This window comes from Haemaphysalis longicornis, unplaced genomic scaffold (assembly GCF_048455015.1).
Source record: "Haemaphysalis longicornis isolate Haplotype H1 unplaced genomic scaffold, Haemaphysalis longicornis Haplotype H1 scaffold_6, whole genome shotgun sequence".
In the NCBI taxonomy this organism is placed as follows: domain Eukaryota; kingdom Metazoa; phylum Arthropoda; class Arachnida; order Ixodida; family Ixodidae; genus Haemaphysalis; species Haemaphysalis longicornis.
Genome location: NW_027526407.1, coordinates 160,954,299 through 161,026,387, shown reverse-complemented (window position 1 = coordinate 161,026,387; position 72,089 = coordinate 160,954,299). Strand labels below are relative to the sequence as shown.

Sequence of the window (72,089 nt, the reverse complement as noted above, 5' to 3'; positions counted from 1 at the left end):
TGTAAAGGTTCTCCTCGAAAAAGCATTATTATTTTAAAAAGAAATATTTTAACCACCCTTATTTGCACTTTAAAAAAAACATTTCGTGAGGAGTGGGTGTATGCCAGGAGCCGGAAACAACAGGCAGGGTGGAACAGTAAATAGACACCCTCGTATACAGCGCGCCACTGGGTTTATTGTCATTTCCGGAACAGTTGTATTCTTTCCTTAACTCAAATGTGAGGGACACTTTACGTGCCAAAGCTTCACAATTTATAATTCGTAGGAGTGGAAGAGTAGTCACAAATTTCGTTCAGAAGTTCCTTTGAGGCAGCGGGACGCCAGAATGAGCGGTGTGGTTCTTATTTCGACTTCGAGTTCACATGAACTAATTTATAGAAACCCTTTGGTTGCTGTCGCCCCTCGGTAGACAAATAGAGCTTATCCTAGGTTCCACCTATTGTATTTCCTATCCCGGCGTACTGGTGCTGCAATAGTGTAGTTCTGCACTGTTAACATAATGATGTTTGCGGAGTCGTTCCCACTTGGCTGCCATTCTTTGTTTAGTGTTTGGGTTTCGCAGAAGGTTTATATCAAAATTGGAAGCGCGCGACATGAAATGCGAGTTACTCAGGTGTTTAAACAATTTGCCCCACAAAAAGAAAAAGCTGTTCCAACATACTTTGTTCTCTCTGTCAACATCTTTTGGCGGCGAATAAAAACTTCTGGAATGGTAGTATATTGTTTCGTGCACGTTATCGGGCCACTAGTTATAGCGACTTGCCAGCAAGCAGTAGCATCTTGATGCGAAAAAACAGGGGGCTCTATAAACACGCAGAACATGACAGACACAGCATACGACCAATGCAGGTTACTAGCAAAGATATAACGCTGCAATGACATGAGGAAGTCAATTGGATATTACTAGGCAAATATAGCCTGCAAAACCAAAGTGTAGAAATTTAGAAAAAAGGCTTGCTACAAAAACTACTTTTTTGTGATGTCTCAAAAAACGCTAAACGCTAGGTATAATAACACGTGCAACTTTTTGAAACATTTTCCAGCATGAAAACCATTCATTTCAGTTGTGAAGCATGTTGCAAACAGTTTTGATGGATTAAGCTTTAAAAAGTCGATTCTCCAATCAAATCTCACCTTCCCCTTATTAGATCGTGTCACACAAGAACTGTGACTAATAACAGCGCCATGGCTGGTTTCCCAATGTATAACGTATGCGACCAGCGACTAAGATTACCTGGGGCAGGTGGTGACCAACTAGTGCTCAAGCAGTAGGTCGCTCGTAATTATTGTGTGGTCCGCGTGACTAAAGTGTGGTAATGTTGCCCCGAGTACTGTCCACTGGCATGGAGACTGAAGGGAAAGGTAGGGAAGAATAGCGGAAGCGGAGCAACAGAAAAGAAAAAAAAAGCGTAGGGTAATTAGACGAGAATAGAGTTGGAGGCAGGAAAATGGAAGCGAGAAATGGTTGCTAGTGGTAAGCGAAAAGAAATTAAAGGAGGGCTTGCAAGCGGAGGAGGGAGAAAATAGGAATGAGTAGTGGAAGAACCATCAATGAAAAAGTGCGCCTTATGGAAGGTTTGAGTACTTGCTATCGTGAGTTCGGCGGGGGAACCCAGGTGACATAAAAGAGATTTGTTGTGCTATTTAAGTGTGCAGCCTTTCCACATAAGCGATGAGACACGTCATACTGAAGGACTGCCGATTCATCTTTACCACGCCGGAGCTTTAACGTGTGCCTAAATCTCGACATGCGGGGTTTTGTTTTCGTTTCCCCCCGAAAAGCAGCCACCAAGGCGGGGATCAAACCCGCCTGCTTATGTTCGAGAGTACTTACGTTCGAGAGTACTGCGCACTGGTTACTGAGCCATTGAGGCGGGTCGTTAGAGGGATGCAAGAGGTTGTAGTAACTTGTTGCGAGTTCATTTTCGAAGAAGGAAGCATGTGCTTTGTGATTCGGAAGGCTATCCTTGTACGGGGGCAGAAAAAGATGCATGTTACGAGTACTCTGGAGACTGAAATCGTTCTTCATGACTTGCATCTTTCCACAAATCTTCCCGTTTAGGCGGAATGGTTGCAGCTTGATCACACTCAATAAATCATGAAAAAAGTATGACTCGATACGCAGTAAGACGCAGAGTTTATTTACTTATATTTACACTAACACTAAATCATTCCGCTGTAATTAAATAAGAAGTCCTGACAAGCGCTTTTTGGGAGTATCGTTCTTTCATTTATTTCGAAGCACCCGACAACTTTGTAAGCATCCACTTGTGAGAGCAGACAAAACAGTTCTACTTGATTATATGTGCCTCATGTTAATCGCACTCAGGCGCACGTTTTCGGAATCGGAGGGTAAATGACTTGACGGGTTAGTTACAAGGTCTTTATTCCAGACCACCATGTCGTTCGAACATTTCAAGGAACTTATATTCTGCGTTTCGGTAATTTTAGCCACAGTTTTGGAGCGCGGCTGATAGACGCCTCTGCGCTTGTTTGCTGTCGGTGTGTCAGCCGGGGTCACTGTACCGCAGCGAGCGATCAAATCGAAGTGCAATAGAGAAGATAGGTGAAATAACAGTATCAGAAATAGCACAGGTAATACGAATGAGAAAATGCGCAAGGAAAGGCAATATTTTACGCGAGTTGATACGCTTGTTTCAGGCCGTGCAACCATCCAGCTGTGCACTCGGGGCAAATTATAACTTACAAGGACGGTGCGTTCTATAGAGCGAAGAGCGATACCGTGCGCACGGTCGGCGGCGGTTGCTAGGAGCACTCATGGAGAAACGAAGGGCGGTCGCAAAAGTGTGAACAGGAACACACAAGTGGAGCTATTGGTTTATGCAAGTAAATTGCCGCGTGGCATAATTACAGCAACAAAGCCGTGTAATGTGGCTTCCAAATATTCCACAAGCAAGGAAATACTAGACCACTCTGTACAGTATTTTTTTTATATTTCGTGTACAGTTTTGCTCTCTTTTATGGTCCAAGCGTGTTCCAATGCGTGTCTGCGTTTGATTTGTCTACGACTGTACGTACTCTGATCAGAGAACCATATCGGTTTTCGCGGCAAGAAAGAATAAATAAAACACTACACAGCAATGTTATTCCTCCTCGGCTGCTTTGATAGGGACGCGGTAGAGCCACACTCTTCTGAGTTCAAATTGTGGTGCAGTGCACAGTGACCCAGCCTAATGCGATACTCGTCATTATCTTAAATACAGGGTGGTGCGAACATAAATGGAAGACTAACATTTCCTGGGTGAACCGCTGCTTGGTTCACGCTTACACTTCACACTAAAGGAGTATTTTGTGGTCTATTTTGTTTCACACCGGGAACAATGACAGTACTTACCTGTTTATTCTAAAAATAAATAAAACGGATTTTCGCCTGTCAAGAAATGGCTGCCGATTTGTATTAGAGTGCTATCTCAAGTTGATCTTAAAACGGCGGTGCAAAGTGGGGCATGCAGAGTAAAACGGACGTTTTGGACTCACGCTAGGACAACATAGTTTTATACTAATATACATTAGAATAAAATATGGCGCCACTGTCGACGCGAGCCGCACTTCCGCGAGCGTTCCGGCATGTACCAGGCAGGCACGTTCCACTTGTTTTGGCATGGCTCACGAACAGGCTTTGAAGTTGCCTCTGGCTGCAAAAAAACAACAATATTACTGCGGAAGATAAGTCAAATTTGTTTTGTTATACATTTAAACCTCCAGAAAGATTAATTTGTCAGTGAATATGTAGAAGCTTCATGCACGACGAACAAGAAAAAAATGTTACCCTTTTGTTGATGTTGGCTTCCAGACAAAACAGAAGCTATATCACTATCTAAGGCAGGTAGGCGAGGAACGTCGCCAGCGGCAATGGCACCACCCACGGTGGCCCGCAACGGCAGCGACAGATTTCCCTCTAGCATGTATTAGTATGAAACTCTCTGGCTAGGGAAGAGGCAAATGGTGCAGCAGACGATCAGAAAATCTCTTGCGTCGCTAGTTTACGATGCTCCCAAATACTTGCATAAAAGCTGATACCAATTATAATTAAAATATTCCGGCTGTTCATCGCTGCCAATAAACGTTGGATTTTTTCCTCCCCTGCTTTCACATTTCCTGATCATTTGCTTGCTCATTTGGCTCCTTCGTCTGCCCCATTTGGCTTCTTCCTGCTATGGGTGGAGACAATTGACCTGGTAGATGGTCAGAAAACCCGTTTTCATATTTTCTGATCGCTTCATACCCCAGTTGGCTTCTTGCTGCCGTGGTAGAGCGTGAAACCCAAACATCCGTTTCAGTCTGCATACCCCAGGTGGCGCCGTCGTTCCAAGATCATCTTGCGCTGGCTGATACCCCTAATTCGGCAGCCATTTTCCCATAGGTGAAAATTGTTTTTATATATTTTGTGAATAAATTGGTAAGTACCGTCGTTATTTCCGGAGTCAAACAAAATAGACTACAAAATGCGACCGTCGTGTGAAGTTTGAGCGCGAAGAAAGCTGCGGTACGCTCAGAAACATTTTTAAAGTGTTCCAATTATTGTCACACCACCCTATATATTGCTGTTGTAGCGACGCATCATCATCATCTTCACCAGCGTCCCAAACATCATCAATACTATCAGCCAGCTCGCGCCCAGAACAGATTCGGCGCACCTCGGGAACGGCACCCTCGTTCTACGTGCCTCGTTATCTCCATGGCACAGCCAACGCAACCGCAATAAACGTGGTCTCGGCCTCATCACCTCGTCGGCCGCCTACAATTTGGTGACCCGGACAAGCGGCTTCGCCATGTCTAAGTAACGCTGCTTCACCAGCCACAATGCGGACAACGGCACACGACGAACGTCCATCGACCTCCCAAAGCTGATCCATTTGGATCAATTCGTCGCCACCACATCGCATGGTTCATGATCCCAGAGAGTCGTTTCTATGTCAACTTAGTCCAGTCCCAGGAAACCAGGTACCTCGTCACTTTACAGTAGTTACCTGCGGACCTCACTTAGCGCATCCAGCGGCCGGCCCAGGCCCAAGGGCTTACGACCATCTGAAGGCCGCTGTCCTAAACAACTACGGCATAAGAACACCTTTGTTTAAAACACCACGCCTTCCTACGGCATCCCTGGATTACACGTCGCCGGCAGGTCCACCCTCGCGTGACCAACAAACGCGAGCCCCGACTACCACTTGCGGCGCTTCCGAGTTGGCGTATCACTTAGTCAACTCGACGCAAAATTATGGCGCAGTCTCATGCGTTGTTGGGTCTGCTGCACAAACCCACCCAGTTGTCGACTGCTTTGCCTCTAATAACAGGAAAACTTCAACGCCTTCGCCACAGGGCACGGGTGAGAGGGATCTTTTAGACCCTTCACATCCCCGCACACGCGAACCCTCTCCCCCATTGCCTGTAGAACAGCTTCCAGCAGTCAACAATAGCTTGAGATCCTCGGAAGTGCAAATCACACTCGAAGCTGCTCACACTGCCTCCACAGTCCTGACACCCTGGCTACGATGGAAATACCAGTGCGAAGATTGCGGGACAAACCTTCCAAAAAACATCGCCGAAAGACGAATTTCTTGTACCTATGCAATTAGATGCGCTACAAACTGGCCACGCCACCTCGACCGATTCCCTGCTACAGGAGCGTATTCGGTATACGGAGTCACAGGCGCTCTGCTCTCCAACCTCGGATGACACCAGCACAATTGCACTGCACGACAGGAACCGGACACACCGGTAGTTCGAGAGACGCTTGTCGTTGGCGCTCTCCGATGCTCCATCTCACATGGAGCGTGTGCAAATTGCCCAGTCGGCGACGCATCCCCAGAGCTCACACGACAGCGCAGCCAAGACCACAGTTACGCCGTGAGTGTTTAGCACAGCTTCTTGTCATCGCTGTCCTTCGAGTTGCCCCTGCGGTTCGCTGCACCATCCATTGTACCCGTCGCCCCACGCATCCACGGCCGCACTCCCAGCCTCTTCCACCAGAGGTTTCCCCACATCCCGGACGCTACCCTTCCGACGACCAGGACCGCGCCGTTTCGTTAACCCCTGGCACTTGACCACTGACTGCCCACGGACACTTCCTGACTAAGGACAAATTGTACACAGCTGTCGATATTACACATGGCGATCAGCACAGCCCTCTCCGAAGTTGCATGCCGTACGTACTTTCGGCATTTCCGTACCCTACCAAACTGTCGCCCTCCTCTTCCGCGCCGGCTAAAATGAGCTCCGGTTTATATCCACCGCACCGCGCGCAAGGAGGAGGGGGAGCCCTGTAGCGACGCCATCATCATCATCCTCACCAGCGTCCCAATCATCATCAGCACTATCAGCCAGCTCGCGCTCAGAAGAGATTCGGTGCACCTCGGGAACGGCACCCTCGATCTACGCGCCTCGTCATGTGCATTGCACAGCCAACGCAACCGCAATAAACTTGGGCTCGGCTTCACCACCTCGTCGGCCGGCTACACTGTTTTTTTGGCCTCAATATACGGTTATAAAACAGCAACTTTAACCCGGCATTAAGTATTTCTGTTACGGGGTATCCTATTCTCCGCGGACGTTTCCTCTGCCGCTTTTTTATGTACCTTTGGACCAGTAACGAAAAAGTCTTTGAAACAGATTAGGCGACTAAAACGGAATACTTCGAAAACAACGTAACTGTTTTAGCTTCTGGAAACGTTGATTACAAGTATTGGAAATTACAATCTGATGGACAATATGACCTTATCAACTAGCATTGGTTATTATTGTAGCCTGTTACTACACCGCCTTTTGTCAGTTGGTTCTGGGTGTTGTGTTGCGGTGGTAAACTGACACTCTGAACCGTAAAAATACGCACAAATTTACTATTTTATGCGCACATATCTGGGGCTGATTTACATCGCTGTGGAGCCTTATTATATCCAGTGTAGCATAGCAACACGACTAATATATCGCCGTCACAACCGGTTCGGCTGAGGTGAGTTTAAAAAGGTTTTCCAGAGCTTTTGTGTACCCCAACCTCCTTTCTCTGCTGTAGTATTGTCGTGAACTTTCCACGGCATTTTCACTTCTCTGCGCTGTTCGCGAAAACCCTAAACGGAGCAGGGCCAGGAGCAATGCTTAGCGCTCTTATATTTCCTGGTGCAATACTTTGCCCTATTTAGTGTATAAAATGTATCACCCTCATTCACGCGGAGTTTTAAAGCCGAATGAGCAATTTAAACATAGCGCAAGTGGGTACTTTTTGCAGTAATTTCCCACACTACAGATACTCGTCGCATTAGAGGAACAGATGCTACTAGGGTGAAAATATATTAATAAGCTCAGTTCCCTTACAAATACATTGTTATCCGCATTAATTAATGTACGGTCTCTGTTAATAACCTGAAAATTCCGTTGTTTTAGCAATCACCCTAGAACCGCGTATATCGAACCGCAATAGACGTTCTTTATAAATGAACTAACGGAACATACCTTACGGTTGCATCTTATGACTCATAGTGCCAATGATTTTTTTACATGTGTGTTTCCTAAAGCGCTGTGTTCTAATCCGTGATTTTATTGTAGTCGGCTGGTCTTACATTTTCGCTGTAGTTTCCAGCTTCTGTTTACTTGCGTAGTTAGAACCACGGATACACCGCTATTTTATTATAAGTGTCTGGTGTTCATCGAACGGGGGCATAAAGCTCGCGCTTCTTACAATTTATGCTGCTAATATTTTGCAAGTCTCTTGGGTAGCAGAAACATACCGTTGTCGTTTACCGTGCGACAGATTCCTGAAAGCCGTTTGCGTTTATTGAGATTATGAGACATGCTATAGGGTTTTCTTCGTTTTCGATTACTGAGGATATCTAACAGGTCGAACAGAAAAGTCTAACAGATTTTGTTAGGTCGTTCTGGAATGTGCACTATACTGTCTTTGTAGATATGTGTCCATGTTCTCCCCAAGAAATCTCCACTAAGCTCTAGCGCCTGGAATGAAGAACAGATAATTTTGTTTTTGAAATATTTGCAGCGTACGCGTCTGAAATGTGCCGGCAAGCTGCATTTAATGTCATTGCAACCCATCTGAGACAGATTAATTTTTGGCCACTGCTTTTACATTGTCGCATGTGTAAAAGGAATGTTTACAGTACCCACGGGCGTATGCCACAAGACAAAACACCTTTTATTCAACAACAACAAGGCTGACCATAAGAAATGAGTTTTAATAAAACCTGTCTTCCAGATTGGCAGAGAATATCAGGATGATGCAGGCTTGAATCATGTAAGCGGAGAAGATGAGCTTTCTGAGAGGCTACCAAGCTTCGCCACTCAGGACGCTATTGAAAATTCGTCGATACAGGCAATATAGAACAAAAAGATGTTACAAACAGCTGATTCGCGCTTTTGCTTGTAGGTGCCGAAGGACAGTACCCTGGTAAATAAAGGTTTTGAAACACGAACACACTGCTCACTCATGCTGGCAGCAATGGCTTGAGCTTTGAAAACAGCCACTTGTGAGAAACGCAAGTTTCAAGTAGACGGAAAAATGCGACGTCAAAACAGAAAAAAAACATAGCCTTTCTTTGGATGGAGGTGCTGGTCGACCCCGAAGCTTTCTCCTGATAGAATCTTTGGTTGGCAAATCCCACACTGGCAGAACATGCTACTCTGCACACTATGCACTTTTTTATTATTGCCTGGAGGAAAGCTCGCATATGCACTGGGTAGTTCTACCGTTTGTGTTTGAGCACTACGTCTATTTGAGCACCGTGAGTATTTTTGCATGTGGGTGCCGTTTCAATGTGCTGAACATCAGAGTGTGACGTCGGGTTAAACGTCATGCGGCTAACAGTCATGCGCCAGGCAGAGCAGCCTCCTTCTCTTCGTACATCGATTTGAGCAGAGGGGGTATCGGCGTTCACCTAAGAACATACCGTTAGGTCTCTATACGTCGCACCGTCACACGCTTGCGTCGCCTCCTCCTTCTGCTGCACATGAACATTTAGCGGAGGGGTCCTTGTGGAGCTGTCTTCGAGCTTCGTAGAATAGCGGTTTTAAATTTTCTGCAGTTCACCAACGATTATCCGGAGCGTCAGAGAAAATTTCACATATTCTGCGCGGACATAAGAAAGCATTACAACGGCAAAATGTCAATTCCAGAAGCAGCAGATGAAAACTCCACCCTAACAAAAAAAGTTTGACAACTGTTGTAGCAATCACCCTTTGCATTGCTTGAAATGTGAATCTATAACTTCTATGCTTTCTCTCAAAGCTCCTGTCAATGGCAAGGTAATTATAAAAGAAATTATGCGTGAATCGGAGCATTTACCAGCAAAGAAGGTAAAGGTAAAGAAAGGTTTTTAATGTGTTCAATTTCATGAAATTCTGCCGGAGCTTTGTCTGGATCAAAAAAACTGCGTTTTGACACAGTGTGGCTTACAATTGTAAGCTTTCCTTCAGCAAGCCGACCTATTGTTAAACTCCACACTTCTCAGGGTGATCCCAGCCGACTTCTTTTATGAAGCCCTGTAAAATGCGTCGGTAATTTTGTTAAGTAGCAAAGATGTGTGTGAATGTTGAATCGCCGCAAACCGTGGTGCACCATTTGCTCGATTGTGGCGGGCATGTTACTGTGTGAAGTTGAAGTTTATTTTTATCCCCGTACCCAGGAGATGACTAAAAGACCGGGGAAAAAGCAAAAGCATGGCCCTCGGATAAGCATTTTTACTCACACTTCAGGGCAGGCATCTCCTAAAGGCCGCATTACATAATCTGGCTGCATTCAGCAATACCGCTTCTAGAAAATGAACGGTATAGTATTACAGGTGCTTTTGCCATAACGATATGCGTGCTTCATTGTCGTACCCTGGAATAAGGGGAAAAGTGTGAGGAAACTGGTTGATATCGGTGTGGAATCAGTAGCATGAACGACAACGACGCCGACTTCAAGGACTGCTGTAATAAATGCAGGCCCAACAAAACTCCTCGTAAAATTCTCGAAACCTACGGGCGTCGCCGCATGTCTGGGTTAAAGTGTAATTCCGGTGTCTGGCGAGTACCCCATTCTGACATCATTAGTAGAGACGTTTTCATCATTAAGCGGGAATTTCGTGCCCAAGGATGCTCTTACATGTATGAGAGTAGTCAATCAGGGTAAGGTACGACGTTTCAATTAGGATCACTCACATGAGCCACACTTCAGAATTTGAAAATTTCTGTCTACCGTCCAGGAAGAATAATAATGTCACCATCAGCGCAGGGCTCTGCTCATCCTTTATGGGAAATTCTAAGATTTCATTAAATTTGGCGTGGTTTGGCCTTGTGTGGCCTTACACGCCTGTTTCACCACCTCGTATCGCCAGCGCGGAAAATATAACTTCAGTTGAACTGGTCCTATTTGGGGCCAGTCAACTGCACCACCTCTGGTCGGAGTTACGTGCGTATCCTCAAACGTTGAAGTTTCACAAGAAACGACACATGTTTTTTTTTTCAGTGGAACAATAGTAGCCCCGTAAGCAATGCTGGCGAGCTCAGCAAGCTAGAACTTTAGTTGGGCTTTCCGCGAACGCTTTGCTCCTGCAGGGGTAATCTTCTTTTTTATGTTGGCAGAATTTTTCTCCTACACCTCAATCATTATTACCCATCGGCGTTGTTGAAATGTGCGCCAGCCACCTGTGAAAGGCTGCAGTCTGTTCGGCCAGCGGTTACCTCCAGGCTCCAGAAAAATGCAAAATGTTGTGTAATAAATGGCCAAAGGGAGTGGCAATATTAGTGCACCTTCTTCAAGCTACTGCAATACTAGTGTGTTCCAGCGCCCGTCATCACAACTCAAGTTACTCCGTGTTGCAACTATTCTTGAATAGGGCCTTCCCCAGTTGCACAGGGTCTTTTTTGACTAAAACCTAATGCCCACTCAGGCGCATACATAATATAAAACTCACGCTTACCTTGCATGTTTCCGGATGACTATACAATGATACAGCAAAATTACTTGCTAGGACTCATTCGTTTATCGCAAACTTTGTAAAATTACTCACACTACCTTTTCCGTGCAGAGCGTTTTGGCAAAACAGCGTAAAGTGTACTTGGACAGGGTTGACTTTCGTCTATAATTGTAAATACCAACTACAAGATACTCTTTGTATCGAGGTCTCGGCTCAAATTATGGCATTGCTAATTTTCTGGGCCGTATGCATCCATCGCATAACCCGCAACTACGCCAGCAGTTCTTCGAAGACACTGTATGCGATGTGTTTTTTACTAACTGTGGTGTTCGCGCAATCAGTTTTGAAATTTGTTTTGGCTTAGACGCCCAATGATAACTAAGAAAACGCTTATGAGTTTTTTATAAGGCTGTGTAAGGAAATATGCCTTATGTGAAAATTTCAAATTAAGGCAATAAGCGAGCCTAACAATCCAAGCGTAAAGCAAGTGCCAAAGCTGAGTTGTTTAATACCTTGTCCTCTCCCCGTCACTTAGGCTTCGCGGAACTAATTGTGATGTTCTTTACACAGTTTCGCATGTTTTGCAAGAAAAAAAAAACTTGCTGAAACTCGCATACATATTTGTTTGTCTTGCGGAACAAAAAAGCTGCAGATAATTGCGCCACCTAATATACTTTCTACGTTGACTGATGTTCTGAACAACCCATGCTAATCTTGTTTGTCAACTCCAAGCAGAACATATATGGGGTCTGCAACGGTACTACCCTGGAAACGCTAACTCATCCCGAGGACTATAAGCGGGATAAAGATGTACCGCTTTTACACAATATGTCAAACATTAGACAAAATATGGTTTTCGCTTGGCGAAACTCCTTACATAATTCCTCACACAAACTGATTGTGTTGCAAATTTTTTATACAAGCTGTCCTCGAACTATATTTTTTCAAACTGCGAAAAGTTTGGCGATAATGCAATATTTTTTTAACCGTTACACAATCACCACATGCGCATTGTTTACAAAGCAATAGACAAAAAACCTGCACATAAAAATTTACTGTGCTTTATAAAGAGTTGCTTAACCCTGGCATTGCTTTCGTGAAAGAAAATAACCTGAATGCTCAGGAAAACACTGAAGCATTGTTGCTGTAAACGTTCATGAATTAATAAGTGCCATCACTGTAGAGTCGAAATATTCTTTATTCCAAAAAGTTCATGCAGTCTTCGTCCACTCGACATATGAGAATCATTTCTGCAATAAAGATTCTACAAAAAAGGCCACAAAAACAAAAACATTTTGACCAAGTTTTTATTGAAACTTTCTTGTATCCGGTGCGGAAAAAAACTTGGTCGAACTTGGTGCGTTTGAAAAGTTATATATGAGAGTAAATATTATACGCAGGACGAGATTCGTGCGGAACGTGTGAATTACCTCATATCTTCAGACAAGAATAAAAGGGTGCAACGACGCTTACTGCGTCGCATAAGTTTCTGGAAAGAAGTGACCAAATACCTCTCCTTTTCATGCGTAGTTTACGTCAATGGAGGGGTTGCACGAAGCGTGTAAAAAGTAAAGAGCAACCAATACACTGAACGACGATTGCTTTTGTTATAATGTGGTGAATGCAATAGAAGCATAAACGCTGTGCATTTTCGATATTGCCACCACACTCGCAATACGTGAAACTCCATTTCGACTGCTTTTGGAAGGTCACTTAGTTCACCGGGCTGAATAACCAACACACAAACAAAAGTTTTCGTCAGACATCCGTCAGTGACACGCTAAGCGTTTTTCAGTGATCAATGCATGCGCCAGGTATAAGCGTTTCGTTCGCTCTTAGAAGGGTTTCTGACTGGTTGGACCGTCACGATTGCAAGTTTCAATCAAGCAAAAAGCGGGTGTTGACCCTAATCTTATTATAACTGTAAAAGCAAAGCGTTGCAATCCAAGTGCGCAGCAATCGTAGCAATTCCTGAGCACCTCTTGCGCAATGTATTTGGAGTTCACGTGAGGAATTACCGTTTAACAGTACGTCTTGTGGAGTTTGAATGTCAGAGTTAAGGATTTACTAAAGCGGCACCTTGTGGCGTAAACCTTGTGCCAGCAAGTGAATTACTAGCCTCGCGTTGTCCGGTAATGAGCGCAAAGACGCCATCGGCCGGTAGTTTCTCACACTAAACTATCGACACCAGCTTCCCTATAACGAGTGTTCAGCTACCGAGTGAAAGGCCACGAGCTACCGGTTCTTGCCGCACTGATGCTTTTCAACGTTTTAACTTTTTATAATCAGTGTGATATCGGGGAAACATACATTATCAGTGCGTACATTATTTCTAATGCCAAGACGGTTCTGTCCACCTCTCCACACCACCACCGTTCGTGTTTCAGTGATGTAAGAATCCATACAAGGCGGGTTTTATGCCTCTCCTGTAGAATCTTCATGGTCAACTCCTCGCATGTCGTAAGGATACTCAATATTTCGCGCAAACATTTCAGTTTACGCGTGATCTTCTGATCACGGACCTATTCTTACTAAAAGTAAACGCTGTGTGGACATTATATTGTGCTACAACTCTTCATTTTCCTCCTGAGCGCAGTGCATTGCGTAAACTTGAGCACGCAACTGTTTACCTAACCCGCACCATGTTCAAGGGTTCTATTTTCCTGTCGTTAAGACGCATACCTAGTTCTGTATGGCAAAAAACTTGAAGTGGATATTTTGGCGCCCAAAGGAAGTTTTGTTGGCAGGAATATTTGCTGGAACTGTTTTCTGATTGGATGGTCAGCCTTAGTTTTTGGTGACCGGCATGTCTTTTTCTGCAGTTTGCAGAGTAACCTGAGCTCAAGTAAAAACATAGCCCAGTGGTTTTGCCCCTGGCTTCTGATACCGAAGTGCTGGTTAAATCCCACCGTCTTTAAGCCTTCTTTATCATTTTTATGAAATTTATTTTTTCGGTTTTTTCGCCACCGTATTTATGGAGTTTATTCACACTCCGGTACTAAAAATTTGAAACCACTGTGTTGTGTTGGGCTGTTTTTTTTTGTTTATACGACACCGTCATTTACGTGTTTGGTTATATTGCGTTGGGGAGGGTTTGGTTACAAAAAGTTAGGTTAGGTTATGTTCGATTAGATGTTCTTCTAAAGTATAATATTAAATCATGCAGAAAAAAACAATCTAGCTGAGCGTTTTATAGTGCAACGGCGACTTCCAAAAAAAAGGAACTCTCTTTCAGGATAGTTACATGGTCGTGACCAGCCTATGATGGCGCTGTGCTGGCAAGATTTTTCGCAGCCTACTTTTCCGGCAGCCGGCGAAATAGACCGTCCCAAAATGTCGTAGCCCATTACCCACCGTCGCCTTTCCCAGCACGTAAAGGTCATCCTGACGCCGACATTCCAGGTTTTCCTTTCGAAATATTACACACAGCAGAGCTAGTATTTCATCCAGCCATTTATTTTAGTTCTGGACTTCTAAACGCGGCGTGCATCTTATACAGACAAAAACTTGAGACGTGCTAATCTTTCATGTGATGTTGGAGAAAGGAACGCTCAGCCTATTTTCTAAAAGAACTCAGGTACGTTCGATATACGTGGGGTTAAATCATCGAAGGCTGTAATTTTGAGGCCAGACTAGATATTTTTATAATTTTGCGGACAAATGTAAATGAAGTGTATTATTGTCCTCCAAGTGCATTGCTTTGTTCTAACATGCCGACAAAAACACACATTATAGCCGATAGCTCGAGAGGTGCGCTGCATGGCGCATGGTTGCTCCGGAATTAGGCGGCTAAATTACAGGCGAATTGCGAGCGGGCTTTTGGGCATGCACAACTACAAAACTGTGCCGCATGGTGCATCCTTCGGACGTAGTAGTTGCTTGCGCCTCCAGAAGTTTTCTGCAGTCACGGCGGAAGGCAAGTCGCCTTTCTTCGGGAATATTGGCTTCAAGCTTGAAGACAGGCACGTAGGTGTCTAAGGAAAAATGAAGAATATTGTTTTAGAAATACACTTAGGACGACATGTAAACAAAGGGTTTGATTAGAGTAACACGGGGTGCGTTTTAAGTTTACGACAGTTATTAAAATAACATTTTACGCCAGAACTCTACTCATTCTAAGCATGATTGTCTGCACACCGTTTTTGTGTTACTGCCCACATTAAAATTGGCGCGAGCTAGCTTTAACGTCTGGCCCTAGGGTTTTAAGCGGAACGGTGGATTCTGATAAAAGGTTATGTCAAAAACATGTTGTTGTCTGAAAAAAAACAAGACAAACTGAAATCGCGCCGACTCATAAGATCACCTTAGCGGCACTTGAAAATAATTGAGGCTTGTAAACTCCGTCCTTTGGCTAATCTACTAGAAACAGGGGTTGACCTTTTTTTGGCAAGTGCTGAAATCCTATGCATAATCTCTACAAAAACTTTATAAATTGGTAGACATTAAGGAATAACAGTTATAAAATGGTTTCCTAGAAAGTATTACAATTTTATCGAACATCCTGCATTATATAATGTGGTCGCTGGAATCGGCTACGGACACGCACGACGCCCGAAGCCAACTGAACGTGTACGGAGAGGGTTATTACAGGTGTACCTAAATTGTAAAAACGATTCTGGTGAAACAAAAACGGAAGATGAAATGTTGACAAATAATATGCCTAAAAATGTTTTCACGAATGTGCATTGTGCTTTCAATATTCAAAATATTTATTTGGTGGTGAATAATAATTTTATTTGTAGTGCACAGTAATAATTAGCAAATATAGGGCGATGCAACATAATTTTCTATTGCTTGCGCGGGTATCAAAACGGTGCTGGAAATCCTTTAGCCGTATAAAGCTTCAATTTAGGGGAATATTCGGTCTACTGTTGAAAAGAGCTGCTCTGTGCAAGCAGGACTGGGTGTTGAGTGTTTTCCCATCAGTTCAAGGTGTACGGCAAAAAAGATTATGAGAACTCCTGAGATCGATCTTTCACCATTGTAGATGTAGAATCTTGCACTCTGTCGTTCATTACTCTCATGCACGTTTGGCGGGACATACCTTCGGACAAAAGCACGAACCAATATCAAATAATGTATTTTAAAACAACGACTCCAGAGAAACCTGCACATCATTTGCGTTAAGCAACACATACGTTTTAAGTTGTTAGGGCTAAGGGCTTTCCGAGTTTTGAAGTTTCTTGAAGTTTCTTGGAGTTTATATCTTGTACCTATCCCATTCTCCGGAGCTTGTATTTTATTCCGCTCTAAAATAAATACTCAATGTCATAGCTGTAAATATATTCATAAAAACGCCTCGTTGGATTTTATGCCACTGTATTAAATATACGTATTGCCCTAGCTGAAATTATATCTGAAAAAAAAACACCTCTGGACTCTCTAATCACATGCTTGTGTCAATGGTTCGCGTGGCAGACCCACCTAATGTACACAAGCACGTCTAGTTAAAAAAATGTAGGTTTCTGATTTTACAGCCTTACAAATGTGGTAATACAGTAGCACACTTTACAAAATTTGTTCTTCTAATGAAAGCTCGTTGCTTCCAATATATAATTTTCCGCATAGAAAATACCATTTCAAAGTTTGCGGTAGAAATTAGTTGAGCTCTAAGGATCAGCGCGTAGCAAGAAAGCGCCTTATGTTAAACTCCTTTGTGTAAAGTCTTCAAAATGAGAGGGGCTGGACACTGGAAGTTGTTTCATAGCTGTGGAAGTTTGCAAAATCGTTCACGAACTGGCTCATATCAGGGTAGATAATTCTTTATTAGACAATTGTATCGATGTTAAAACAGGACAAAGGAGCCTTCTTAGGGAACCGGCGAAAATTTGTTGTGATTGCCAAAAATTGCGAGTGGCCAGTGGTGCTGAGAACTCACCGGATATCTTCAAGTCAGAGCCTCAATAATCGTTTTTTGCCACCACGTGCTCTGAAGTCGCTGGTTATCGGAAAAAATTTGAATTGTCCGAAATTGCATAGCGGGGCGTTTTTCGGTTTAATCATGAAACTCGGAGTCTTACTTTTAGGTTCGTTACCCGTACGTGCCAATAATGCCCTATGGCGTGCCCTTCCGAAACTGCTGACATTGCCTAATGGACTTCCCTGCCTTCAATGCTACACGGAAAAGATAGATAGGATTCCGGGCGAATTTATCGAAGTGGGGGAAACTGAAAACGTCAATGCATGTGGCACCACATCGTCGTTTCCTCTCAAGCAAACAGAAAACATTTTTTTCTGCGAAGAATTTCACCATAAACACGTACCTAGCGGCGGCATAAATGTACAATATTTGTGGAAGTCAACTTTGGTTGGTATTGCCTGCGTTGTGCGTCACCAATTCCCTTCGTCCCGTGTTGAAATCTTTAGCTAACCCGAATGATGTTACAGCATACCGGAAAAAATTAGCTGCTGTTGTGCCTATGCTCCACCAAAGCTTTTATTTTAATTTCGTAACTACGTCCTAATACGTTTAGCTAAAGATAACCAGAAATAATGAAGTATGTCCGTATTTCTATTCTCTGAAAGGTGCACGTCTTTAATGTACGCAGAATGTGTTCTTTTCCCCCATGAATACGATGGTAATAAATCAAAGCCACGTTATAAATTGTGAGAGAGATCGTCAAAACCCGAAGCTTTCTCCATACAAACTGTTTGAAAGCCAATCTGCAAAATCTCAACTGCTTCAACTATGTCCAGAGGGCGGGATCTCTTAGACGTGGTTTCCGTTACTCGAGGGACGCCGGTTCCAATCTAACCACGGGAAGCGTTTTTTGTTCTCTGATGTTTGATGTGCCTTGTATAATATACCGATTGTGTAAGCTCACTTTCCTGCATTGCGTCTTGCTGTGCCATCGATTCCACAACCGAGGCATAAATATTGGAATAATTAACTAGCCAATGCGTCAAAGAAAAAAAAAGCGGGACAATCCACCCTTTGAAGGTGGTTGGAAACTGAAGCTGTAAATGACCGCTACGATTACCCATGCGACCTCACTTGAATTTACCACGTGGCTCAAAAGAGTAAAGCTAGAGGCAAGTGAAATGCCCTTAACCACACCCTTTATTGATTAGAGAGATATCCTTTGCTAAGATATATCAATGCATGATGCATGAACGGTGGTTGATTGAGTTGTATAGGTGAACACAAGAGTGGAACCTCTTTTTTTATGAAAAAAGGAAACTCAAACCCGGTGATAGGCAATCCTCCGTCTCTACTACCACTGACGGAGGCGACGAGATTGACGCCATGGACGAAAAAGTGGGACGGCATGCGTAGGTGCGAGCTTCCTTTAACCTTTGGAACTCCTAGCTTATGCGCACGGCGCGCACACTGCCACTACACTTTCTGCTGGCGGAGCACACAGCGGACAATTGGTCACTAGGCGTTATGATGTGGCCTTGAATGATAACGCACCGTCTGTCTCCCGCGTCTCCGGTTGGCATTGCACCTGAATCGTAAGACAACGGACTCTCGCTCGGTTTCTCTATTCATTTCAGGTTCGATTCCTGGTGGTGCCAGTAACTGTTGTGTGTTCGCGGGAGTTTTCTTATGACACAAAGATGGGAACAGAACCCTTGGCAGTAGACGTAAACAGCTTCGCATAAAAATAACATTCCGTCGCGTTGATGTAGTGGTGGAACATTGCAATATCTCCAGTTCAGATTATGGCATCAGGACCCGTTTCTAAGAATAAAAACCCGGTTTTTGTAAAAGTGCCCCAGAATGTGCCGCAGATTGCTAATTCTGACTTATCATTGTTTTCTTGAGTGAAAGGGACAGGCTTTTTACTTATTATCGTATATGCAATTTTATCACTTAAAACCAAGTCGTTGATATCTTTTTTACGCTACAGCACAAGTCAATATACTCCTTGCCTTCGGGTAAGCATGGGGAAACGGGAAATTTTACACTAACCAATCCAGGCGTCAATGTCGGGTAGAGTCCACATGCTGTCATATACTGAGCACGAAACCAGCTCCAGCCCAGTGTCTTGTAAGGCCTTTGTCTCCGTGTTTACCACCTTTTCTTTATTAATAGGTTCGCAGAGGAAAAAACGTTCTGAGTAGAGCTCTCGCGGATCCTGGAAATGAAGAAATATTAGGTAGGAAAACGAAGCAATATTTAAAAATTAGACCACAGCTTTCGGATTCCTTCACAAACTCTTGTCGTGATATTTCTTTTTCAAAAATGATAGGTCTGAACAATTTAATAATAATAAAATAATAATAATAATAATATTCTTTATTTAATGTTCCAAGTAGTACATGAGGGGGTCAAAGAAATAGCTGCTCTTGGCAGCTTGACCAGCTCCCACCCCCTGTTCGCAAGGACAGCATACAGCAACACAGCATACAGCAACACATGTTTCACGGGTAACACTCGGTGACGGTGTTATAAATGCTACAAGATACCCGGCCGGAAACCCCTCCAAGCAATAACACAAGAGAAATAACCTGACAATGCGCATTGAATTAGAACAGTAAAATAATTATGCCCATTAGCTCACATGATCATTTCGAACGATACAATACAGTTGCATACAGTAAAGTAAGCGACAACAGTACACAAACAAGAAAAAATCGAAAAAAACTCTGAATTCCACACACTCGAAGGCATTTCGAACGATATTATACAGTTGCATACAATTAAGTAAGCGCCAACAGTACACAAACAAGAAAAAATCGAAAAAAACTCTGAATTCCACACACAATATAGAAAATGACAACCATGAAATTTACAAGAACAATTCACAGATCTCCTTCGCAGTAAGCTTGTAAAAATCTATACCTTCTTCATGGAAGTAGTTCAAATTCTTCGGAATTACAGTTCGTAACATTTGATCTCCATTATTAGTTCTATTTAAACCCACCTTCCAATACTCTGCACGACGTGTTTCATGGACATGTTTGTTTATGACTAAATTACCCAGACTGAATAGGTGGCTGGAATTCCGCTTTTTTTCCATGTTCAAGGCTCTGCACAAACGGTAGCTGTAGAGATTTTCTATACCAACTAAACGAAAATTGTTCAACAGCGTGTCTACTTCATGATCCGATGGAACGTTAGCAATTATCCTAATTATTTTATTTTGCATCCTAGTCAACCTTGCTATATTTGTTTGAGTTGTCATGCCCCACACTAAAAAACAGTACTGTACATGAGAAAGAAATAGGGAATGGTGTATAATAAGTCTGATTCGAAGTGGAAGTACATCGCGATTACGGTACAGCAAACCCGCGACTCGCGATAATTTGTGTATAACGTGATCGCATTGCATATCCCAAAGTAAAGTGTCAGAAAATATCACGCCTAATGTTTTAAAGCTCTTTACGATTTCAATTGGAGAACCGTTCATGTATAGATTCTGGCTGGCGCTAGCTTGCTTGCCTTTTGCACGGAATATTACGGCTTTCGTTTTTTCTGTATTGATAACCAAGCCATTACAAGAAGCTCATTCCGTTAATTTACCTAAAATTTCATTTCCTTGGTTGATTAACTTGTCGCAGTTGTCATTTGAAATGAGCAAGGTCGTATCATCTGCATAGATGATGAATTTTACACGGGGGTCAATCTGTACAATATCGTTTATATAAATATTGAAAAGAAAAGGTCCTAAAATACTCCCTTGTGGGACACCATAGACAGTCGACTTAATGGAGGAAACATACTTATTTATAGCTACATACTGACGACGATTAGACAAATAGCTTTGGATAAGCTGTAGGCCAGTCCCTCGGATTCCATAATATTGCAATTTCTGTAACAGTAGTTCACGGTTCAGAGAATCAAAAGCCTTTGTAAAGTCCACAAATATTCCGAGTAAAATTTTTTTGTTTTCAATTTCTTGAAGTAGAAATTCTTTTTGCGTAAGCAATGCAAGTTCTGTTGAACGCGTCTTTCGGAAACCGTATTGGGAATCAGTCATCAGGTTGTATTTGTCTGTAAATCATGAGAGGCGTGAATGCAGAAGTTTTTCGAAGGCTTTTGAGATAACAGGTAATATTGAAATTGGTCTATAATTTCCCAAATTATTCTTATCACCTTTCTTATATATAACTGTAACCTTGGCTGTTTTCAGTGCTGCGGGAAAGATACCAGTAGAGAGACAAATATTAAATACATGTGACAGCGGGCGTGCAATGATATCTGCGACAAATTTTACTGGACGTATTTGAATATCAAAAGAATCCGTACAGCTACTGTTTTTTAAATGCATAATAGTTGAGTAGACCTCAGCTTCTGTTACAGCGTGCAAAAAAATCGTGTCAGAGCACGGATTGGTTAAATATCTTGAAATATCCCCAGTACCGGTTGAAAAAGACAAGCTAACGAAGTAATTATTAAATGCCTCTGCAAGCTCCGTCTCGGCAATCGTTTTTCCGTCAATGACCACTTGGAGGTAACATTCTTTTTTCTAGCCTGCAGTTAGCATTGTCATTTAGGTAACACTGAATCCAAGAGATCCGTTGGTGCTCTCTTCTATTCGTGTATTGTTTTTCCCTGAAAATGTTGTTCAATTCTGCCTCAAAAATACAGAAATCAGCATTTGTTGTCTTTTTTTAAATATCTGAAATAACTTTGCAAAACAATTCTAGTAGAAAATATTTTTAAACAAATTTTGCATTCTAATATTTTCTTACGGCAGATATATTCAAAACCATCTTTGTGCGAAATTTGTCACCACTGAACATTTGGCGGTTTCAGAAACCGCCACGTGTTTAGTTGTATTTTAGTGCAATGTGGTTCTGGAATACGCAAAATGCATTATTACGACCAAAACCTTACGCGAAATAAAATTTTGATGCATCTTTTCTGGACAAAGAACACCTGAGTTGTACCATGCATCATTAATATAATCAGCGGTCAGCCAACTATTATGAATTAGGATTTCAAAAACTCGGTGGCGTTACTACAAAAAACCCTTGATCATAATGCGTTCACTACAGTGAAGTGCTGGCTAGCACTTTTCTTTTATTAACATATAGTAAATAACTGTAATAAAGCCTAAATCCAGATGTACTGTGTACATCATTAAACTGTCAATGACGCCCTTGTAGTTACACACAAATGACGCCAAACTGCGGTATATCAGCGACGCACTTCTTCCGCAGTGAGATTATCATTGTTAATAATGGAACCCCGCGAAATGTATAAAAAAAACCTACATGCCGGGGCGCTAAGCAGCAACATAGAAGTCCCCTCGAACAGGGTTGTTTTAAATTAGCCAAAAAAATGAAGTCAGGAAGAAGAAGTAGCACCTGAGTCTGTTCTTTATCTGCAAAACGAGACCCGCGAAACTTGCCACCGTTCCTACTTTTTTGCCATAATTAAACTCAAGCGCTGTCATTCGGGCGTGTGGCAGAGAAAAAAGCTGCTTTTAATAAACCTATTTTAGAGCCCTGCTTCATGATGCAGTTGGGTTGCCATGACCGGGTATTTTTTATATTTCGGGTTTGTTTTATAAGCCAAAAATAGCGAGTGAGCAATTACCACGTCGCCGAAAGTTCCGCTGTTGGATGTCCCTTGTGGAGCTAAGCAAGTGCCTTATTCTTTACCTAATGACTAGGACAGTTATTCTAAAATTAGATAATAAATTATTTTTACCTGACTAAAAAAATACAATGAATATCTACAGCACTTTTTTACGCACCAGGTTTTTCTTAGTAACGCCATTGCTCTTTTCTAAGCTTTGCTGCATCAGAGTTCGGAACCTTGCACATGACGTAGTTAGCGCGATCATTTTAGTATTTAATATACAATGAACGGTGTATGTCTAGTCCCCGATAGATTGTTACAAGTCTTCATAGGGAGAAGCTTGGGCTTTGGGTTCTCAATCATGAGCGATCGGTACAAATCGCCACAAAAAAAGGCGCACAAAATTTGTAGCAGTGGGAATCAAAGTAGTCCACTCTGTATTTGAAATGGGCGCCTAAACAGTGCTTATAATTTTCCTGCTGACTCTCATTAGCCAGATGTAAAAAAAATAATCAACTGAAAAGGGAGCCCAAACATTATGAACCAGGCTGCACCTTGGCCGCAAATAAAAGCGATGCAAGAAGATAGTATTCCTAACGAGCACCTGCTAATTTTAGTGCTACTAATAGGCCACATTGTCCGTATTTTTGCTTGTTTTTTGTTTTTTTTTCAACCCAGTAAAGTATGTCCATCCTGTGATTTTACTTTTGTTTTTGCTGACTTTTGTAGTGATTAAGGTTTCACCCCTCATATATAACTATTGTCTTGGCGCTCTTTGCCCATAAACATCCAACCATCATCATCATCAAAGTATGTCCATCCTGTTGGTACGTGTGGTTGAGTTGGAACATACAGGCGGAGTACGACCTCTAGAACGCATAAGATATATAGCGGTATTGACACCACCTGTAAAGCTAATAAATAAACGAGCTGACATGGCACCTCAAGAAGTAAAACTACAGAGTGGGAAGGTCTGCGGCCAGAATAGGTATGACTCTTCAAACGCAGCAGAATGTTCACGACTAACCCGAAATTTACAGAAGCGAATACCCTAATGGGTTATATAGTGAAACAAACCGATATCCGCCGTCCACATAATAAAAGCGAGCTGGTCTACGGCGACAACTTCAGCAAAAAAGTCGGCTTGGGGCATCTGCTTTATTAAAAAATGTGCCTTCGCAATACGCTCAAGAACTCTGGAACAGACTGGGATGTAATGAAAGTGCGCGTTCAACTCGTTATCAGCTGTTGTGCGGAGATGAGAAAACAGTTATAACTCAACCGGCATACACCCTCCCTTTCACAGGGCGTGAGCGAGGAGCATTGCAATGTGTCCAAATAAGATTGAATCAATTGAAAATAGTTAAGGCCGAGCCGGAGACAAAGGGCCTCCGGAGGCTGCAGTGCAAAGCCCTCCGACAACGTCCGGATAAACAATTCATCTTAGGTATCGATGTTAGCGCTTTCTAATTCACAATTCACGAAAGCTTATTTGCGCCTAATTTGTCGTCTACAAGCACTGATTTTGAATTGCTCGAACGTTGTGGCAATGCATTGTTTGTGAAGTTTCTGGACTTTGTTCAGCTACCCTAATAGCCCTAGATCTTTTCACAGGATTATATTCGGCACTGCATATTGTTACATTGTATAAATCTGCACCTCTTACGGCTGGCTACAAATTATAATTTTTTAAATGGCACATTTAGCCACACCTCAAATACAAAGTCACTACCTGTATTTTGGGAAGTATATTCGAGAGCAAATAATGTATTCTCGTACGTACACAAAGTACGTACTCCTACTTCTCGTACGTCGTACTTTTTACGGGAGCGTGGTAAGCACAAAAATTTGGTATGTCGAACTATATGTAAATATAGGTATCTCTGTCTACCTGCCAAAAAATTCATTCAAGCAGTTTATTGCTGCTCCTTCTCACTAATGCTTTATTGACTGAACGTGCATTTTGGATCTCTGGTGACAAAGTGGATGACAAACTGGTGTGTCTCTGGTGACAAACTGGTGACAAACCAAGATTGACAAGATATTCTTTCCCAATGTTCCGGCAGTTGCCGACATTGACTACGTACAGCCCAGTCACGTTACCGTAGGAAGACGATGAGGTTTGGTAAAAAAGAGCACATAGGAGGTTCAAAGAGGACTGGTACTGAATGATAGAGAGGCACCGTAACAGGAGGAGAATTAGAGCGACCAAAAAGAAAGGTGAAATAGGACAAGAAATGATGACGAGAATGCAGAAGAGGTGCAAGAATGAGCAGGTGAGGAGGTGAGGAGGGATTCGAAGGACGCGCACCGGTGAACAAAGGGGTTTCGAAGTTGGTGGGGGTGATTGCAGTAATAACGATAAGGGATTGAAAATGCAGATAACCAATTATATGAGGGGCAGTGTGAACATATTGTAAAGCTTGGGAAGGGTGTAAGAAAGGGCATTTAAGTCGCAGGTGCGGATATCTGAGCGGAAAGAGGAGGTGCAGTGAGTGAAAAAGAAGGTCGGGGTAGATACACCTAAAAATTACAAAAATGATGGTCGAAACAATGAATTACCGAAACCAGCCTTCCTTGAGATCTTTCTAGATCCGCTTAGTATTATCCCCAAAAATATTACAAAAAGTGCATCAACCCTATTTTACAAGAAAAAGAATAAATGCGAAAAAACAGCTTATTTTCGGAAGCTATAATCAGATCTCCTCACAGAGGAGCTAGCAAAACAAACGTGCTATGGCTGCTTACGGGCGTGAAAGTTTCGGTGCCACCCTCTCAAGATTTTATGATTATCACCTCAATATCATTCTAGTAAGTACGCATAGTGTATTCTCCTCTCAACTTGTTAAGTTTTCGCTGTACGATTAGAAGGAATTTATAACCACTAACCCAGTCCTCGACCTCATTGCAGATTCACGTGTTTGGAGACCTCGCTTCGATTATCAGGCGGACCCATAAATTTGCTCAGGGCGCGTTTCCTACATCTGCATATAAATTTAGAGCTGGTGCATGTTGTGTCTTGGTGAGATATGAAGGTTCTGTATCCATCTCTAATCTGAGTCGTGTTAGGAAATCTTCAACCAACAAAGTTTTATTGAAGGCCGCACACCAGTGCGTCTATATGCAATTATTACATGCCAGTATCACCTGCTAGCTATTTATTAACTCTTTTACAGTTGGTGGTAATAATAAGCCATACCTTGGGTATTTTGTAACACCCACTGCCGGGAGTTTATTTGAAGGTCATATCTACACTACAGTTTAAAGGTCATAAAAGGCGTCACAAATGATAATGTGGTTCTGGCGGGCAACCCGAGTCTTTTTGTCGCTTCCTTCCCTCGGTGGACAGCCGCGGGGGTTCCACAATTATAGTGAGGGTGAAACGTCTGTTTGGCCTTAGTTTTAGCGCTCAACGCTGGCTCAGCCATTTGTGCGGGCGCCACCGCTGAAGGGAAATTACACGTAGAATACTCCTCCAGATATAGGAGGACGGCAAGCTGGGAAATCTGAAGCAGGGGCAAGGTTTCAGAAACGCTGTGTGCGTGGTTCCTTGTTTCGCAATTGAAATAGCTAGGTTTGAGTGTGTTAAACTTGAACCGTTTTTTTTTTAGTATCCCTAGTTCAGAAAATGTTGAAATAATTGGATAAACATAAGCACGGTGTCCGTATACCTAAAACGGTCTTGTAAAACCATGCAAATCTGTCATTTTGTTGAAATTTTTGCTGTGAACAGAACTTGCCCTGAACGAGAATAGCGTACCAAAATACGAAACGAAGACAATTTCGGAAGAGATATATATATATATATATATATATTTATATATATATATATATATATATATATATATATATATATATATATATATATATATATATATATATATATATATATATATATATATGTATATATATATATATATATATATATATATATATATATATATATATATATATATATATATATATATATGTATATATATATGTAGAAAAGGAGGGGATGAGGGGCTCGTTCAAATAAGACACATAAGGGTTGGCAGTCAAGAACACCTCGGAAAGCAAACGCGACTATGTGGTAGGTCGGTGAAACAGATAAAGGATATGGAAAGAAAGAAAGTGGAGAAAAAATGCCCGCCGGGTGGGATCTGAACACATGATCTTCAGAATTGCGGTCTGTTGCGATGACCAGTACGCTACCAGTGGGCTTGTTCAGCCCTCCGCTTTTTCGGGAATTTATTTTAAGGTATCTGTTTCCTGCGCTGAGGGGTGGTAGCCAGCGCCACTCCGACTTCTCGGGGTGAAGGAGACCTTCTTTTCAAATTCCGGGGCCGCGACTCGAGTGTGTACATGTCGAGAGTAGTCTACCAGCGTTGAACCCTCTTAAGCTCCCTATGGCACCAAGAATGTTAGAACAGAGGCCCTCGCTATGCATGTAGCGAATCAGAATAGGAAATGAGGGGCTCCGTGAAATAAGACAGAAATAAGGGTTGGCAGTCAAAAAAACGTCGGAAAGCAAAGAGGGGGATGTGGTAGGTAATTGAAACAGAAAAAGGATTTGGAAAAACGAAAGTTTTTTCTCCACGTCCTTTATATATCTCATTATATGCATTATTTGATATTTCGTTAATTTCAATAAAACATACTCGGACTGACCCAATCATTCAACATACGGAGATTGTGCAACAAAGTTTACCGGCCATTGAAGATGCAAAAATGCCGTATTGTGGCAGGCGTCACGTGTTTTTTCTTCGGGTTCTTCTTGCCTTTTTACATAATTTTTATTGTGTTTGGGTATATCAAACCGGAGTACTTGAAGACTCTCAACGCAAGAAAGTATTAGAAAGGCCAGTATCGTGATTATTTCATTTTCAGTTTATGCAAGCTCGCCGTTTTTACGACGACACTTCAGAATTCAAATATTCAGTACGATTACTAGTATATTACTTTTCTGTGTTTTTTATATTGGGCATTGTCTAGCATCATTTCAGCTAATAGAATGTCCAAATGATACCAGTGGCCTGAACGCATAATTTTTGTACTGTGATTTGTTCTCTACCATTACAATTTTCCTGAATTTTAGGTATCTCTTGCAATTTACGGTTGCAACAGCCGAAATCGTGACCAATATGCGAGGTATTCAACACGTACATTGTAGGTGCACTTATAAACCTTTTGCCCACAAACAATTCTGAGATGATGTACACATCGAAAATATTGTTAAAATAGTACGGCCAAGAAACACCATTGTTATCCCACGTTGCCTGCCCACTAACTCTACTTGGCAGCTTTCTTTGTCGACAGTTTGCTTGATGCATTTCTCGACACCTAGACCCATCATCTACTGATGAGGCTTGCGTACTACCACAACAGAGAGCCAAATATTAGGAATAGTGATCTTCACGAGCACGAAAAAGTGGAACAGTCTCCCCACTGTGGTAAACAGCAAATCACACGAGCTGAAGAAAACTCACATTAAAATCGATTCTTTTTGCCTTTGTTATTTCTGCCGGCAACAATTTCTTTACTTTTGGCTAGTGTCTTACACAAAAAATATTACTCTATCTTACCGGAATGCAGCCTTTCCATTCTTCCGTTTTGTTGAGCTGGTACATGACGTCTGTTATTACTGATCCAGTAAGTGTCACTAAAGCGCACTCCCCTCCATCCTTGAGTAGGTGGAACATATTTTGGTAGGCGGCTTTCAGGTTTCTGACGCATTGTAGCACCAGGAAAGAGTAGATACGGTCGAATGGGCCATACTTAGTCAGCAGTGCCTGCGGATCGTCTACCTCTATATCCACCACCTCGTAGCAGATGTCCGGATGGGTGGAGTGCTCTCGAGCGTATTTGATCAGCGTCTCTGATCGGTCTACTCCAACTATACGGTGGAAGGGACGCACGTGCTCCAGGAGAGCATCTCTGGTAAGCCGCCAAAACCGCAGCCTAGGTCAAGGTACTGGTTTTGTTCGCCACCAGGTACTCTAAACTTAACGTAGTCTAGTGCAGCCAACTTATGATGGTATCCGGGCTTCTGGGCTTGCTGCATGGACTCTGGGTCGATATAGCAGGAGGACTCATTTTTCTCTGAGTATTTCTCTGAAAGTTTGATTGTCGGTGACATCGCTATTTTCGACCCTCTTGAAGGCCCTCACTTTGCTAGTGCTTTTGAATCTGCGACTCTGGAATGAAGAGAAAGTGAAAAAAAGATAAGCATTCAGTTTTAATCTTTATGGTTAAGCAGCTATATTTGAACTTCACAGCTTGAAAAAAAATAGACGGGATGTCATTGCAGCACGCTATCGAAAACCTGTAGATAAGGCTTCAGGGTTTAGTAACGTTTTAAGATTAAGCAATCCTCTAGAAACAGGTTATTTCCAGAAGAGTACTGAATAATATAAATAATAATATTATAAATAATAACATAACAATATTATTATGAAAAGTGTTAGAATAATAAAACCAGTAATAATCAATCAATAATTATTAGAGATTCAAGAAACAGCCCGAGGCTTCGTGCTGGCACACTCAGCGGGAGCAGAACTCCAGCTCTGAAATATAACAGCAGCTGACACATGAACAGTCCGTGCGAAAATGTATTGTGAGAAAACTTTAGAAACAAATATTTAAATTTAGAAATAATGCCATCCAACCAACAGAAACCATATAGTATGCATTCTACGGTATAGTGCATTGCAAAGAGCCACAGGGGTAAAATTTTCATTTGACCGAAGAAGGAAGGGGAAGGACCCCGCCGCAACAGACACCAACCCTCTCTCCCATCATCATCATCATCGCCGTCGTAACCCTACTCACGGCCACTGCAGGAAACATGCCTCTAATCCTTACCTCCAACCACTGCTGTCATTCACTGCTCGAGTCCAGAATTTACCCCAGAATATGCTTGTTTCCTCTCTCCATCGAATTTTTGGCGTTTTGATTTTTTAAGACCATGTCATGGTATCCACTCATTTGAACTAATTGTACACCAATTGTCAGTTGGTCTCAATACAGGGCTAGTTCAAGTCCATTTATTTCCTTTATTTGTACTTAGATATCTCCTCCTGTAGTTCATTCAGTAATTCAGTGAGCTAGTTTCATGGCCCTGAGTGCTACTCCTAAGTCCTAACATTATTCGTTCCATGGCTCTCAATCTCGCTCTCTCCATCGATATATATATATATATATAAATATAAATATATATATATATATATATATATATATATATATATATATATATATATATATATATATATTGCCGCGAACCGTACATTGGGTTTGTTTATTTGTGTTTTGCTTTTACCGCCCGGCTGCGCCGGTCTGTGTTATCTCTGCGCCAAGGGAAGCGCGTGTTCCATTCTTTCTTTCTGTGCCGCACGTGTTATCTGTCGTGATAGGGAGAGCGTTCCGATCTAACGCGAACAGCCCAGAATAATCTTCTTGGATCTACTATGTTCTCGATGCAAATCGACGTTTCGGGAACCACGCGCGCCGAGGGATAAAAAGCCTGCAGTGCGGACGCCGGGGCATTCGATTCGACGACACTCGCCTGTGCAAGTCACTTTGTTGACCGCTGCTTCGCCGCCTCTGTATTCTTTTGAGTTGTTAGGGGAGCACAAGTTCGCTCCAATAAACGTGTTTCTCATTCAACACAACTGCATCGTTCTTGTCTTCGCGACATCTGGTGGAGGTGCGGGGTACTAAGTCTTTATGCCCTCTACGACATCTCGAAGCCGCCAAGCCAGTCCAACCAGAGAAAGCCCTCGACTGCAAGGATTGCTACCCGAGTTCGGTCTTCTGCCAGAAGGGCCCAAGAGAAGGAACGCTGCAACCAACACCATGGTGCAAGAAACAACGTCGCCAATCATCCTGCAGCAGCCCCGGGAACAGCCATCGTTCCGGGGAGCCCCCGCTGAAGACCCCGAAGAATGGTTGGAGAAGCTAAAGCGCGTCCGCATCTTCAACAGGTGGGACGACGAAGAAACTTTCGGGCATGTCTTCTTTTACTTAGAAGATGCTGCTCGAACTTGGTTCGAGAACCATGAGAGCTCTTTGACCGACTGGACTCAATTCAAAAGGGAGTTCCTTAAGACTTTCACTACCGTGGTGAGAAAAGAGCGAGCTGCGCTTTTGCTTGAAACTCGAACGCAGCACCCCAATGAAGGAGTCGTGATTTTCGTTGAGGACATGAAGCGACTTTTTCGTCGTGCGGACCCTGAAATGACCGAGGAAAAGAAGCTCAGGTTTCTAATGCGAGGAGTGAAGCAAGAGCTTTTTGCTTGTCTAGTCCGTAACCCTCCGAAGACAGTGGCGGAATTCGCGTCTGAGGCGGCCGCGATGGAGAAGACGCTAGAAATTCGAACGAGGCAGTACGACCGCCCTGTCAACGCGCTGTTCTCGGAGACCATCGGTGCCGCAAATGGAAGCTCCGATACATTGCGAGAGACCATCCGAGCAGTGGTCAGGGAGGAGCTTCGAAGCTTTTTCCAACGACGCCGCAACCTCAAGTGGCTTCCCTGACCGACGTAATCCGAGAAGAAGTCCAAAACGCACTGGGAACTTCTACGCCATCGGAAGCACCCCGCGAACCACAAGCCATGACCTACTCCTCGGCTGTTCGTCAACCCCGCCCTGCTCCAACCCGTCGTCAAGAGGCCGAGCCATACCGCCGTCCAATGCCGCCCGCCCGACGCCTTGTAGACCAATACCAGACGCCAAGGAAGACCGACGTGTGGCGAACGCCCGATAATCGCCCGCTGTGCTACCACTGCGGAGAGGCCGACCACATCTACCGTCGCTGTCCCTACAAGAGGCTCGGTTTGCGAGGGTTCTCCGTCGACGCCCCACGCCCCCGATACGGCCAGCGCCCTGCTGAGATCGAAGAATACCTCTCCAACACCAACCGAGGACCAGCCCGCTTCAACCGTTCACCGTCGCCCTACCCGTATCAGTCACCGAACCGCCGCAGCACTGCTGACTTCTCACGTGGAAGGTCCCCCAGCCCACGCGGGGGAAACTAAAAGCAGCAACTTCTGGAGGTAAAGTTGCACAACGGCGGAAAAATGAAAACCCTCCAACGACGCAGCGACTCGCTGAAGACCATCATTCACGACATGACCTCAACCCGACGACCCGACCTAGTCCTAACGAGACTCCTGAACACGACGACAGCTACACGGCGCGACGCGTACCCGACCTGACCGAGACGTCCGTTGAGAAGACGACGACAACGACGATGCACAGTGCCCGACCGTCAACACGTACAAGCAGAGATACGACGCCCCGACGAACCCGGAACTCGAGGAAGACTGCATCTGACGTCAAGGTGTCCATCGACGGCTTTGACGTAGTCGCCCTCGTAGACACGGGACCTGACTATTCGGTAATGAGCGGACCATTTGCGTCTAAACTGAAGAAAGTTATGACCAGATGGGACGGTCCGCACATACGCACAGCAGGAGGCCACCTCGTGACGCCAAGTGGAACGTGCACATCGCGCGTCACCATAGACGGCACAACGTACCCTGCGGCGTTCGTCATTCTGCCTAACTGCTCCCGCGACGTAATTCTTGGAATGGACTTTTTGATGGACAACGGTGCAATAATCGATCTGCAGACCAAGTCAATAACTTTTTCCCCCAATCACTCCATGACGCCGGAACCGAACCCCGAACGACGTGCTGCTGTAAGGATTGCCGATGATCATGTCACCCTGCCACCCCGCGCAAGCTTGATGGTCGCAGTCTACTGTGAAGATGCTGCTCCTGACGTCGACGCTATCGTAGACACCGATCAAAGGGTGCTTCTCAACCGTGGTGTGTCCGTCGCAAGAGGCATTGCGCGCTTCAAGGAACACCAATCCCACATTTTGGTTACGAATTTCACCGAGGAGTACCATCATTTAAACAAGGGCGTGGCAATTGCATTCCTCGAAGAAGCGCAAGAAGCAAGTGACGTGATCGCGGTCGCCGACTTTGAACGCACACCCGTAGAAACCTTCAAGCTCCCGCAGCCTTTCGACGTGAATCCGGCGCTACCGCAAGAACAACGGAACAAGTTATTGGCTTTGCTGCGTCGCTATAGCGAATGTTTTTCGTCGAGCGCAAAACTACGTCAGACCCCTCTAGCAAAGCACCGAATAATAACCGAAGATGGAGCCCGACCCACCCGACAGTCACCGTACCGCGTCTCTTCACACGAACGGGAAGCCATCCGGACTCAAGTCGACGACATGCTCAGCGACGACATTATACAGCCCTCGAAAAGCCCCTGGGCTGCGCCCGTCGTACTCGTAAAGAAAAAAGACGGCACATTAAGGTTTTGTGTTGACTACCGGCGACTGAACAAAATCACGAAAAAGGACGTGTACCCCCTCCCCCGAATCGACGACGCCCTCGACCACCTTTGCCACGCGAAGTACTTCTCATCGATGGACCTGAAGACCGGCTACTGGCAAATTGAAGTGGACGAGAGAGACCGAGAGAAGACTGCATTTATAACCCCAGACGGCCTATACGAGTTCAAGGTGATGCCGTTTGGGCTGTGCACAGCACCAGCGACGTTTCAAAGAGTCATGGACACTGTGCTAGCTGGCCTTAAGTGGCACACCTGCCTCGTATACCTCGACGACGTAGTGGTATTCGCCCGGACTTTCAACGAACACCTTGCAAGGTTGGAGTCTGTACTCGAGGCCATTCGTACGTCGGGGTTGACGCTGAAGCCTGAAAAGTGCCGTTTCGCATACGGGGAACTCAAGTTCTTGGGCCACGTCGTCAACGCCGCGGGAGTCCTACCTGACCCGGCAAAAACTTCAGCCATTGCGAACTTCCCAAGGCCGAAAGACAAGAAGGGCGTGCGAAGATTTCTCGGGCTGTGCGCATACTACCGGCGCTTCGTCGCAAACTTCGCACGCATTGCAGAGCCACTCACGCGCTTGACGAAAGATAGCACCCCTTTCAGCTGGGAAAACGACCAAGAAAAAGCATTCTGCGAGCTGCAAAAACGCCTGCAAAGACCGCCCGTGCTCGCTCATTTCGACGAAAATGCCGAAACGGAAATGCACACGGACGCCAGTGATATAGGCTTGGGTGCCGTCCTTGTCCAAAAGCAAAGCGGCTGCGAAAGGGTAATCGCCTATGCCAGCCGTGGTCTGTCGAAGGAGGAGAAAAACTATTCTGCCTCTGAGAAAGAGTGCCTGGCTATTATATGGGCGATTTCAAAATTTCGCCCATACGTGTATGGAAGGCCATTCAAGGTTGTAACAGACCACCATGCGCTGTGTTGGCTCGCCAATTTGAAGGACCCCTCTGGCCGTCTTGGGCGGTGGAGCTTGCGCCTGCAGGAGTTCGACGTTACAGTCGTTTATAAATCCGGCAGGAAACACTCCGACGCCGACTGCCTGTCCCGCGCCCCCGTCGACCCACCACCACAAGACGCTGTCGAAGACAGCGCGTTCTTCGGGATCGTGACGGAGAGCGACCTAGCCGCCCAGCAGCGTGCCGACCCCGACTTACGCGTCATAATCGAGTACCTCGAGGGATGCAACGTTGCCGTTCCTAGGGCCTTCAAACGCAGCTTACCAGCATTCAGCCTGAGAAACTCCGTCCTCGTGAAGAAGAATTTCAGCCCCGGAACAAGAGCGAATTACCTTATCGTCATCCCCGCGGACCTTCGTGACGAAATTTTGGAAGCGTGCCACGACGACCCATCTTCCGGACATCTCGGCACAGCGCGCACTATTGGAAAAATCAAGGCGAGGTACTACTGGCCCGGCCTTACCTCTGACGTCACCCACTACGTCCGGAGCTGCCGTGACTGCCAGCGACGAAAAACGCCGCCGACAAGACCCGCCGGACTTCTGCAACCGATCGCCGTCCCATCGAGACCATTTCAGCAGATTGGAATGGACCTTTTAGGCCCGTTCCCTACGTCACGATCACAGAACAAGTGGATTGTTGTAGCGACAGACTACATGACGCGCTACGCAGAGACCGCCGCTCTTCCGAGGGGGACTGCACAAGAAGTGGCAAAGTTCTTTATAAGCCAAGTTGTGCTGCGACATGGAGCCCCGGAAGTCCTAATCACCGACCGCGGAACGGCATTTACTGCGGAGCTGATGCAAGGAGTATTACGCTACAGCAACACGGATCACCGAAGAACGACGGCGTACCACCCCCAAACGAACGGACTAACAGAGCGTCTGAACAAGACAATCGCAGATATGCTGTCAATGTACGTTGACGTTGAACATAAGACTTGGGACGAAGTGCTCCCGTATGTCACGTTTGCGTACAACACGGCTATCCAGGAGAGGACGCAGCTGACGCCGTTCGAGCTTGTCTACGGTAGAAGGCCAACTACGATGCTCGACGCCATGCTTCCGCACGTAGAAGACGACGACCTCAACGCCGACGTCCACGGATACCTTCAACGTGCGGAGGAGGCCCGCCAGCTCGCTCGAGTTCGTATAACGGACCAGCAGCTGGTGGATGCGGGCCGCTACAACCTCCGACGCCGAGACGCCGAGTACCAACCAGGGGATCGTGTGTGGGTTTGGACTCCCATCCGACGACGCGGACTCAGTGAGAAGCTCCTGCGACGGTATTTCGGACCCTACCAGATTCTACGACGTGTCGGCCAACTTACCTACGAGGTGATCTCCGATGGTGATTCCGGAACATCACGACGACGCACGCGGCCCGAAGTCGTTCACGTGGTTCGCTTAAAACCTTTCTACGGACGATAACGAATTTTATTTTTATTTTCGGACTGTCGCTTATGTTAGCATCGGGTCGATGCACTCTTAGAGGGGGGGTAATGCCGCGAACCGTACATTGGGTTTGTTTATTTGTGTTTTGCTTTTACCGCCCGGCTGCGCCGGTCTGTGTTATCTCTGCGCCAAGGGAAGCGCGTGTTCCATTCTTTCTTTCTGTGCCGCACGTGTTATCTGTCGTGATAGGGAGAGCATTCCGATCTAACGCGAACAGCCCAGAATAATCTTCTTGGATCTACTATGTTCTCGATGCAAATCGACGTTTCGGGAACCACGCGCGCCGAGGGATAAAAAGCCTGCAGTGCGGACGCCGGGGCATTCGATTCGACGACACTCGCCTGTGCAAGTCACTTTGTTGACCGCTGCTTCGCCGCCTCTGTATTCTTTTGAGTTGTTAGGGGAGCACAAGTTCGCTCCAATAAACGTGTTTCTCATTCAAGACAACTGCATCGTTCTTGTCTTCGCGACAATATATATATATATATATATATATATATATATAAATATATATATATATATATATATATATATATATATATATATATATATATATATATATATATATATATATATATATATGTATACATATATATATGTATATATGTATATAAGGTTTGTGGAGACAGAGACAAACGAGAAAGACGTAAAGCTAGAAATAAGTTTACTGACGTTAGGGAGAGGACTTTCTTTCTTCAGAGTACCCTGAAGAAAGGGAGACTTCTCCCTGAAATGTCAGTAAACTGATTTCTATTTTCTACGTCTTTATCGTTTGTCTCTGTAACTACTAACCTTATTTTTTTCGCGCTGTGTGTCAGTTTTTATCTTGTCAGACTTTATATATATATATATATATATATTTATATATATATATATATATATATATATATATATATATATATATATATATATATATATATAAATATATATATATATATATATATATATATATATATATATATATATATATATATATATATATATATATATATATATATATATATATATATATATATATATATATATATATATATAAATATATATATATATATATATATATATATATTCCCGCATGCTCGCCAATCGCCTCGGAGCTAAGCTCGTCCCACAGGCTTATGCCGGCGTTGCTGAGACGCGCGAACCATCGGTTATACACCGGGCCACCCCTCACAGGATCGCCAAGTGGACTGGACGGCCACGTGCGGGACGGGGGTTGACGAAGACGCTCGGCGCGTGTGTTGTGTGTGAGACACCGAGCAGCGAGCAAGGTCACCCTTTGTTCTCTTGTCTGCGGGCCCAAGTGCGCCCCAAATAAATCAGTTTGATTATACTTACTAGTCTTTCTCTACGTGACAAACTGGTTGGTGCGGGGTTATCCTATCCCATGCTTCAAACGCCATCGAAGAGCCGCAACGCGAGCTCTTCGAAGCGTCCTCTTGTGGAAACTCCCGTTCACCGGGCGAGCCGGCGGCTTCAAGGAGCGTCGCCAGAGTTTCGACTTTTCCACGAAACTAGAGCCAGGACGGTGCCCAGCAAACCCATTAGCAAGGTATGGCCATCCCCATCGTCAGTTTCCAGAACCCTCGGAACCCGAAATCGTTCCATGGCGAACTATTCGAAGACGCGGAAGACTGGCTAGAGCAGTTTGAACGAGTAGCTGCCTTTGATCAGTGGGACGATGCGGTGAAGTCAAGACACGTGTACTTCACCCTAGAAAATGGTGCGCGCACGTGGTTTGAGAGCAATGAACGGAGGTTAAAGACGTGGACGGAATTTCGAAGTGAGTTTTTGCAAGAACATGAAAATAGCGACCACCGAGAGAAGGCCGAGCGCGAGCTGCAATCCCGGATTCAGCTCTCGAATGAAAGTGTGACCAAGTACGCGGAAGACATGGAACGACTCTTTAGAAGAGCTGATCCCGCCATGGCCGAAGAAAAAAAGGTACGACACCTAATGCGCGGGGTAAACGAACAGCTGTTCGGAGGCCTTGTTCGAAGTCCGCCAAAGACTGTGCGCGAATTTATTACTGAAGCTACTATGATAGAAAGAATGCTACGGCAGCGTGCAAGCCTGTATGAGCGCCAAGCTAATTTCGTGTCGCACTCAGGTGGCTTTGTCAATGCGCTCGAGACCCCTGATGCACTTCGAGAGCTAATTCGCTCAATAGTCAGCGAGGAACTACAAAAACTTCGCGACATCCGCCAGCCCTCCATTGGTTCTATTGCTAGAGCCGTTCGTGACGAGGTGCAACACACCCTGCTAGCGCTTCCTGTCCATGCTGATCCGCCAGTGATGGTTCCCGACCCTCTGCACATGAGCTATGCAGACGCCCTTCGGCGTCCTGTTACCGCAGCCGCTCCTCTTGTGTACCCCGGACCCATCATCCCCGTGCTGTCGGCGCACTCCGCAGCAGCTCCTTCTGTGTACTCTGAACCCAAACCCCAAATGCCTCTGGAGTCGGTGCAGTCGGCTGCGTACGTTGGAGACCGACGAAGGAAGACGGATGTGTGGCTCACTCCGGATTTGCAGCCTCTCTGCTACCATTGTGGCGAAGCCGGACACTTGTACAAGGAGTGTCGTTACCGACGACTCGGACTGCAAGGCTTTGCCATCGACTATCCTCGTGCGCGTCCCGGCCAAAGACCCCTGGCCATTGCAGAGTACATTGCACTACAGTGCCCCGTACACTCAACGCAGCGCCATCAATCAAGGTCGCCATTCACTGCCCATCTGATGCAAGAAACGCTAGAACTCAGCCATACCATGCACAGTAAAACGACAGCCTATCATCCGCAAACGAACGGGTTGACGGAAAGACTCAACGAAACATTGGCCGACATGTTGTCGATGTACGTAGATGTACAACAAAAAACGTGGGACGATATACTGCCGTACGTGACGTTTGCCTATAACACGGCGACGCAGGAAACAACACGCTTCCGACCATTTCGTTTGGTGTATGGACGGGAAGTGCAGGCTATGCTTGATGCAATGCTACCTTTCGAAGAAGAGCACTTGGCGACGCCAGACGCGTAGCAGTTCGCCGAGCGCGCCGAAGAAACCCGCGAACTCGCCCGGTTTCACATCCAACGACAACAGCTATCAAACGCCGTGCGCAATAACATTCGCCATAGTGAAGTGTACTACCGCCCAAACGACAGAGTGTGGGTATGGACACCGATCCGCCGGCCGGGATTGTCAGAAAAACGATTGCACAGGTACTTCGGACCTTACAAGATAGTGCAACGCCTCTCCGATGTCACCTACGAAGTTCTCCCGGAATAATAGTCGGACAACGCCGTCAACCGCGGTACCGAAACAGTGCACGTAGTCCGCCTAAATCCGTACTTTCGCCGGTAGCAACGTCACAACGTGCGGTGTGATGTGCTCATGCGCGTGTGCGTATGGTTTATTGTACCTTGCAATTTACACAGTAGTGCCAACTATCTTCATGCGCGCCTGAAACTGTGGTTTGTGCCGTGTCAGAACCACCTATTGAACTCAAAGAACGGTCGGGACATTTTTTTCCTTCTTCACTTTCCATTTATTAGGTGCCTATTAGTTGAGCGTCGGGCCGATGCTTTCCTTAAGAGGGGAATAATGCCGCATGCTCGTCAATCGCCCCAGAGCTAAGCTCGTCCCACAGGCACACGCAGGTCCTGCCGCGACGCGCGAACCATCGGTTATACACTTGGCCACCCCTCGCATGATCGCGCCAAGTGGACTGGACCGCCACGTGCGGGAAGGAGGTTACGAAGACGCTTGGCGCGTATGTGGTGTGTGAGAAGCGGAGCAGCGAGCAAGGTCACCTTTTGTTCTCTTGTGTTCGGGCTCAAGTGAGCCCCAAATAAATGAGTGTGATTCGGCCTATTCGGCTTTGTCTACGTGACAATATATATATATATATATATATATATATATATATATATATATATATATATATATATATATATATATATATGCTTGTTACGAGCTGCCGCAGGCTCTTGTGGCGGCGTCGCTCGCGCCACCTTCTTCTAGTTTCAATTAAAAGCCTCAGTCTCTTCAGACTGTCGCTCCACTTTCTGAGCATCGCGCCGCAGCTGGAGGACCCAGAGGTCCAACAGTTGCCAACGTTTCAGCAAAGAGTCTAGCCTTCATCAGGGCACCCTCCCGCCTGGGTGGCACGCTTTCCAGCCAGGCGAGTGGTTTTTCTTGCCCCGCCCACAACTGAAATGTATTTAAACCCAACTGATCTGCACTATTTGTATCTTTGAAAAAGACCGGCCCCCGGTGGAAACGTTAGAATAAATGTTGTTATGTTTTTCAGTTTGACTTCTCTATCGTATATATATATATATAGTATAAGTAAAGAGACGGATACACAGCAAGAACAATAACAAACAATGTTTACTTACGTAGCGGCAACGGGACTTGCCTTCATCAGAGTAAAGTTACATGATTTTGCTGTCGCACACATTTTGAACACATTTCTTATATAGGTTTGCATAAAACTGTGAGAAAGAGCGGAAAATGTTTCGGAAATGGGGAGTGTGCATACAGTCAGGCTACGCCTATGTTACAACATCAACAAACAAACAAGAAAAATAAAAAGGGGGGGGAGCGAGAGAGAGAAAAAGGGGTCGTGTTAACAATGCAGCGTTCAAGGTTGCACCATGACGGGTCAACGTATGCCGCGCGGGCTGCAAGTTCAGACAATGGGGGAAACTGGACAACCGCGGTTTGAAAAGAAAGGGAAGAGTATACACTGAGGTATTCAGTGACTGCTGAGACTGGTTCGGGGGGAAGCGAAGATGGGTGTGCCCCCCGCGGGTCAAGAGAATAGGTAGGGGGCACAAAAGAGCATTTCACAGAAGCTAGCAATTGAACAGAAAATAGGTAGGGTCACAAAAGGTTAAACATGAATAGATCACAAAGAGTTAAACATTCTTAAGTGATGGTGGGAACGAGGCCTCCCTCCCCAGGACAAATGGCATTGTTGAGCCGCATTAGGCTAATAAAGCTGCTGTATTAGGAGAGTTTCTGCGAATTCTGATGGCAAACTCGAGGGTAGAAATAATGAACATAGTTATAAAAATTATGAAGCCGCTAATTTTATTCGAGGGATAAGCACGTTAGTTTTCCGTAACTTTCATTAATTCCAAGCGTGGCTGACCCAAACTTATAAATGAGATAAGATTCCCGAACCTCGCGGTCGTGGTGCGTTTTGAAGGCGGATTCTAAAATCGTTGCTTTAAGATGTTCAAATGCATGCCCGGGACTGTTCACATGTCTTGCCAGGGGCAAATAAGGGCAGATTTTTGCATGAGAGCGGTGATTATTGAACCGTATTCGGAAGGGCGTTTCAGTTTGGCCGATATATTGTTGCCTACAAACAGTGCACTCTAGAAGATATACGACATTAGCGGAGTAACAGTTAAAGTTCCCTTTTATATTTACGTAGTAGTCTGAAGCCGTGCTGGTAGCGCGCTGTGTAGTGGTCATGTGTGGGCATACTTTACATCGGGGTTTATTGCAGGGCATGCAGCCAGTAGTTGCCGGTCGGTTGATACGAGAGTTAGTAAGAAAGTCACGTAAATTCTTAATACGCCGGTAGACAACGCGTGGTGGTTCGGGGAATATGCTTTTTAAGCGGTCACTTTGCATTAGGATATTATGATGTTTTTTGAGCACGGTTGACACTCTTGGAGCGGAGGATGAGTGGGTTAAACTAAGTTAGTTTGCGGGTTCCCGTTGGGGGCTTTTTTCTTACAGATTTTGTTACGGTCTAACTGGTTGGCTCGCACAATAGCGTCGTCGATAACTTTTTCCGGGTATTTTTTATTCAGGAGGGCGGTCTTGAGTTCTCGAAAGTTTGAGTCAAAGTCGGCTTGGTTTGAGCGAATTCTCCTAAATCGGTGGGCTTGGCGGTAAGGTATTGCTGTCTTGCAGTGTCTGACATGGCTGCTTCGGAAGTGCAAATACTGCCGCGTGTCTGTCGATATTCTATACAGTTTAGTTTGAAGCCGACCTTGGAAGGTAGTAACGGTGACTTCCAGAAAGTTTACACTGTGTTCCGAATAGGAATGAGAAAGGGAAGTACTAGGATGGGCTAGGTTAAATGCCTCAATGAAGGTGAGGAGCTCCGCCTCACCGTGTTGCCAGATCATGAATATGTCATCAATGTACCTTTTATAGTACATTGGCTTTAAATTTTGGGTGTCAAGAAAGTTTGATTCGAGGTGAGCCATAAAGATATTAGCTTAGTTAGGTCCGATTCGAGTTCCCATTGACGTTCCGCTGACTTGCACGTAATGAACTCCGTCGAACTCAAAATTGTTAAGTTCAAGAATAAGCCTAAGGAATGTTTGGAGAGCAGAAGAATCGATAGGTTTGTCGCACGATGACTGCTCATACGCAAGGGATACAGCGGCGATGCCATCTTCATGGGGGATGTTAGTATACAGTGAGGCAACATCAAGGGTGACTAGAAGGCAGTTATCAGGAATTTCAATTTTTGAGATGTCTGAGAGAAAGCCATTGGTATCCTTAATGAAGGAGGGAAAGCTGGGCGGAATGTCGCAAATGAGATTATCCACATAGCGCGAGAGGTTTTCGGTAACAGTGCCAATGCCAGAAACAATGGGGCGCCCTGGGTTGTTCACCTTGTGAATCTTTGGGAGAAGATAGAATTTACCGGCTACTGGGCTTAAGGGGATCAGGGAACGAGCCGTGGTTTCATTTATTGTTTTATTTTTAACAAGCTCAGCAAGTTTATCTTTGACAATTTGCTTATAATCTTGAGTGGGATCATTGGGTAGTGCTTTATAGAACGTCGATACTGATAGTTGCTCATTGGCCTCGTTAACATAGTCGGTTTTGTCAAGGATTACGATTGCGCCTCCCTTGTCGGCAGGTTTAATAATTAGGTCGGGACAGCTTGCGAGTTCCTCTAGGGCTTTCTTTTCGTTGGTAGTCATGTTGTGGTTGAACGAAATTTGTGTTTGGTAAGCTTTTCGCACATCGCGTTGAACAGCTTTGATGTACATGTCGAGGCAACTATCACGCTGTGTGGGAGGGGTCCAGTGCTTATAGCTAGGTAGGGTTCTGCGGGCTTCTTCTGTCGCGGGGTGATCGTAGAAGTATTCTCGTAGTCTCATGTTTCTGGCGAAGTTTTCTAAGTCTTTAAAAAATTGAAATTCATCAAAACCACCAGTAGCCGGGCAAAAGTTTAGGCCCTTTGACAAGACGTTCATCTGAGCTGGGGAGAGGGTTATACTTGAAAGGTTCATTACATTCCCGGTAAGGTTTTCTTTAGTGACGGCAGGCGAGGGAAAAATATTAGTACAGGGATTTAACTGAACTGTTTGGGGTGCAGTAGTCGAAGCATTTATTACAGTCGTAGTGACATTATCGGCCGTATTGTCAGAGTTGTGGCAGTTACTAGTGCCGGAGCTTGTTAGGTTCTTACGCATGTGGCCAGTGTTAGAAATCTTATCTCGCTTAAACTTTCGGTCTTTTCTTCGGGATATGGCGGAGGCCGTCTTAGATTCGTAGTTGCTTAAAAGGTTCAACTCTCTTTTGCTTAGTTCCTGACTAAGTAGTTCCTCTTTCTTTCTGAGAGAATGGGCCGTAGTTTCGTAGTGATTGAGGATTATTTCAGGTAATTGTAAGGACGCTTTATCGAGTACCTGTTTCCACTTATTCATGTTGGACGGGGAGAGTTCGGTAGTAGCAGGTTTTATTCTAATCCTAATTCAGCCCTCCGTGCCACATGCCCTTACAACCTCCGAAAGAATCGGCATAGCAGCAACTGACTACACCACAAAAAAACAGGTAACGCGGCCTCCTTCCCCGTTTCAAGACAGTTTTTGAAAACCAACAGCAGCGCGTCCGCCTGACCTTCCGGGGTCCAAAATTCAGCCCTCCGTGCCACATGCCCTTACAACCTTCGAAAGAATCGGCATAGCAGCAACTGACTACACCACAAAAAAACAGGTAACGCGGCCTCCTTCCCCGTTTCAAGACAGTTTTTAAATCTAAGAAAAATCACCGAAAAGCGCATACGTTCCGAATTGCACGTTTCCGCTCTCGCACAGTACTTGACTGCCGCGGTCGCTCCCAGGGGTCTTAGGATTAGAATAAAAGCTGCTACTACCGAACTCTCCCCGTCCAATATATATATATATATATATATATATATATATATATATATATATATATATATATATATATATATATATATATATATATATATATATATATATATATATATATATATATATATATATATATATATCTTGTGGCGCTTCCGTCGCCACAAGACCACCGCTGGCACCATTCCCTTCCTTTGTATGTCCCGCGGAGCAGTCAGCAGCGCCGTATCCTCGAATGGCGCCTCGGACCCCGAATCCATGGCGCACCCCCGACAACCGCCCAATCTGTTTCGCTTGTCGACTTCCCGGACATGTGGCACGTTTATGTCGCCGTCGACCCCAATCTCCCGTTGACGCCTACCAGTTCCCAGCCTATGGATTCCCACCACTTTTCGCTCCCACTACTTCTAGCGCAACCCCACCTTCGTACTCAGCTGACCAGTCGACCTCGACGCCTTCAAGCCGCCATTCCTTTTCTCCGCGTCGCCGCTCCGTTTCGCCGATGCGCCCACGTGCCAACCCCGCAGCTGAGGGAAACTTGCGGCCGCAGTTCCGGAGGCAACGACTGCGCCCACGTCGAACTACTCAAGTCCTCCGTTTTCGCCTAACAATGTGATTGACGTTACCGTAGAATGTGTTTTTTTTCGCTTGCGCTCTTATCGATACTGGTGCCGTTGTGTCTGTAATACGTGAAAGTCTTTGTCGTTCCTTGAGAAAAGTCCCCACTCCGCTTTCTGGCCTCACCCTCCGGACCGCGAATGCTCAACACGTGAAACCATTGGCCACGTGCACCGCCCGAGTTACAATCCAGCAAAATGTCTATATCATCCAGTTCATCGTTTTGGCCCCCTGTTCGCACGATATCATCCTAGGTTGAGACTATTTGTCACGACATCACGCGATCATTCGGTGTGCTCGCGCTGAGGTTGAACTTTTCCCGTTTGACGACATCACTATCCCCGAACGTCCCGCCAAATTGATTGCCGCCGATGATACCGATATTCCTCCCGGCACCTCAGTGCTTGTTTCCGTGTTTTGTGACTGTCTGTCGGACAGCACCGTTTTCTTTACGCCGTCGCCACTCATCAGCGCCCGGAAATGTTTGCCGCTACTTTTCGCGGTCCTTGAAATTCGCTCTGGTCTCGGTACAATCCTCGTATCAAACCCATCGTCATGCCCCGCCACATTGGTTCGCAGTGAATGTCTTGGCCACGTCGAGCCAGTTGACGATGATCTCATCGTCGACGCATCCGAGAACGCTTCATCACTGCATCTCGCCGCGCTTGGGCCTAGTGTGAACTGTGACACCGATGTCTTTTTACGTTCCCTCGACGACGCTTCAGCTCCTGTGCAACGAGACGAGCTTCTGGCCCTTCTGAATCGTTTCCGAAACTCTTTCGATGCCCAACGCGTCGAATTGGGCTTGGCATCCAGTGTTTCGCACCATATTGACACCGGTTTCCACGCACCCCTCAGACAGCGGCCTTACCGTGTGTCGCCCACTGAGCGCCAAGTCATTGATGAGCACGTCGCGGACATGCTCAAGCGCGACGTTGTACGCTTTTCGACAAGCCCCTTTGCCTCTCCCGTAGTACTTGTGACGAAAAAAGATGGCTTAATTCGCTTCTGCGTGGGCTACCGGCGCCTAAACAAGATCACGCGGAAAGACGTCTATCCGCTTCCTCGCATAGATGACGCCCTCGATTCCTTGCAAGAAGCCGAGTTCTTCTCTTCTCTGGATTTACGGTCCGGCTATTGGCAAGTTCCTATGGCAGAAGCGGATCGTCACAAAACAGCCTTTGTCACACCTGACGGGCTGTACGAATTCAACGTCATGCCCTTCGGGCTTTGCAATGCGCCAGCAACCTTTGCAAGGATGATGGACAACATATTGCGCGGCCTGAAATGGAAAACATGCTTGTGTTACTTAGATGACATAGTCGTGTTTTTCCCTGATTTTGCGACGCATCTTACCCGCCTCGAACAAGTGTTAACCTGCCTTGCCACAGCCGGCCTGCAGTTAAACTTGAAGAAATGCCGCTTTGCAGCTCGAAAACTTACTATTCTGAGCCACGTGTGGTCAAAAGATGGTGTCCTTCCTGACCCAGCAAAACTTCGTGCCGTGGCGGAATTTCCCAAACCTACGACAATGAAACAATTGCGCAGCTTTCTAGGACTTTGCTCTTACTTCCGGCGCTTTGTTCGCAATTTTACCACTATCATTGCGCCTTTGACGAAGCTCCTTGGTGGTAACAACGAGATCGGCGATTGGTAAGCCGCCTGCGAGGACGCCTTCAATATGTTGCGCCGCCTTCTTGTTTCCTCACCGGTACTGCGACATTTTGATCCCAGCGCTCCCACGGAAATCCATACCGATGCCAGCGGTGTGGGCCTGGGCGCAGTACTCGCACAACGCAAGACCGGATTCAAGGAGTATGTCGTCGCTTACGCCAGCCGTACCCTTACAAAAGCCGAAGTCAACTACTCCGTGACCGAAAAGGAATGCTTAGCGATCGTTTGGGCTATTACGAAATTTCGCCCGTACTTCTACGGGCGCCCATTCAACGTGGTGACGGACCAGCACGCCCTTTGTTGGCTCTCGTCGCTAAAGGATCCGTCTGGCCGCCTCGGTCGATGGGCCCTCCGGCTGCAAGAGCATGACATACGAGTGGTATACCGGTCCGGCCGCAAGGACGCAGATGCCCTTTCTAGGTCTCCTCTACCATCCGAGGCTTAAGATTTATCTTCTGTGGAGTGCACTCTGGCCCCCCTTGATATCACCGACATGGCTGCTGAACAGCGAAAGGATACGGGGGTCGCTTCCATTGTGGAAGTTTTGTCCCGTCCATTGTCAGCAGCCGCACCTCGCTCTCTCCGTCGCCAAGCTGCCCATTTCTCTGTCCGTGACCAACTCCTTTACCGCCGAAACTATTCGTCCGAAGGTCGCAAATGGCTCCTGGTCATCCCCCGTCATTTACGCGTGCACATCCGTTCTTCATTCCACGGTGACGCGCAGTGTGCCCACGGAGCTGTCCTGAAGACATACCAAAGACTTCGCCTCCGCTTTTACTGGCGAGGCATGTACACCTTCGTCACAAAATATGTTCGTTCCTGCACAGACTGCCAGCGCCGTAAGTCTCCCCGCGATCAACAAATAGCGAACTTCAGCCTCTGCCGTACCCTTCCCGCCCCTTCGATAGAGTGGGTGTCGACCTCTACGGGCCGTTGCCGTGCACCTCCAGAGAGAACCGCTGGGTTATCGTTGCGGTAGATCATCTCACGTGATACGCTGAGACAGCAGCCCTTTCAGCAGCCACAGCCCGGGACGTGGCGTCCTTCCTCCTCCGTCGTTTTATCCTTCGGAGCGCCCCGAGAGCTGCTGAGTGACAGAGGTCGCGTATTTTTATCGGACGTTATCAAAGCGCTCTTGGCCGAGTGTAACATCGTTCACCGCACTACCACAGCGTACCATCCGCAAACCAACGGCCTAACCGAACGATTCAACCACACTCTGGGAGACAAGCTGTCTATGTATATTTCATCAGACCATTCAAACTGGGATCAGGTCCTTCCGTTCACGACGTACGCGTACAATACCGCGACGCAGTCGACTACCGGATTTTCACCGTTCTTCCTCCTCTACGGACGGGAGCCGACCTTCACGCTGGACACGGTACTTCCATACCGCCCTGATTCCTCCGAGTGCACACCTGATTTCCCAGATTTCGCAGTTTGCTGAGTAATGCCGCCAGCTCTCTCGTTCATTCACTTCTGAACACCAGCAGCTACAGAAATCTCGCCATGACGCGTCCAGTGCACCACGCGATTTCTCTCCCTGCTTTCTTGTTTGGCTTTGGGTGCCATGTTCCACTCCAGGTCTCTCTCCGAAGCTTACATCGAAATACCATGGTCCTTACCGTGTTATCAAAAGCACTTCGCCCGTGAATTATATCGTCGAACCAGTTATGCCCTCATCGGATCTTCGGCGACGCGGCCGTAAGACTGTGCATGTTCAGCGACTCAAGCCCTACCATGATCCGCTGGTTCCGTCGTCACCATGAGTCGGAAGGATGGCTCCCTCTTCTCGCCGGGGGTGATTGTAGCGAAGAACCTGAACATTAGCAGATGGACACTTTTCCAGTGGCTATGTCCTGTCATGTCCAGTTGGTGGACAATCTTCCGATAAGGTTATGTGCCATGCAGCGCTTTTGTAAGGAGACGAAGTGTGTCCTCGCACAGCTCGAACCTCAGCCCCAGTTTCCTACGTCAATTCGAACTCTGCCTGACTTGACGACGTGACCGTTCCCAGGTGTCAATAAACGTCACTACAATATATATATATATATATATTTATATATAATGTCGGTGTGTCTGAGTGCATTCATAATTATTTCGCACATGCTTTGCTGTAGTACCTTAGATATGCTGTGGCGATTCGCCGTCAGTTGTTGGGGCCAATCTCTCATCTGTACATACCCATTATAATCATCATCTGTCGGTAATCATCGTCACGAGTGGCTTGTTCTGTCTACTCAACGACTGGCGGATTAAAACCCAGAGTGCTGGTACTGCTGCCGACTTGTGTGGGGTTCTCCCTTCGTCTTACAGTGCACACACACACACACGCACACACGCACACACACACATATATATATAAATATATATATATATATATATATATATATATATATATATATATATATATATATATATATATATATATAAATATATATATATATATATAGATATATAGATATATATATACGCACGAGAGGGTAGACACCCGTACGAATACGATGATTAAACTAACGTTTCGACCGGGGTCCGGTCTTCGTCAGAGTAACCGTCGGTAATTGAGCGCGCTGAATATATAGGAACGAAATGATAAAGGCTGACGAATAGTCTTACACTTTGCAGATACCAATAAACAATAATAAAATAAGAAGAACACACGTGGTGTTTGTACACGTGTGAATTAACATGACGTTTTCAAATACAGAACTTGTACGGAATATCGGAACGGATCAGGGAGGATCAACAAATGCCCTTTAGAAAGAAAATGATAACGTTCGCGGATTACAGCTTAGCACTTAATACGCAAACACATCAGGAGCAGTATGTAGATATAAAAAAGAAAAGATGTCATCGTTTCTGGAAACATTTCATATCGCTTCCGTTCACGTAATCAAACAAATGAATCGGTAAAGCCGCATTCAAAATGTTGGCTCTGCTTCTTTGGTTCCAATAGCGATAATGCAATGACGCCAGCATAGCGGGGCAAGAGGCACGTTAACGTTCCTACATTTTTATTGATACCGCGTTTGAGTGTGTTAAATTTATGAATTAAAAAAGACTCACGCACTTCCCTTTCGTGATGCGAACGAAAACTTGATTCCAATAATAAAGCCCCAATTTTTTCGAAAGAGTGACCGGGAATATTTACATGCTTAGACAAAGGAAGCCCAGGAGAGGGACGTGCGTGCGCCCGGTGGTTATTAAACCGGAGCCTGAAAGACGTCTTGGTTTGGCCGATATACTGGAGTGCGTAGACTGAGCACTCTAGGAGATATACTACATTCGACGTATCGCAGTTAAAATCGCCTTTAATTTTTAAGGAAAAGTCAGAAGCTGTGCTGTTTACCGTTAGTGACGTGGTCATATGGGCGCACACTTTGCAACGAGCTTTTTGGCAAGGAGAACATCCATGCGAAGATGGCGATGCGATCGTAGAAGAGGTCAGCATGTCCCGTAGGCTTTTTGAACGGCGATAGACTACGCGCGGTGGCTCTTTTAAAATGCTTCTAAGTCGCTGACTTTGCATAAGGACTTTGCATGATGCTTCTTTAAAATACCTGTGACTTGCGGCGCAGACGCAGAGTGGGTGAGAGCGAGATTGGGTTGTGAATCAGCCATTGTGTTATTCTGTGGTTCGAGAGGAGTTTTGCCGTCCAGGGAATCCGCGCGCTTCAGAGCATCGTCAAGTATTTCTTGAAAGTAGTTTTGCTTGATTAGAGATTCCCGGAGTTTGCCGAAGTTATCAACAAAATCTGATTGCTCAGAGCATATTCTTTTGAAACGAAGAGCTTGGCTGCATGGTATACTAGTTTTACTGTGTTTAACATGGCAGCTTTCGAAGTGCAGATATTGATGCCTGTTAGTGGGCTTTCTATAGAGTTTAGTCTACAATTTTGCATGGACTAGGGACACGGTTAAGTCGAGAAAGTCAATTGTAGATTCTGAATTATTGCGCGAGAAGTTAATAGATGGGTGGGAGTTATTAAAATCAGCCATAAAGGAATAAAACTCAGATTCCCCATGTTGCCAAATTAAGAAGATATCATCGATAAATCGCCTGTAGAAAAAGGGTTGAAGGCAGCGGTCAGCAAGAAAAATGTCTTCCAGGACACCCATAAAGATTCTTGCATAATTAGGGCCTATTCTTGTGCCCATAGAAGTTCCACTTACCTGAAGGTAGTGTTCATCGGTAAATTGAAAATTGTTTAGTTCTAGCAATATTTTAAGCATGGTTGCTAGCCCGGACCTGTCAGTATAAATAAATAAATATATATATATATATATATATATATATATATATATATATATATATATACAGAAAGAAATGCCGGCAGTCTACAACGCCAAAGAAGGCATAGGGGAGTAGGGGAGTGGTTAGACTATTTAATACCGTTAGTGACTTTACATTATTATTCATTTTTATTATTTACGTGAGAAAGAAAGAAAGAAAAACACGCGCCCAGAGTGGGGACCGAACCCACGCCTTTTGATTAGATCTCGAATGCCTTACCAATTCGGCTATCTGGGCGACTGTGTTCTGCTTCAATTTCTGGGGTATTTATATTTACTACAACTGTATATATATACATATATATATATATATATATATATATAAATATATATATATATATATATATATATATATATATATATATATATATATATATATTTAGAATACCGGTCCGGTGCGATAACCACTACGCTACCGGCGGGGCTGTTTCCCCACAACTTTGTGGGGTATATCATGACCATCATCAATATCACTAGCCTATCTACGCCCACTGCAGGAAAAAGGCCTCTCCCATTAATCTCCAATTACCTCGGTCCTGTGCCAACTGTGACCAATTTTTCCCCGCAAACTTCTTGATCTCATCTGCCCATCTAACTTTCTGCTGCCCTCTGCAACGCGTGCCTTCTCTAGGGATCCACTTTGTTACCCCTAATGACCGGCGGTTATCGTGCCTTCGCATTACATTCCTTGCCCACCTTCATTTCTTCCTAATTTCTACTAATATGTCTTTAACACCGGTTTGCTCCCTGACCCACTCCGCTCTCTTCTTGTAACTTAATGTTACACCTATCATGTTTCGCTCCATTTCCCGCTGAGTCGTTCTCAATTTAAGTTTAACCCTCTTAGTGAGCCTCCAAGTTTCTGCCCCGTAGGTGAGTACCGGTAAGATGCAGCTGTCATACACTTTCTTCTTCAGCGACAATGGTAGGCTGCTATTCATTATCTGAGAATGTCTGCCATATGCACCCCACCCCATTGTGATCCTTCTAATTATCTCTGCCTCATGGTCGGGATCTGGGGTCACAACTTGGCCTAAGTAGATATATTCGCTTACCACTTCCACTGCCTCGCCACCTATCTCAAACCTCTGTGCTGTCCCGAGGTTATTGATCACAACTTTAGTTTTCTGCATATTAATTTTCAGGCCCATGGTTCTACTCTGTTCGCCCAGTGTGGAAAGCATGCTTTGCAATTCGTCCCCCGGGTTACTTAGCAAGGCAACGTCATCAGCAAATCTGAGGTTACTCAGGTATTCTCCAATAACCCTTACTCCCACCTGTTCCCAATCCAACGTTCTGAATACTTCTTGTAAACATGCTGTGAATAACATTGTAGAGATTGTGTCTCCTTGTTTAGGCGTAGGTTATTTTGGTTATTCCGTTCTCGGGTATATGTGTTCAGGTATTTTTTGCTTCCTGCACATGAGGGTGGTAGCCGGCGCCACTCGGACTACTCGGGGTGAAGGGGGCATTCTTTTTAACCCGCGGGCCGTGAATCGACTGTCTATGACATGTCGAGAGTGGTCGAGCAGTGTTTAATTCTGTAATGCATAGCTAATGAAAACAATAGGGAAAAATTCTAATGCTTTGTTACCTGGTAGTTTGTCACTGATACAATTAAAAACTGCAAAAAAACGTTTTCCCCAAGGTTTTAAAAATACTCAGTGTATTGGAAACGCATAAAGAGTAAGCATATATATACCTACATAGATAATTTAGGTATATAATGTAGTGCACACCTACTTACATGTAGGTATATGTAAACCTACATATAAATATGGTATATAATGTATCACACACCCCGTAAAAAAAGTGCATCATGCAACCATTGAATGTAGTTGCAGACCCACCGGGAGCGCTTACGACGGATGAATACATCTTGCCAACTTCATTTGGGACTCAATGGGGCGAGTTATCGAGCTACAGATTCTTGAAGAACGCTTAGGAAGTATCAGAAATGATACTAGTGGGCGTTTCTTGGTGGGCGAAAGGCCCAGATGCAAGTAGAAAATTCCGAAAGATGGTGTATTCTATTAGATACATTGGGCATGACAGGGTAACCTTCATATATATATATATATATATATATATATATATATATATATATATATATATATATATATATATATATTTATATATCAAAGGTGCAGTCCTCATTGCCAGTGCTATCTGGCTACTTGAAGGTGCTTTATAGCCTCGAATCAGCGGATTGTCATTTTTCTATACTACAGGAATAAAAAAGTCAATATCGAGAAAACTACGCCGTGATGGGAAGCGGAATTATTAACCACGACCACCGCATAACGCGTACCCTGTTTTCTTCTCTCTCTACTTTCTCTCTACTTTAGTGGGGGTCTATATTTTGGGAGGTTCTGAGACCAGCCAACTAGGGCGGACCCTCGACAACCCCGCGAAACGCCAAATTTCCAGATTAGTACAAGTGATCACGCCAAAAACCCGGCCAGGTAGAGGGAGCAAGCGCAGCGTTCTTGTCTTGTTCGCTATGCTTCCTGGTCATTGCTTAGATCGCGTGGCCCTCGTGCTTTCTAAAAGCAGCTGTTCTCCTTTTTCCTAATTTACCGTCCCGAGAAAAGAAACGTGCCGCTAATGCGAAAGTGAACGGAGTGCACCGAAAAGTTCCCTGACCTGCCCTAGTCTTTAGCTCGCTGCTATAGATGTATTTCAAAATATAGAGGGACAAGTCCATATATGCCCTTTGTGTTTGCAAATTACGCACTTACATAACTCAGAAGAGTGCGTTGGCAATGTAAAAAATAGTGACAATATACTTCTGTCATTTCCCCAAAAATAAATACCCGTGACATGGATTTTAAAAACGGCCTAGTATTCGTAACTTAAACGCACCTGAGTTATAGAAAAAAAAGTGTTAAGTAGCTTTCATTTAGGTGGGTAAATTTGTAAGTAACTGCTTTGCGGATCATTCATATATGCATCAAAAACCCATGAAAAGTTCGCCAGGGTTGCAAACTGATTGATTGGTTGAATATTTTGTTTATTTCGCCGACAATGCATAGGGAATTAGGCGTACCATTGCTGATGAACTCCGGATATATTTGGTCTCCGTGGAAATCTTTAAAATGCTTTGGTAGGAAATCACGATCTCGCGTTAAAAGGGAAGCAGAAATATAAGCTCGCAAAGTGTAGCTTTGAAGTTACCTGGCCCCCGCTGTACACAAACGCTTCAACGTGCCCCATCCGCATTCCGAACCTACTTGACCATTTATTTTTCAACTTTGACAAAAACTGCGAAATAAGATTCCGGCAGGATGGTTCACCTATTTTTATGATGGAATATTTCTCTCCTTGCCAACATCCTCTCGTTTAGTCACGGACGAGATATCTAGCATCGTAGATCCCGCTAAACCGACGGCATTAGGTCAAGTACACCGACGACAACGCTTGCACGCTTTTTTTATAAATGGCCGTCCTAGCGCACAACTTCGAAGGTTGTCCCATTGAACACATGATTAGTCCTCCACGCATAAACATAACTTCTCCAGAGCAGTGGGAGACCGCACGGCTCATTTCCGATCAGGATGTCCAGTTCCGGTTAATCGTAATGGCCAATACGGCGAGACATCCAAAGAACTTCTGGCCGCCGTCTGATGAGGAGGGTTGAAAAGGAGTCCCACCTCGCACCTTTCCTGTCCCAATCTTGGCCAGAATAAAGTTACTCATTCTGCGGGTATTTGTTGTAGGTACAGAAGAAACTCTTCAATTGGTTTATACTACAAAAATGAGCCGAAAGTATTCTTTTTTTTATCCGTGTGTTAGTCAGACTTTGTTTACTGCTCGTTTTGTGTTGTTTTTCTTAGTGGCTGGGCCATGAACAAAAGTAGTAGAGTTCGAAAAAAGAAACGCCGAAAAAACCATTAGGTTCCCAGCCAAGAAAGATACCTCTAGCGCTCTCCCCTCAGCACTTGGAGTCTCATGCTCAATGTCTCCCCTCTTTTTTCTCCGCGAAGCATGGGTCGATGCAGTTGTAAAGAAGCATATAGGGAACCATACGACACTGTACACCCGCAAACCCGCCCACGTAGTCACGGTTATAGACCACCAGGGAACCGAAGTCACAGCCGCCACAATATTCGCCACCTCTACTAACGACGCCGAGGAAATCGCCATCGCTCCAGCAGCCACAACAAACGGCGAATACGTTACAGTCATTACGGACTCGCAAGTAGCCTGCCGCAACTACAAGCTCGGCCGCAATTCAACCTTCGCCCTCAAGATCCTGAATGCCATCCCGCAGATTCCCGACATCGAAAACATCTCTCGACCGAAATAAGGCGCCACACGCCGCAGCCCGCGTAAACACCCTCCGGGCTATTTCCGAAAAGAGCCAAGACACGGAGAAGGCCCCCCACACACTTGTCGGCTACGTGGGCATTCTCGCTCACTTCAGACACGGGCGTCAGTGGTTCCCTTCACCACACTCCCACCTTTCCAGTGCCGAAGCGGCCACACTTCGTCGGCTACAGACAAACTCCTACCCGCACCTTACCCTCCTCTACCATATCTACCCAACCCAGTATTATAGTACCTGCCACTTTTGCCGCAAGCCAGGTACCATGTACCATCTGGTGTGGGAATGCCAACAACCCCCATCGCTCACACCCTATCCCCGTCCCGCGTACGAGCACTGGGTGGACCGCCTGTCCAGCTCAGACCTCTCGACACAGCGCATGGTGCTAGAGAGGGCACCAACAACCAGCATGGACCAGGGCATTCCGGACTAGCGTACGCCCCCCACCGTTGGTACTCTCATCAACCTGCACGGTTAGGCTCAAAATTAGAGATGTTTATCCTATCTCTCTCAGTCTACTGTCGTTCAATCTCGCGAGCTCGGTAACCCAACCACACGACGTGTCGCACTCCCCTCAGTGGGACATTTGAAAATACCTTAAGCGAGAGCTGATATTTTTGACAACTTTTATTTGTAGTCTCTACACACAAAAATTTCGATAGGCTGAAGTGCCGTGACATGCTCCAATTCAGCGAAGAGCGACCATGCCCTCAGTTGCACCTGTGCCTAACGTGCGCGTGTCGCAACGACTGCTTTCATGGCCATGGCAGAAGAGTAGGGGAATAAACTGACAAGCGCCCTTCATGCGCGGCTTCATTTGCTACACAGGCGTGTCGCATCACCAATGGAAAATTTTCCGCTCCGAAAAAGTACCGCGAAACTGAGGGGCTGGAGTCGAAAACAGCTGTTTGTTGTCCGCTCTGAAGGATAAAGAATTTTCGCTGGCATACGCTGATTACAGAGCCATGCCAACGACGTCCCTTGTAACCTGTTTTTTTTTTCTGCGTCCAATTTTCAATGAGTGGTTTGAATTTTCGCCTAACCTAAAAAGCAGCCTGAAGAAAAGGTATCGAACATGCGTGTTTGGGCACATCAGCATAGTGCCTTTCGCACCGAGGGGCCGCTGCTTGTGACAGGCTCATTTTATTTAGCCTTTTTAACAAATATGTAATCTCGCTATTATATTTACCTACCGCTTACACACTTTTTGAAGAATTTGTAATACCCTCTTTATATTCGAACAAAGCTGTCAATCATCTCTGGGAACTTGAAAGAGTTGAGAGGAATTTCAGCCGATTACGCTGCTATAATGCCTGTGCAGCAGTGTCAGATTGAGTTTTAGTTCCATCAGGGTAAATCTAATCCTGACCGAAATTATCGATCCAGCGGGGCAAAAATGAGGAGAATATTTCTACTAGACATTTTGCTGAAAGGGACTGATAATAAAAATTTCTCCGATCATTGCTGTGAAGGTGATTGGAAAGCAAAGCTTTAATAAACACCCACAACATTTTCCTATGCGACGTCACTTGAATTCACACAGGTGACTTTTCATAGAGCGAAACCAGAACTTATGCCAGCCGTTACTTGAAATTTGCGGGGGCGGCGTCACAAACGCAGCAGCAGCGTCCGCCACGGCTGCGCTGAAGCGGCGGACGTGGCTGCTGTAGCCCGACCGTGAATCGGTAGAAAGAAAACAGACAGGAGCGCCTTTCGAAGGGTGAGACTGCGGAATCTAGCAGCCCGAATGTGCTAGCTCGGGGCTGCACCACCGCTTGACACAAACCGAAACCGAACCAATTCAGAATCTGAGCTTAGTAATTCGTACTTGCACCGACCAAAAATAGTTAGTTTCGAAACTTCGAGAGTTTGAGAAAGCTGAGGAAACTTTTATAGTTGCTGTTTATCAGACTTAGGCGCTTCTTTCACCTTTAGTAATACCTCTAAGAAAACAACCAAATGGGCATTTCCCAATTTAGAAATAGGACTCCCATTCGTGGAACGCCGTGCTCAAAAGGTAACGTTTCTCTAGCGGCCAGTTGTCTCAATGTGGTTTGTACATTTTGTTTTTTCCACCCTGCCAGCCAATTATTAACGTATGTTTAGCGTACGACCACCTAATTCCGCTGGGTGCGGTTACCCTGGAGGTGCAGTCGAACATGTTAATCAAGCCGAGCGAAGGCACCACACAATGTGCGCTAAGCTGCACCAAAACACGCCCAAAACATCCGTCGCTAAAGCAGACTACAAAACCGTGCCGCGACGCCGCCGCCGGTGAGCGTGCACTTCCACGCGGGCAACGCTGGGTAAATTCACCGCGCCATCTGAAGTGCGCTCCATGAGTGAAACCCTCCGGTCTTCCCCCTCCCTCCGCCGCCGCACCCCGCCACGTTTGGAGTTTGCTGTCCCGCATGCCGCGAAAGAACCGTTTCCTGTTAGAGATAAAAACTTTTGATTTTAAAGCAAATGGTAATGTTTTTAGAGAGAAGAAAATTCAGCGCCTATAGCAATTTAGATTCGATGGCGGAGGACACAGCGGAGCTGTTGCCCTTCGGTTGCGTTATGGTAGCTTTTTCTATTGCTTCCATTTGAGATTTTCAAAGCATTTTAGTTGCGTTTTCTATGGCTTTAACTTGGCATGTTTCGCTGACGCTCGGGTCCACCTTGGGAGAGAGACATTTCTTAGGTTGTCCATATTATCGGTAGATGAAATACTGATGCCGCTCACCATACGCCGTATCTCTCAACTGAGAGGACACCTAGATGTCAGACCTTACGTTATTACTATGTGCCGCTAATCCCTGTCGTGTGCCTCCCCACTCAAGCATCTGCACCGCCGCGCGTACTGCCCAAACCTGCTTTTCTGCTCTTTCCCTCTTTGTCATGTCTCGAACTTTTTTCCCAGCTTTTTTTTCTTCCCAACATTTTGTGGTACCATGTTTTGAGCGATGCCGGGCGCAGCTGCCCAAACAGACATGATCGCGGCGATGCGCACTATCCCACACCTGATCCTCGGCTGCTTGCTTCAGAGCCACTTCGCCTCGCACAATTTACCAAAGATTTTTCCTTCTACTTCTTCCTTCTCTAATTTGGCGCAGCACACGGCAATGCTGGAAATCAAGTTTAAACAGCACCGCTCATAAATGCTGCTGAAGGTTTTGCAAAATGAACTGCTAAACATTTATTTGGCTAAAAACCTCTCTGACGGTATTCAGATGAAAGCAGTTAAACCAAAAGGGAATTTATACAACAACCTTCATAACATGAACAGCTGTTATAACGAGGATTTGGATAAAATATGTTATTAGCGAGGCCCGCACAATGCGGGGTAGATACATGTATGTAAAAGAAGTTCTGTTCTCGCAGTTTGTGTGCCCCCGAAAACATGCGAAAATTAAGCACACTGGACAACCTTGGCGAGGTATTTACGCAAACTCATAGCACCATTGTCGTGGGTGGTACCAGACAATTCTCTTCACAATAAATTTTCTTTACATTCTCTTTATATGCTAAATGCATAACTGCCTCGTAACAGAGCTTGGTACAATGAACGACCGCTTTAAAATCTATATGCCGCCTCTGTATTGTAGGTCACAAAACATGGTACTTGACTGCTGTTCTTTGGGATTCGTGTCTACTACAATTTATCCATATATTCTTTTATTATTACTGAAGAAAGAATCTTGGCTTTCAGAAACAAAAGGACGAACTGCTTTTCCCGTTTTCTAATTGGTGTTTTCATCTGGTGTGTTTTCTATATCTGTTGTTTACAACTGAGAAAGGGACATTGTCATCTTGCAAATGAAATGCTAAAAAATTGTAGGACTGGTGATATAAAAACACGGTGTACTTACACTGGTGCAGGAGAACAGGCCTTCTAGTGAGCGAGCTACAAACCTATTACGCAGTCTCTCTCTCCTGAGCGCCTCAGGGGAACATGCGGGTTTAAATAATCTCCCTTAAAAAAACTGTAAAAAAGATGCAGATAAAAAAATCTCGTCCGAACTTGCGCGCGTTGTGCAGCTGGACCTGGAAAGGAAAAAAAATACGTGAAAATTGCGCCTGGCTTTGATGTCACTTTCGATGGGACACCACTGACAGTTAGTATTTTTACAATAAAGCTAGGAACGTAAAAAAAATTCGTGGATGATTACAATCCTCCTTAATGGAAAATTCCAGCGCTGAACTGTTCTATTGAACTGTCATAACTGTCGTAAGGCAAAACATTTGAGACCACAATATGTGCTTCGGCAACGACGGTAAGCTTTGTCGCCGGCAATGGGAACTTCAAATTTCTGGCGGCGACGGCGGAATACTTCTGTTCCTTTAGCGCCCACGATTCTGGCAGCGGCGGCGCACATCATCTGAATACGCCGCTCGTTCAGCACCTGCGGAACGTTTACTATTTCTTTTAGTCTTACAAAAAGATCACGTCATCGGCAACATACGACGAGGCGCAGCACTGTGGCACCATCTCGCAGCCCTCCCAGCATCACGCATCAGTCCTGACACTTTCTTCATACTCTCCCCGACTACTTTGCTATCCGTTTCTCTTCGGTACCGACTGCCAGAGATACTGCGAAACTACAAGAGCGGTCGTACAAGAGCTGAGCTCCAAAAAGAGGGAAACAGAAAACCCATTCATACAATGGTTACAGATAAAAAAACACGATGTGGTAAATGGGTAATGTGCGTGAATGAAGAAACGTCCTCCCCTAACGATCAGTGCCGTTTTTATTCATTTAGATGGCATTCATAATTACTAAGCGCAATGTCATTTGCTTGGTAGTATTCGGGGAGAATTAGATGTTATAACATCTAAAAACCAGTCTTGCATAGCTAAAGTATTCCGAAAAGTGTGTTTAGGAATCGTTCCATCTTCTTTGATTTATATATGGGTAGGGTGACCATATCACCCGAGGTAGAAAAGAGGACACCCATGTGGGGAGGTGGGCAAAAGGCGTACAAAAAGACAAGTGATTGATTGGGAGAAATCATTTTAATTCTAAAACCACCCAAGTTAAATCGTTACATTTTTTCTAAGCCCACACTTTGGCCGAGGGAACACTTCTAGTCACAGTTCAATAACCTGCATTCATTTCGAAGGACCTGCTACAGATTATTTGTCGTTTGTTTTGTAGCAATTAAACTTTTTTAGCAGGGCTTGATCCCACTAGGCTCGAATTTAAAATGATTCGCGCTGGTACTGAAATTTTAGCGGCACAATTAAAGTTGCGCGCAATGTTGACAGAATGTTGGTGTTTACGTGGAGTTCAAAATACAATAAAACGCATTCCGCTAGTGCCGTGGTTCTAACAAAAAAAACCAGTTCCTAGACGCGAGATATTTCAGCGCAGGGTACATAACTTGCTGTCACCTCTTAAAAAAATTGCGACCAGCGCTTAGAGCCCCAAATACTTGAACATTTCCCATCTTCTAGTCAGTTTCAAAGCGTTTCTTCACAAAGTTCGACTTGTGAAAAAATGCCTCTTCGAAGTGGTCTTCGGTAATAAACTTCAAACCGTTCTTCTGTAAGGAAGATCGAAATTCTACTATCTTGGTAATATAATAAAGTACTTAAGGTCTTATTTGTAAGCTATACATCTAGCGATTTAGCACACTCTTGGTCTTGGCAAGTGGGTTTGCGACAGTTTTGAAACTCTGACTTCCCTCGAAAACACAAAATGATTGTTTATTGGGACATAAAGACGGGACGGCAGAAGCAAACTTCGAAAACGCGACTCCCCTGCCCAGAACGGCACATTTCATCCCCCTATATATGGGTCATTCTATACCAAACATCCGAAGCCTAAACTCTACCGTGACGGATTTCTTCAGTAAACATTTTGGGTTATTTTTTGATGGTCCACAGTGCTACCTGAAGTATGTTGTGCAAATCTGTTTTTCTTTTGATTGCCGGTGCTTTATCTTTGGGGTGTAACGTCTCTTAAAAATAAAAAAATCTCTTCTTTTGTAATCGCCACCATTTTTTTCTTGACATTTGTTTACGCCCAGGACTGCCCTTTCTCGCATTTTGAAAATATTTTTGCTTTTTTGCTGTCGTTTCGCTATTGGGAGTATTCACAATACTGCGCGTTTTCTAACGTTTTTAGGAAATTCACGCACGCAATCTCAGACAGTGAAATTTTGTTGTCTTAATTTCACCCGTGTGGAGGTTTCGTGAAAAAAAAATGTTTGCATTGAGAAAACTACTTATGCACGAGAACACATTTATCAAATTTTGAAAATTTTTTTTTCTGGCCCATTTTTACACCTAAAGTGCCGGTTATTCGGCCAGTAAGAAGTATTCGAAAGGAGGCATTGAATTGTACAAATCATGGCAGTTTGCTTTCAGAAAGTTTTTACGGGACCGTTTGCGTTTTACCAAAACAAAATATTTCTTATTTTATTAATCGAAACTTCCCTACGTTGTTCCACAGAGCATATTGCCTGCACGGCATGCGACTGCATTCATAAACTACGCGCGAGCCAGTGGCCTTGCGATGCAGGAATGAATTTTTCTGCAATGTTTTATCCTGGCGACAATGTATTAACACGGAATTGTTCCTGTGTTGACTGCAAAAGTACATGGAGGTAGCGGTGTACGTATGAACTGAACAACTGTCTGGACATCAGACGTCCATCTCAAGCAACAGTGTATGTTATGCGTGGTATCTATTATGTATGCCGAACAATTATTATGTATGCCGAAATTATGTATGCCGAAATTGATTATTTAAATGCGCGCCTGTTGTGCATCCAGCGTTTGAGCCTACAGGTACTCACAACATGGGCGCATCACCTCTAGCTGGACGTTGTAGTTTTGCCCTAAAAGCAGCACCTGTTATCAATAAATATTTTACTCATTCTTTAAATAATTCGCACGAAAATCCGAACTATCCCTCTTTCCCGCATTGACGCCACAAAATGCTACTGCGAACTATCCCTCTTTCCCGTATTGACGCCACGAAATGCTACTGCAATGAAAGGTATTTTTGCAGCGCAAAGCCGCTGACTGACGCGCCTTTCGTGAAGGCAGGCGGATTGTGTGAAGAGAAGACCCTCCGTATACCCACTCGGTGAAGCGTCGGTGTACAAATTAAATTCAGTTTTTTTTTGTCTGCTGAAAAGCAACTGTTCCGATTAAAGTGTCTGAAATAAGCTGTTATGACGTGTACTCGTGATTGCCTTGCACTTGACATTGTCGCTACGCGCACAACAATGCGCAGTTAAAAGGTGAAGTTGGGGCTGAAAGGCAATTATTCCAAATACGACAAATGTTTCCTCGCACATTTCACTTTTTTTTCGTATCTATATGTTTTTTTTACGGACTCAGCAAGAAAGCATTATCCGCTTAAAAAGTAAGCTTACATTTGGGTAAAAATTCTTTCAAAATGTGGAAAATTGTGCTTTTTCAGAATAGTGTAAGAGAACAAGAAAGGCAAAAATCTTTTTGAAACCCGGCATATGGCAGTCCAGGGCCTCAGCACGATGTCAACACAAAAAATAGTTGTGATTGAAGACGAATATTATAAATTTTTGAGTGACCTAAGTTCGGTTTCCACCCGGGGGTTAATGGGTGGCGAAATAACGAAAAAAAAAAGCAGACTATAACCACCTTCAGGCAGCATTGCGGGTCACGTAAGGATGAACCACAATTTTAATTGACGAAATCCGTGATGATCGACCATACGGTTCGGAATTTCGGCATTGAATCAAACATAGCAAATTCACAAAATTATCTCCAATGGGTTGAGTCACCAAGCAAGCTGGAATATGTAAAGGCAAAATATGTAATGGCATCATGCCTTAAAGGGGCAATGCAGACAAAACACAAGTTTGGTTCATTGGAAATATTGCCCTATCAGAATCATACTGAGCACTACTTTTAGCGTAAATTTCGCTCAAATAAGCTGCATAATTAGAAAAAAAGTGAATGGTCATGCTACCCACTAGCCCATTATCCTTAGCAGAAACTATGATGCGACATTTCTAGCTAACGCCGGCGAAAGAAAACTCAATTAGCAGGGCTTATAAGCATGCCGAACGAGTTATTTTCGCTAACATTTTGTACACATTCTTTTTATAGCAGTAAGAATAGTGGACTAAGCAGTGAAAGGTACGTAAGTACACGTAAACATAGAAAAAGCGATGCGTACTGCTGTCGGAACTGTGGACAATATGCGGTTTTAGCTGTATAGCACTGCGGCGCTTCGCGGTTGTCTCAGGACACACTGGCCGATTGACGTAGGCAAAGATGTCGCACAAATACCGTATTTTTCAACGAACACCATGTTTGATGAAACGAATATTTTCTACCCTAAGAAAAAGCAAGGTACAAGTACGGTAAAAAACAGGAAGAAAACGGAGAAGGGCTATGACGGCGCCATCTATATTGACTTACATAAAGAAGACTCCCCAACACAAGACCAAACTGAAGGAGCGGTGTGCACGCGTACGCCGCTTATTGCAGCCGTCAAAAAAAGACACAATTTGACAACACTATCAAGATTTCAACAAATTGACTTATTTGTCAGTGAATAAATCATCTTTTTCTGCCCGAGAAGCCCAGAGGGCATTACAAAAACGGCATCCTTCGAATGAAACAAAAATGTGTCTTGTCTGCATTGCCATTTTAATGTAGAAATAGAAGAAATAAATCAAATAGGCTACATGAAACAAAAAAATATTGAGCTTTCAGTTTTGCAGTAGTTTATGAGGAGATGACTAATAGTGCCGACTATCATTGAATTGGTGAGCTAATCTATTTTTGTTGATGGATAAAACAGGATTCAAATAACGCATTTATAGAAAGTTTGCAAGGGAATTTTTATAGCGTCGGCATGGTTTAAAACAAGCGAAGTATGAATACGTTTTGCTAGGGAGTAGGGATTTCTATATAGGATCCTACATTGAAGCGGAAATAGAACAGGAACCGATCAAGAACGAAGCACGTGACGACGAATAAATATTTATCAAACAGTGGCTTACTCGTGATCACTTTTTGGCTATTTTATCTAAGGCGAAAGTAGTTTACCAAAAATAAATATCCGAAGAGAAAGTATGAAGTTTAAATAGGTTTTATAACAAATCTTACAAAATCAACAAAATCCCTCACGTGGCTCTTTCAACGCGAAGTATTTATTTCTGCTTTTCTCCTTCTTGTTGTATGCGGCTGGTAATGCGGCTATCCATTATCTTGGTCTAGCTATCAAAGCTGCCGTAAGTGTAGTAATCTTTCCACCCACACTCAATCCACATCACACACGCACATACACACATAAACTTATGCGAACAGCGAGCGCACCCAGACATGCTCTCATTGCATGGTGTATGCAGGGTAACACACGCATAGAAGGCTTCGTCTTCAAGGATAAATGCCCACTCGCTGACGCAGCCACACACGCGAACATTCAAGCGGAAGACGATTTCTAAGTTGTGCAAATATGTCCTACTGAGGTCGTGCTTGTAAGGTAACTGCTGTAGATTTAGATTCCGAAAATGGTTCGCGTTTTCTTCAAGAAATCCCAACTTGTTGGCACGGGTCTCTTTTATTATTTTGACCGAATGGTAAAAGTATTTGCTGACGCTATTGTGTTCTAGTGTATTGTTTTCATATTTGAAAATATCATCTTTTTCGGACTTGCAACCTGTTCTAATATGGTAATGTCTTTTTAGTAGGGAAAGTGGGTCACTGTATTCCTTATGTTTATCATTCCTGATGGAATCCCTTGTAATTACTTATAATGTTCTATAATCCCGTATGATAGTCTGTAATCTCTTGCAGTAATTTCGCAGCGAAAAATGATTTGAAATGTTCGATCTGAGTAACAATAAACTATGGCATTCCCAGTGTAGCCGTCCCTTCTGAGCAAAGCCTGTGCAAATTCGAAAACAATTTTTCAGTGAAGTTGAGGTAGGCAGTTTTCCTTGAATCCGAGATTCGCGCTAAATCACCTCCGCCATGTGAGTGCGTAACTGACGGCCTACTCCGGAAATCTTCAGTTTAAATTATTATCGACCAATATAAACAAATTTTTCTTTTGGGGTGTTTCGAGGTGTGTTTGTCTCTTCTAAAACCACATAGGAGTGTCATGTAACAAGTTCCTGCTGTTTTAAAAGATATGGGTTTTGGTCCCTTATCTAAAGTAGAAAAAAGGAATAATATGGGTATTCAGCGAGAGTACTATTTTACGATGCATATTAAGGTAATCTTCGATCTAGCAGCGCTGGTTTACTCCCTGTTAGTGGGAGTCAAAGTTTTCTGGCACGCCGAAATCCGACAATAGCGTTCAAACAGCTTTAAAGTGTAGGGTATTGGCACTTCTGGACATCAGACATCAGCACTGAGAAAATAAAAGGAAGGCTTTTTGTTTCAATATTTTTTCGGTGTAAAGACATGACACAGCAACAGTGATTCTGACGTCTTAGATTTGTACAGTGCTATTTTGTTCAAATGTGAATAAAAATACTCTGGTGGGCTAGTTTAAAGTATCGGTAAAGAATAGGGGGTCCGCTTATTTTAAAGGCGGACCGTAAATATTGGATGAATATTGCTTGTATATTGGTTGGTACAGAAGTAGTTATAACAGTGGACAAGTAAACGTCCTGACGTTAAGAAAGATGTCACCCAGTTATATGTTTTTCCACATTTCCCTAATATGTAACAGACCCAACACGCACTACAGTTGTTTTCTTAAGGGATCAGCAAGCCTATTGCCCCAAATGGAAGAAACTAAACAGGCTCATGATTCCGTTTTTATAATGCACAGTCGATACACATGGTATATTAGAATGCACAAACGTAAAAACAGGGCAGGGTATACAAGTGGTCTGTTAGTGGCAGTCATACCGAACATCAGGTATAAGAAATGTGCAGAAGTGCAAAGGTCTAAATTGTTTTTCTTAGCTTGAATTGACGGAGCTTGTGCTCGCAGAAAAGATAGAAATGAGGCACAAATATTCCTTCTTGAGCTCCTTGGCACAACCGTGTTTTGTGTGCCTTCATCGCGAACTCACGGCTGTAATTTGTCAGCCTAATTTTTAATCTCGTGGAAGAGGAGTATGTGCCAGCATTTCAGACTAAGAAATAAAGGAGCAATTTATGGTTTCATTTATAGCTGTGTGACAGACGAACACACAGACTTTATTTGCAAAAATACCTAAATAATGTACAAGTACCGCATTACACATGTATCGCAACTGTCGTGATCTTCCTTACACATCTTATGCGTCCAGTGCAGGAAAAACACGGCACCGGAAAAGTACCCCTAGAGAGGGTTACACTATTGATTGCGCTTTTGTTTGCCTGATAAGAACGTAAAAAAATGTGCCTGTTTACCAGAACGACAATTTTTAAAGTTGGTTGTAATTTATTTCCCTTTGTGTACTCAGCAGCCCCGTTTGCTTTGCTACGCAACTTGACACGGAGCAATATTTAGGAATGCAGTACAAATAATATTCAAAATTATATGATGCATATAAAACCGTGCTGATATTTTTGATTCCACCGCTATTCTCTTATTCACTTTTTTTCCGCACGAGTGACCTTATCTTACATTCCGGTTAGTGGCCCCGGAGATTACAAATTTCCGTAGGTTTAACAATAACTATGTGTTTTTTTTAGTTCACCATTAACACAAAAAAACAAAAATCTTGAAAATTGTATTTCAGAGAGAAGAACAATTTCGGTCGTTTACGGAGGTGGTGATAAAGTAAACGGTTAAGCCGAAAAAAGCTTTTGGTGAGTTTTACTATTCTTGCCCGAATGTTCACAAAAAGAAACAGTGCAAACATTGAAAACTTCAAAATGTAGTAAGGATTTTTATTTTACTGATATGTCCGCAAGGTTTATCAAAATACACGTGACGTTTGCTATCCACTTCGTACTATTCGATTTCACAAAGGAACAATTACAGTGTCACTCCGGGAGCCCGCATGACTTCCCTGAACTCGTCGAAGTAAGCTGGGACTGCCCTATGTGTTTTGTACAGCAATTTTGGTTATGAATCACCATTGACAGCAGAAAAACGACCTTTTCACAGCAGGGTTAGGAGAAAAGCAGCATGCAATCTTATGCCCCTTGTCGCACAATATTGGTGTCACGCGCTGAAAAATAAAGTCGAAGGCAGCTGGATACGAGATGTCGAATGCAGCCGCCAATGTAATTATGGTGGGACCCGTCGCGTGTAAATGTTACGCCGGACTTCTGCGTACTTCAACTGAAAGAAAATAATTCCGTAACTGCACAACCAAAACAAAAAAAAAATATATTACTCTACAGAAATGAACGCTGTTTCTGTTTCGGCTTTGGCTCGCGGAGTAAACGTACTCGAAAACATCTGTGGCGGAAAAAAAGAATAGAAAAATGTATTTCGAAAATTAATTACGTTGTTTCATTGGAGAGAATAGCCTCCTTCTGATCATAGCGAGGATAATACTATAGCCGGAACAAAAAATAATAAACTCTTAAAAGTTGACCGGTTGACTGGGCATGTATGACAGGTGGTAGCAATGCAGTGCCACAAATGTAACAAAGATTTAGGGGCGCAAGCTGTGTGGGTGCGAGCCCTTGCGCTAGGCCAGACACTAACAAATAAACTAGAGTCTGGTTTTGTGTACGCTTCGTCATCAGTCCCTTTACCCGAGGTCCATTAAATACGCCTAAATTCGTGAACACAACTTTTACCACTATTGGTCTTAAATGCACGGTTAGGTTGTTGTGTACTTGGTCAAACTGTATATTCAAAGCGCTTTGTCTGCGGTATTATATGCGCATATGCGAAGGTTTTTGAGCCACAGTGGTATTGAGAGGTCCTTCTTGTAAATATTTTTTTTAGCTGCATGTTCTATTTTTTCAAAAATGGTTCGTATTTACACACAAACCATACGTGTACAACGTTTTGAAATTGTTCAATGTTGTGCAAGTAGTTAAAACCACTATATAACTTCGTCATACATAGGTGAAGGCACTTGCTTCAACGAACTTTATTTCAAACATTGTTGGAATACTTTCCCAAATTTGATACGATAAATGTTTGTAAGAAGTAGCAGAACAAAACATGACGGAAACATGCCGAGCGTAATTGGGTACTGAAGAAAATATGAATCTGGCAGAAAAAACTTTAAAAAAACTGATTGCGGCCCAAAGCCCTGCTTGCTTTGTTATAAATCCTGTGGATTTTTAACACTTTTCTGAGTCGGAGCTTTTTTCTCAGCAGTTTCAACCACTGCACATACAAAATTCTCTTGCTATTTGAAAGCGATCTTCACCCATTTATTTGTTAACATCATTTCAGTTAATAACGTTAACTACGCTAACACCCAATGACGAGCAGTGCATTTCACTCTTTCGATCTCAGGGAATGCTCCGAAACAACAAATGCCGAAGAGGCGTGAATATAGCCGCGCCTACATATGAAAATGTGGCGTGTTCAAACATAGAACTGCAAACCGTGTTTGCTGGGGTTTTTCGGAAGCGCTAATAACTTGCGATCCAGAATGCATAACGTTAGCTGGTAGATAGCTACTGCAAAAAGGTATAGCAGTACAGATGTCAGTAACAAAATAGAATAGCCTAGATGTAGCCTCAAATATAAAAAAAAACATTTGGAGCACAAACATCTCTACCTAAAAGGGCTGCTTCGCTCAGAATGACAGCATGCACTGGAAGGCAGTAGAAGGTTAAAAGGCACGGACGGCCGGCTTCAGCGAGGGGGTCCTGGATTCAGAACACCCATCATTTGTCCGGAGGTACAGAAGTAACAGCAAATTGGGAAAATTAATCTTACTCGCATTCTTTTTATCTCTTTCCCTTTTTCGTGCGCTCTCTCAGTGTGTGTCCGTGCGCCATTATGATAACTCAAAGAAGCAGTTTTAGATCCAGCTTTCCAGAAATAGTTCAATGTTGATAAAACAAGGGCAGATAGAGCAAATGAAAATTTTCAATCCTTGACGCCTTTGATGTTCAACGTAAGTAACGACAGGAATTTGTTCAAATAAGATTAGAGTACACTTTTTGTGAGGTTCCTCCGCCCCTGCAAAGTGTAATGCTCGCTCGTTATAAAACTGTATTGGTTTCAAAATAAGGCTTTCTGACGAATTCATTTCCGTGACGGTTATGACGCCAGTCAGATGTTGGTGTACCCGGGCGCAAAACACATTCGTGTTAATACCTTCTGTATGTGAACATGTATACCCCATGCCGGTTCTCATAAAAGAACAACCAAGAAAAGATCATTTGTTGTTCAGTTTCTAAATATGAGCAATAAATATTTTCCCATAAAGACGACTCCTATTTTGCAGAGGGTTTACCAAGCTATTGCCTTCATTTTTTCTCTTTCAAACTATTTCTTGCAGTAGTACGTTACACATTTATTATATTGACGTAACAACAACTATTCGAGATGGGGTAATAGAGATTAAGAAAACATGCCGACGAGGAATCGAGTGGGCATTATCGAACAGTAGTGATGCCGGCGGCTTACAACTGCTTTTCTCTTCTTGTTGAAGTGGTGGGGACATTTAGAAGGAGCCCTTCTGCCTGCACCGATGGTCTGTATGCAGCCCATAAAGCTGCCGCTTGTCCTCTGCTTGGCAGGTCAGCTGGCGTCAAGCATGGCTGCCTACCATTTGAAACACTGGAGCCCCACTACGAAGAAGCGAGCTTCACACCGCCATGAAGGTGGCCAGACTATGTGACCGGCTCGCGGCACCCTCGCTTCTGAATGGGCATTGCAGAGCAGCAGGGTTGCCTGCGGTTGAAAATCACTTCTGTCTTTTTGTCAGATGACTGCAATGCTCGGAATTTGCCCAGCTGCTTGCGGCGATCGCCTGGATCTAGCGTTGAGTCTGCTGCTTATCCTTTTTTTAATCCGTCACCCAGCGCCAAGCATGGGTGCCTAGCATGTGCAAAGCTGAAACCCCTCTACGAAGTAGCCAACGTGATAATCGGCATGACGGCGGGCAGAAAATATGAGCGACTTGCCGTTGAAAAAGTGAGCCAATCTACGACAAATTGCTAGCTTAACCCTCAGCTAGCCACAAAGGCCGTGGACGGTGTATTACGGTCCTTCCTCGCCATTTCAATACAATTATAGTCCTTAAAACGGTTTATAGGAACAACGACGGGCCTTTGCAACGCTGCGAGACAATGAGAAACCCTGTGCTCTCTTAAATCTGGAAACCTTGAAACCGCGACAGAGTTTCAAAAACTAAGTATTATTTACGTAAAAACCAATTGCACATGTACATAGCCCTTGATCGGGCAATTAGAGCTTATAGTGGTAAATATTAATTCTCCCGGGAGTTGTTGAGTTATTCAAATTTTAGGAATGTGACCTGTGCCTGTCCAGATCGGATCCCTAAACCCAGCTCGCTATGGGCACCGAGGTAGCGACATAGCGCTGAAGTTATTTAGAGTTTTCCCCATTCGTATCTTAGCGTCCGATGTTGCCGAAGGTGCTCTTCAGCTCTTCGGATCACCTTTCCACCCTACCTAACAAATGGTGTATTTTTTTATTTCCGTACCTGTGTCGGCAAGGTTTGCGGTTTGAATAAAAATGTTTGCATAGCATATCGACGAGCGCGGTTTTTTTTAAGGCTTTGTTTTGTAGTTACTTTCTGACGTAACAGAAGGGTGTTTCACACTATTTAAGCGGTTTAAAGGCAATGTGAGGTCAATTAATAGCTCATTTTGCGGTTTCCGTCAACAGCTTCGGGAAGTAGGGCATCGGTGTCTGTTGTGTACAGTTAGGATTTGAGTGTAACTATACCAAAAAATCCGCCGAGCGAGCTTAGTTAACTTGTCAAACTAAGGAAACAGCCTCACGATTCCGCGAGTAAGCATTCGGGAAGCCACCCGGTCACGGATCTGTTTTATTGCCTTGACACTAGGTGCTACTCTAGGCCGTAACCCCAACTCCAAAAAAAGGAAATGTATATCTTTTAAAATATTGGTGCTAGTAGGTGCAAATTTGGTACAAAGGGGCTCTAGAACTTTAAGAAAGAGGAGTGCGAAAGCATTTGGACTTACATGGCAAATTTCCTTAGGAAAATTTGAGAATTTGCGGAGCTCCGCTCCGTCTAAACACGCCCGCCACACGTGAAGCTTCTGGTCATATATACCAGAGCATGTCTGTAAATCTCTTGTATTAAAAATTCACATTTACAACGGCAGCTGTCAAACACTGCTGTAGGGAAAGTCATTTGTCAGAGTGCTTTTGCCGCCGTGAGGTTTTTATTTTTCTAGCCACAGCCTTGGCGCAGCCTTGTCACAGTCACTTATATCATGTAGCACGTTTCCAAGAAAGCACAGGTGAAACCAAGCATTTTTTTGGAACCTCAGCACCTAGGCGGAAAAATATTATTACTTTGAAAGAGTACAACTTCAGTTGGTCTTTAGGCAATGGGATCAGTGGAAGGAAATGAATAGCATGTCAATTCATTCAGTCACGAAGTCAGTGAGTGAGTCATGGAACAAACAAAGCATCGTGGGACCGACCGACGGATGGCAAACTAAGACAGGTGGGCAGATGGCGGGCATAACACATGCAAAAATTGAGAGAAGGCGGTGTATATTCCAGGCAGACACACTGAAGGCAAGGGACATACTAATTTATCCGCGCGCGCGTTCATATTCCATCTTCAGCGGCCGATTTCAGATATTACGCTACGACTTTTAATTGATTTTATTGAGAATAAATCTTGTGCCCTATTTACAAATTTAGTGCCCTTCTGTCGGTTAAGGAGGAAGACCTGCGTGGCTTGACATAGGTGCACAAAATAAAGCCCATTTGGCCGTAATTTGTGATTGAGTACATAGCCATATTGCTGAATAAAACTTGCAGGCTGTCGGTTACCTTTTGGCGCCGTAGGCATCCCACTGTCTATGTAGCACACATATCCACCACGCTCGACCATGGAGGAGGTCGCACAGGAAGCATTGGCCCGTTTCACCTCCACGCCTAAACCTCTCGAAAACGCATGCATTGTGTTAGAGACACCGGCGAAAATGTCGCCCTGAAATTCCTTCAAACTGAACACCTGAACAATACATATTAGCTCACACCGGCGTTCTGGGAGGGGGGGGGGTGCGGTGTTGCTGTTTCATGAGGAGGAATTTGCAGCTACTCGATCGGCCAGAACATTGAGCGATAACGGCCACGACAGCTTCTTTTCATTGTTTTCGCCCCCATTCGCGCTTCTGTGCGGTCAGACGTTTCTGAACTTCCCGTTCTTCTTCCTTCAGGGAAAAGGCATGCGTCTGTTCTTTAGCGAATGAAGACCAGGAATGACTTGAGCTTTTTTCAAGGGGCAGGATATTTGGCCGTCCGCTTTCCTCCCATGTAATAGGCCTCCTAATGACAGTAAACCGCCGACCGAAATACGATGTGTTCGACAGCGGGGCACCACTGACAAGTCACATTCAGCCGTGACTCTCACTTTTATATCTTCCACCAGGATGATGGTTCTGTCAGCGGTACCGGCATGAAGCCTTGATGTGCCTGCACGCAGCCTCATTTTGCCCTCAACCCGTGCTCGCATAAACCATACCCCGTGATGAGCGTGTGCTGATAAGCAAAAGGCGGGCTAACACCTCTCCGAAGGCATTGAAGAAGATCTAGTGCTCCACATCGTCATTCCAAGCGAACAAATAGCACTTATGCCGGGATTTGCACACGAGGCAAAATTTGAGGTGGTATGGGTGCGGCTGCACGTTGGGCGGCAGCGGCTTACCCTCGTTTTAACACACATTCGCACTTGTGTTGATTCTCCGGAATTATTTTGTAACTTCGCAACCATCCGTATCCGCCGATTGCGTAATTTGTGAACGAGGCATCTGAAAAGGCCAGGTTATAACAGCTGTGAACGCGGGGCCAGC

The 72,089-nt window shown here is 44.5% G+C and overlaps 1 pseudogene across 1 annotated transcript; it reads right to left on the bottom strand.

Annotated features, from left to right (window-relative positions):
• Positions 1–14,362: 14,362 nt before the first annotated feature.
• LOC144141233 (juvenile hormone acid O-methyltransferase-like) lies at positions 14,363–58,142 on the bottom strand (annotated as a pseudogene). Its single transcript, XR_013316493.1, has 4 exons — positions 58,063–58,142; positions 27,963–28,574; positions 18,838–19,003; positions 14,363–14,896 (listed from the first exon to the last, which is right to left on the bottom strand). The product of XR_013316493.1 is annotated as a juvenile hormone acid O-methyltransferase-like (transcript).
• Between the last annotated feature and the right edge of the window lie 13,947 nt (positions 58,143–72,089).